The following is a 72,089-nucleotide window of genomic DNA, read 5'->3' as shown; positions in this document are numbered from 1 at the left end:
ATTAAAAAATTTTGCATTAATATTATCCATTTTTCCCCTCCCAAGTGGGTGTTTCCCCGTGGTTATGCGGATTTTAACCCCCGGCTCGATTTGCCAATGCGGAGGTCCCATTTTTACGTGTGCGGGTTACGGATTAGATTGTCAGCAATTACAATGCAGAAGATAACCTTTCACAAGGTTTACGCGATGTGCAGGGAGTCAATATTTACAAGGAGGAATATTACATCTCTCCCCCTTGGAGGAATCAAGATGTCCTCATCTTGAGAAAAACTAGGGGTATTGTTGGTTGAGAGTGCTTTCATCTATCCAAGTGGCATCCTCCTCGGGATAATCTTTCCACTCGATGAGGCATTCTCTCAAGGTTCTGGATCTCAATTGTCTCTCCCTAACATCTAAGATTCTATCAGGCCGTAGCTTAAGGACTCCTTGGCTAGGCATTACAACTTGTTGGTCATCAAGTATATGGCTAGGATTAGGTACATACTTCTTCAGTAGGATGATGTGGAATACATTATGAACCTTTAGGTTCTCCGGGAGTTGCAGTCTATAAGTGTTGGATCCTAGGCACTTGAGGATCTTGTATGGTCCACAATACCTTGGACTTAGCTTCTTGCAATCTCCTAAAAATAGGGAACTCTTCTTTGGGCATATGCGAATGAAGACCTTGTCTCCTTTCTCGAAGGTTCTATCTTGACGTTTCAAATCTACATATGCCTTCTATCTATCCTTGGCGGCTTGGATGTCCTGTCTTATTGACTTCTGTTAACCCCAACACGAAGAAAGCAAAAGAAAGTGGGAAAGACGCAGGGCAAAGGCGGAAAAAAGGTAGCCCGATTGAAGAAAGAAGAGGAAAGAATACCAAAAGTGCAAGGGCAACCTTAAAAGTCTAAGGCAAATGCAAAAGGGAAAAAGACGCATTTTAAAATAAAAAGGCGCACCCTGAAATCTTGTAAAAGAGCGTCGGGCTCTCACCCATGCAATTTGTAAATGTAGACAGGCGATGGAAAGGAAGCTAGGAAGATATAAGGACAATGAGAAAAGGGGCCTAGGCTAATGGCCGGGCATGTAAAAAAGGGGGATGACCGCCCATGGAAATCAGGGCATGTATATAAAGTTGAAAAGTGAATGAGAAGCTCATTCTTTGGTGTGTGGCAAAAAGAGTCTTCTTCTTCCTCTCTTCTTCTCTCCTCCTTGCTTGTGTGTGCTCTTGAGAGAGGGAGTGCGAGAGTGTGAGGAAGTGAGTGTGTGTGAGAGTGAGGGATCAAGAGGGTGAAGCTCTTACGAAATTGAGCACACAGACTGGGTATCACCCATAGTCATTGTGATGAAGAAGAACAGCAAAATCCGAGTGTGCGTTAATTACAAAAATGTGAATGCTTCTATAAAGAGATACAACTATCCCTTGCTGTACACCGAGCACATGCTTGAGAGAGTGGCAGGCAAGGAAGCCTATAGTTTTCTGGATGGCTTCTTAGGGTACAACTAGGTGCAAGTGCATCATGCAGACAATCACAAGACCGCCTTTGCCACTGAGTGGGGCGTCTTTGCATACGTAGTCATGCCCTTCGGGTTGGCCAATGCCCCCGCCACCTTTCAACGCCTCATGTACACCATCTTCAAGGACATGCTTTGCAAGGAGCTAGAGGTCTTTGTCGAAGACCTGTGTGTCCATTCGACCTGGATTGAACACCTAAACACCCTCTGTGCAGTCTTTGAATGGTGTCGCTTATATCGTCTCTCCCTGAACCCCTTGAAATGTCAGTTTTGGGTGAAGCACGGATGCATCTTAGGATATGTGGTGTTAGGGTTATCGTTGACCTTCCATCCCCAAGTAATTACAAGGGAGTTCAATGCTTCTTAGGTCACATAGGATACTATCGGCGGTTTGTACTGAACTACGCACTGATCTCGCTAGGCCATTGTACAAGCTGCTAATTGTCTTCGAGTGGACCGAGGCATGCCAACGGGCGTACGAAAAATTGAAAAAGGCTCTAACAACAGCACCCATTCTACAAGCCCCAGACTGGACCATTACCTTCCACGTACACATTGACGCTTCTAAGTTTGCTGTGGGGGCAGTTTTGTGCCAACCTGGTGAGCATGACCTAGATTACCCAGTGAGTTTTGCTAGCAGGCAACTCACTGAAACAGAGATGAATTATTCGACAATGGAAAGGGAGGGATTAGCCATGGTGTTCGCCATAAAGAAGTTCTGGCATTACCTGTTGGCCACCCCTTTCACCTTCTTCGTGGACCATCAAGCCCTGCTCTATTTAGTAAGCAAACCTTGTGCTATAGGATGTATAGCTCGATGGCTTCTCCTGCTCCTAGAGTTCGATTTCTCCGTGGTGGTACGAAAGGGAAAACAACATTACATGGCTGATCATATGTCCCATATACCCATAGGAGAAGTCGTTGGACAAGGCATCATGGACGAGTTACCTGACGCCCACTTATTCCACCTGTCCAGCGAAGGAGACCTATTTAGGGTCGATCTGACACCGTACTGGGCAGACGACATAGTCCAAGTGCTCGAGCATGGACTACCCGAGCGACCAATAGAACGGGCACGGCTTAGGTGCTTGATCCTGAGAATCCAGCCCTACCAGCTGATTGCAGGCCAACTCTATAGACTGGGGCAAGACGGATTGCTGCATAGGTGCGTGTGTGAGCATGAGATGCATGATGTGCTCTCAGAGGCGCACAACGGCATTGCAAGAGGACACTTGAGCGGAGACATGACAGCACGGAAGGTGCTACAGTCCCAGCTATGGTGGCCCAAACTTTTCCGCGACGCTAATCAATTCGTCAAGCATTGTGACGAGTGCCAACGGACAAAAGTCCCGACTCGTAAGGATCAAATGGAGTTAACCCCTGTTATTGCTCGCCAACCAATGAGGGGGTGCCCTCCTCCAATGAACACTTTGGAGCAATCATTCAATGAAGCGCCACCAATGAGGGGGTGCCGTCCTCCTTGCTCTATTGGACCATCATTATCAAGCTAGAGGCATGAATACCTCTAGCCTAAGGGGAGGGCTAATGATCCGGGTTTTTTACAACTCGGATTATTACCACAAAATTTGGCCAAAGCCCCTATCAAGAGCTTACCATATCACTTTGGGTTTACTCTTCAAGCACTAGGTATGCTACATTGCTTCTCGATTATGATAACTCTAGAAAATGGGGGGAACAAGTTCTTAGGAGGCATGTCAATGTAAAAGGTAAAAGGGATGGTTATCTTAGTGAAGATGAAAATGGATTACACCTAGGAGTTGAGTGAGTGCATAGATTTTTCAAAGGACTAGCCTCCAACTACACATGGGCTCCGCCTGCATCACTAAGATTTCGAATCTATCACCATCATTAGAGGACACCTCATCCTAGCACACAAGTCAATATCCACATCATGGTGTCACTTGGATCTTGCACAAAATCTTACAAGCATGGACCCCTTTTTTCACATGCTTATATGTATTTATATATATATGGGGGACTAAAGTCAAAGTAGCTTTTGGAAGCCGTTTTTTATAATCTTGATAACTCCCAAGAAAAAGTGAATTTCAAGAAAATTCCCATGCTACCCGATCGGCTTCAACCTGGTCTACAAAGTTGCAGAAGAAACTTTTTTCAAATTCTTCACGGAATTGAAGTTAGGAAGGCGCATACTGTTGGCTACATGCAATTTGCTTCTCTCTTTCACCACACCAACTTTCCACTCTATCCTTCTTATAAATATATTATAATAATGTGCTTTGGGCACCCACCTCTTGTAATCTAGCTCCATTTCTCTACTTTGTCTACAACTACCCTTGGCTTCTTGCATGATGACCAAGGTGGGAACTTGTCCCATCCACTATTCTTCATATTTTCAAAGATGCCATACATCATCTAGGATTATGTTAATCAAGAAGATTAGCTTAATCTAATCCCTCATGGAGGCTATATCTATTGCTAAGGAGAATGTCTACTGTAGTGTGCCAAGTAGGAGCCTGCCATAGAGTTCAAGAATGTTTTCCTAGAAGAGATCATGGAGAGATATGGCCTCTATGTGGAGATACAACTCCTTCAAGTTAGGTGGATGTAGCTATCCACAGACACAAATATGGTAGCAACTTTGAAAACAGGCAATGCTGAGGGAATAGTTGCCCAATGTCAATGATTGAGGTGCAAGGGAGAAGATCTGGAAGCAGAAAAACACTTCTCTAGAAGCAAGTCTAAAGAAATTTGGCCTGTGGAGAGAGATATAAAAGCTTCAAGCTGATAGGGTACTGTTGGCTATGGCTGCCATGGAAGCTTTATTGAAGGTAGAATTGTAAATGAAGTTGGAGATGAGATTCAGCACTCAACTTGAGCTGCGAAGAGATGGAGATGAGATAAGGTATGCCCAAGTGGGCTCTGATACCATGTTACAAGATACAGATATAGAGCATGACATAAGTTATGGTAGATTAAAGATGAAGACCAAACTCATAATCACATGGACAAGTAGAGAAAAACTGTTACACAAGTGAATTAGGTTCCAAGATGGAAGCTTGGACTCATAAACACGATATCGTGTAGGATAAAAAATGATAAGACACTTAATTTAAAGTACAAAGCATCATGACATTGTATTCATTTCATATGAAAGTGATAGTTAAGTACAATGCTTTATAGAGTTTGGGTTGTTCCACTTTCCTCACTCTGCATATGGGATTCAGGACAACTCTTCTTAGAGCATACATCATTTTTGTATTTCTCAGCATCTCTCTCCCTCTTCTTCCTCTTCTTCTTCTTCCTCTCCTCTCTCTCTCTCCCTCTTCTTCTTCTTCTTCTTCTCTTCTTCTTCTCCTCTCTCTCCCCCTCTCTCTTTTTCTCCTCTCTCTCTGGCTCTTCTTCTTCTTCTTCTTCTTCTTCTTCTTCTTCTTCTTTCCCTCTCTCTCTCCCTCTCTCTTCTTCTCCTCTCTCTCTCTCTCTTCCTCTTCTTATTTCTTCTCTCTCTCTCTCTCTCTCTCTTTCTCTCAACGGCAAGGGGGGGTCAAGAGGTAATGTCCCATTACTTTACGATGGGGGGGGAGGGGGGGGTTTATAGATGGTGGGGGTGTATTATTGGGGTAGGACATGTGGAAGAGGTGTGGTGGTCTCCCCCCCGACCCACCACTTGTTCTACATGATCAGGGGGGTTGCTTGGCCTCCCAGGTGGCCGCTGCCTCGATATGCCCAAGGGGGGATTGGCCATGTGGCCTTCCTCTTCCACTTTATCTTTCACATGGTTCTCTTTGTCATCTCGAGCATCTCCCTTGTCACCTACTCCTTCCTCCACATTGCTGCTAATGATATCTTCTTCTTCTTGGTTTCCTCCCCATCATCATTTCCCCACCTGCCACGTGAACTACTACTTCCCCCCTCACCACCTCTTAGAGAGGGAAGGGGGGAAAAACAAAACATATTCATTAATTTCATTATAAAAGGGGGAGGCATTCGTAACAATGGGACACTACATGAAACTAAAGCCACATAGGAGGCCCTCAAGAATGTATTTCTTCTCCAATTAAAAGACATAGATTGAGGCCAAGAGCCATACAAGATGGGAATTTGGTGCTGGTTTATGACAGTAGTTTGAAAAACTAGCATAGTGCCATGCGTAAAGTATCCAAATGATAGTTCAAACCCTATGTGGTAAGACATGCATTTGATAATGCTATTTATGTATTGAATGAGCTAGATGGTGAGAGCTGAAATGATGAACATGTTGCCTCTTACCCATCCAACCTCCAATCCTCACTAAGAGAAGTAAAGAGGGGCACCACTTAGCCAAAGGGAGGATGGGCTAGGACATCTCTTTTCTCAAAGAGAATCAAGAGAACCAAGACACAAATTTATAAGAGAGAATATATGTACTAGACACCATATTAGAATATGAGAGAGAGAGATGAGAGGAGAGGAAGAAAAGAGGAGAAGAGGTAGAGAAAGCTTGCCATTATGCTACATGGAATGAGAAGATGAGAAGAGAGGGAGATAATAGGAGAAGAGATAGAGGAAGCTTGCCATTATAGTACATAATAAAAGAACTTACTCATAGCTTACCGCAAAGAGATGAGGGTATTCTAGAGTGCTCTCATGGACTTGTCATTGTCCTTCTTTCCCCTCTTCATTCTCCATGGACTTGTCATTGTCCTTCTTTCCCCTCTTCATTCTCCATGGGCTCTTTATATAGCCTCCATGAGGGATTAGATTAAGCTAATCTTCTTGATTAACATAATCCTAGACTATGTATGGCATCTTTGAAAATATGAAGAATAGTGGATGGGACAAGTCCCCACCTTGGTCATCATGCAAGAAGCCAAAGGTGGTGGTAGACAAAGTAGAGAAATGGAGCTAGATTACAAGAGGTGGGTGCCCAAAGCGCATTATTATAATATATTTACAAGAAGGATAGAGTGGAAAGTTGGTGTGGTGAAAGAGAGAAGCAAATTGCATGTAGCCAACAGTCTGCACCTTCCTAACTTCAATTCCGTGAAGAATTTGAAAAAAGTTTCTTCTGCAACTTTGTAGACCAGGTTGAAACCGATCGGACCACGCAGAAATTTTCTTGAAATTCCCTTTTTATTGGGAGTTATCAAGATTATAAAAAACGGCTTCCAAAATCTGCTTTGACTTTAGTCTCCCATATATATATAAATACATATAAGCATGTGACAAAAGGGGTCCATGCTTGTAAGCTTTTGTGCAAGATCCAAGTGACACCATGTTGTGGATATTGACTTGTGTGCTAGGATGAGTTGTCCTCTAATGATGGTGATAGATTCCAAATGTTAGTGATGGAGGCGGAGCCCATGTGTAGTTGGAGGCTAGTCCTTTGAAAAATCTATGCACTCACTCAACTCCTAGGTGTAATCCATTTTCATCTTCACTAAGATAACCATCCCTTTTACCCTTTACATTGACATGCCTCCTAAGAACTTGTTCCCCCCATTTTCTAGAGTTATCATAATCGAGAAGCAATGTAGCATACCTAGTGCTTGAAGAGTAAACCCAAAGTGATATGGTAAGCTCTTGATAGGGGCTTTGGCAAATTTTGTGGTAATAATCTGGGTTGTAAAAAACCCGGATCATTAGCCCTCCCCTTAGGCTAGAGGTATTCATGCCTCTAGCTTGATAATGATGGTCGAATAGAGCAAGGAGGACGGCACCCCCTCATTGGTGGCTCTTCATTGAATGACTTCTCCAAAGTGTTCATATTTCTTTGAAAATAAGGCTTCAGTCACCATCCATTTACCCTTGTCTTGTGAACCTTCCCATCCATGTCACCTAGCTTATAGCTGCCATTTGGATATCTCCTTATGACCATGAATGGCCCTTCCCACTTGAATGCAAGTTTAGCATCCTTTCTGTTATCAAAGTGGTTATCATAATGTAGCACAAGTGATCCTTCCCTTATGTGTTTGCTAGCCAGCTTCTTATTAAATGTCTTCCTTCTCTCTTTAGCCTGCATAGAATAGTGTTGGACTGCTGCTTCTCTGTCTAACTCCAGCCTCTCTAGATCCAAGATCCTTTCCTCTAACTTCTTATCTTGATTCTTCTCTTGACTAGCTACTAAAATATGCAAACTGGCCAGTTCCATCTCTATAGGAAGCAAAGCCTCTTGGCCCATTGACGAGGTGAAATGGAGTATAGCCAAGTGAGGTTCTGAATGAAGTCCTGTAGGCCCAAAGAGCTGCACTCAATTTTTTATCCCAGTTCTTGGGGTGCATGTGTACTTGCTTGGTAATTATCTTACAAATCAGCCCATTCACTTTTTCAACCAAACCATTACACTGTGGGTAGTAGGGAGAAGAATGCCTATGCTTGATTTTTAGCCTTTCCATTACCTCCCCTACTAGGTTCGCCCTAAAACCAGGACCCTGATCAGAGATAATTTCCAAAGGTGTGCCAAACCTACAACAAATATTTTCAAACACAAATTTTTCCACTTCCTAGGCTGTGATCCTACTAGTTGCTGAAGCCTCTGCCCACCTCGTCATGTAGTCCACACCCATTATGATGTATTCCTTGCCAGACTGGGTTCGTGGGAGTGGCCCTATTGCATCAATCCCCCATTTCTCAAATGGACCATATGTAGTTATGGGATTTTGTTCCTCATGCACTAGCTTCCTTGGTCCGGCCTTTTGGCAATCGTCACAAGTGCGGCACCAATGTTGCACATCTCGATGTAGACTAGGCCACACAAAACCGCATGGAGAATCTTCCTGCTAGTTATTTCTTGAGCAAAATGTCCACCACAAACCCCTTGATGGCAGCTCTTAATCACATCCATAATCTCCTTTGCTGTTGGCACCCTTCTAAGCATTGCATCCTTTCCTTTGCAATACAACACATCATTTATCAAGCGGTATTTAGTGGCCTTTGTAGCCAGCCACCTTTTCTCACCCTTACTCATATGTGTAGGTGCCTCACCATACTCAAGAAAATAAAGCACATCTTGTAGTTGAAACTTACCTTGAAACAAGGGAAGCTTTACTGCAATGATGCCCACTATTACCTCTTTCAATTTTTCAGCTGCAAGAGTATCTGCGTCGCCATTTGTGCGCCTTGGCACAAAATAGATTTGCGCTTTCTGTAGCTTCCTCATAAGGGTTTTAGCTTCTCTCATTTTCACTGCTAAGTTATCATTTTTACAAGCCCAGATTCCTTTCATTTGCTTAACAATTAGCATAGAATCCCCAAAAACATTAAGTCAAGTGACACCATGTGAAAGACACCACCTCAAACCTAAAAGCAAGGCTTGATATTCTACCTCATTATTAGAATGGACATCCTCCAAGCTGATACCTTCTCCATAAAGTTTGTCACCTTCAAGACTGAACACCACTATTCCTGCTGCCGCTCTATCTTTAATACGCTTGTAGGCCCCATAGAAGTAGAGGGCATAGGTATTCTCCACCCGTGGCGGCTCCTCAAGAGGAGGTGTCTCCTTTTTTACCTTTCCCTTCTCCTTTTCCTTCTTTTGATGGCATTTATGGGTCAACAAATCAGCTAGGCAAGCTCGAGTAGAATCCTCCAACTTAAAGGTGTAGTCAAACTCTTGGAGTTATATCATCCACTTAGCGATTCTAGCTGAAATATCCATGTGCTGTAAGGCATAGGGAAAATGTGTAACAATTCCCAATGGATAAGAACCTTTTTTTAAATAAATAAAAAGAAAATTTTTAATCTACTCCTTCTGCCCCAGCTGACGTCGCACTGGAGGGGAGGGAGGGAAGCCACGTTCAAGTAGCACAATGGGGCTCATGTAGAGCCTTAGCCATGCGTGTTGTCATGTAAGGGAGGGAGGAACCTCTCCCTCCCCCTATTTAAATCAGTGGGGGCCTGAGGTTGAGAGGGTGAACAGAAACGGAGTGCTGTAGCCGTGACGCCGCCAAGAGGGAACGAGAGAGAGTGTGAGAGCTGCCAAATGCTGTGCTGGGGCCCTGCGATCTATGGAAGGAGGGAGGGATAGCCATTTCGTCGCTGCCTGTAGATTTTATCTCACCCCAAAACCGGGTTTTTCCTTCTTGGTTTTATATCTGTTTTAATTCAATCATGCAAGATGAATTGTTAGGGACAAGATATATGTTTTCCTAGTTATTTACGATGAAGGAATTTAGTTTAATTGAACATGCAAAATGGATAATGTATAAAACATAGTTTTCCTTCAAATAGCATCATGCATTGAAACGAATTACGAGCAAGTTTATCTACCTACTATAGTAGTATATTTCAGTTAAACCTTGAAGGTATAAAGAACTGCATCTTGCACCATTAACCCCTATTCTTTTTTACAACGAATCATCCTAGAAGGTGAAATTCATGAAAGGTTTCTTACCTTGCTTAAACTTTAGGAAGTTATCATTGCTAACTGCATATCTTAGCAAGCAAAAGATTGTTTATTTGGCATGAGTTTTATTCGCAAGGAAAAATGAAGTTTAATTGAATTTACCTAACCTCAAAGCAATAAAGTTTAGAACTCAAAAATAAATTGTCACATAGATAACAAATCGTACCGAAGTGATCTCGATATTACCTTCTAAAAGTTAACCGAATTAATATAAACTTAAAAATACCTATGCTGCGAAATATGCATTGGGAATGATTTAAAAATCCAAGAAACGTTTATACCTTAAATACTTGCCTACCTTCCCTGATTTTAGGGTCAATAAATCATAAATATAAAAGAACTAGGATTTGTCCCTAAGGTTCTTAAAAAGAGACCCTAGGTCCGACAAACATCAGCTTAAAGAAACTTAAACGGATTGTTTCATCGTATATTACGATGCAGGACTTGCGCAGCAAGTACGAAGTCATATGGTCTTGTGATTAATTCACAAGAAGAAAGGTTAAATACCCTCAACAAGGATAGCGGATCCTTACGCAAGTTATCTTGCAGAAGGATGTATTCTTTGATATCCTTCTAAATAAGGAAGGTTAAAAACCGGAAACTAAAGTATCCAATGAACTTTAGGGTTGACCAAGTTGGGTTGATAGGGCACGCCCTGACCCATAATATAAGGGATCTTGCCAAGTTGCAAGATACCCTGGAACGAGCGCTGATGCATTCAAAAGGAAAGGATCATTCCTTAGCAGTTTGCCAACAACAAGATCGGTTAATGGAAATGTTTGTGCTTGCTAGAGATTTTAGAGCACTGTTTGATTTATGAATTACAAATTAAATGAATATCTATACTTCAGGTGGAAGGCCTGAAGGGAGAGGCAGCTTCAATTACGCCCGACTGCCTACCTAACCCTAACCAAGGGGGTTGTTGACCGCACCGGGAACGTGGACCGAACCCCCTGCGAGAGGTCTCTCCATTGAGCTCTACTTGGAGCAGGAGGACGCTTGGGTGACAGGGGGGGCTCTGGCCATAAATCCCTCGCCTTACGGGTCAAGGAAGAAGATATCCCAAAGATGGCCTTCAATACAAGATATGGCCATAAATCCATCAGATAAGGATCAAGGAAGAAGATATCCCAAAGATGGCCTTCAATACAAGATATGGGCACTTTGAGTTCCTAGCTATGTCATTCGGGCTCTCGAATGCACTTGCCACCTTCAATAGGTTAATGCAAGATATCTTTAGGCCATGTCTTGATGATTTCGTACTTGTCTTCTTCGATGACACTTTAGTCTATTCTAAACAGGGAGAAGATCATGAACCTCAACTTCGGATTGTCCTTGAGACAATGAGGTCACATAAGTTGTATGCTAAAATAAAGAAGTGTGCATTCTTCAAGCGTCAGATTGAATATCTGAGATTCATGGTATCATCAGAAGGAATATCAGTGGACCCAGCCAAGGTCAGAGATGTGCTTGAGTGTCCAATACTAGTATCTGACAAAGAGATACATAGCTTTCTTGGATTGACAGGATAGTATAGGGTCTTCATCAAAAACTATACTTTGATTGCAGCACCTCTGACGAATTTACTGAAGAAGCAGACATCTATTGCATGGTCAACTCCCAAACAAAATACCTTCGACAGATTGAAGAAAAGTTTGGTATCAGCACCTATTCTAAAACTTCCAGACCTCAATGAGGAATTCGAGGTAGTAACTAATGCTAGCATTCTTGCCTTGGGGTGTGTACTTATGTAGGAAGGTCATCCAGTAGCATACTCTTCAAGGAAATTGAAGAGTCATGAAAAGAATTATGCTACGCATGATCTGGAATTACTAGCTGGCATCCATGCTCTAAAGATTTGGAGACACTACCTGTTGGGTAACAAGTTTACTCTAGTAACCGACCATAAGAGTCTCAAATGGATCTTTACCCAGAACGAGCTAAACATGAGGCAACGTCAGTGGATTGAAGTGTTGGAGGAATATGACTTTGAAATCAAGTACCGACCAGGGAAAGAGAATGTAGTTGCCAATGCACTTAGTCGCAAGGCATTCCTAAATTCCCTAATCTTGCAGAATCCCTCAATGGCCAGATCTCTAGCTACAAAAGTATCTATGCCAAACAACCCTATACTTGAGTTAGCTAGAGAGGAGCATGCCATGATTTGGCCTACCAAACAATGCTAAATGGGATCTCTACCAAGGAGCAGAATCAAAAGTTGCAAGCTAAGTATCAGGAATTTTCCATTGATAATGGACTTATCTACTACAGAACAAGGCTGTGTATACTAGCAAGCCAATCACTTAAGCAGAAAATAATGTGGGAAGCTCATGATTCCCCTTTCGCAGGACATCCTGGCTGCGCTAAGACTCTTAATGCAGTTAGAAAAAGCTACCATTGGGTGAGGCTCAAAGGTGACGTTCTCAAATATGTCACTGAGTATTTGTCTTACCAACGTAACAAAGCCGAACATGTCATGGTGCCAGGGAAACTGCAACCGCTTGACATTCCCCAAATGAAATGGGAATTTATCAGTATGGATTTTGTTGTAGGCTTACCTCAAGTCCAGGGAGGATACAACTCCATCATGGTTGTGGTTGACATGCTTACCAAGGTTGCACACCTTATTCCAATAAAGACAAACTATAAAGCCTCTAGCATTGCAAGATTATTTATCAAGGAGGTATTCAAACTACATGGTTTACCCAGAAGAATCATTAGTGACCGAGATTCTCTCTTCATATCACACTTCTGGAGAGCTATCTTTGAAGCTACTGGGACTCAAATCTGTTTTAGCACCACCTACCACCCCCAAACGGATGGCCAAACAGAGTGAGTAAATCAAGTCATCCAGGATATGCTTAGGGCATACTTGTCAAGATTGTGGGAGAGAAGGAAGGAGTTTCACTTGTAGCTTTCTTGCTTGCACAATGGGGGAATACACACAAAGGTGGAGGCTGAAAACTGTTTTTCTCTTCTTAGTTGTGTAAGCCAAAAAGAACTCTTATACAAAGAAATAGAAGAACCCTATATATGGGTCTCAAACCAAACTCAACTAACTAAGGTGGCATACTAACTGAGCCACGAACTAGAGTAGATAAGGATAGCTGTCATCTAGCTATTATTCATGGGCAGTGTACCAACCACATCTGCATAACCAAAAAATCAGTGACATAAACACACAACGGTCACCCTGGCATATCACGAGTGGAGCTTGATATCTCAACACTCCCTCTCGAGCTCAATCCCAATTCCTGCACACCAAGCAGGTCTCTGAACTTGCGCAGCTTCTCTGCGCCCAATGCCTTCATATATATGTCAGCTACTTAATCATCTGTGCTGACATAAACTAGATCAATAAGACCTAGTAAAACTCTCTCTCGCACATAGTGATAATGCACCTCAATGTGCTTTGTTTTAGCATGATAGACTGGGTTATTTTCCAAGTGTATACTACTCATGTTGTCACAATAAATGACAACTGGCCCATCTATAGACTAATGCATATCATAAAGTAGCTTATGCAACCAAGCTACCTCACATGCAGCCATTGCTGCACCCCTGTACTCAGCCTCTGTGCTCGACAAGGCAACTATAGGTTGTTTCTTGCTACTCCAAGTGACTGAAGCACTCCCAAAAGAGAGCACATATCCATTGCTAGATCGTCTATCAGAAATACTACCAGCCCAATCAGTATCAGTGTATCCATGCAACTGTATCTGAACCCCAATCTCATAAAATAGTCCATACTGCAATGTGGACTTCACATACCTGAGTATGCGTCTAGCCGCATCCAAATGTGGTTTCCTTGGAGCCTGCATAAACTAACTTACCAATCCAACAACATAGCTCAAATTTGTCCTAGTAATAGTCATATAAATCAAACTTCCTACTATGCGTCTGTACATAGTAGGGTCTTCGAGAAGCTCACCTGCATTTGCGCTCAACTTCACATTCTGCTCCAAAGGAACTGAAATAGGCTTACAGCCTGTCATCCCATATTTGGACAGCATGTCCAATCCATACTGCCTCTGCAAGATCCATATCCCACTTGGTGATCTAATTACCTCAATGCCCAAGAAATAACGTAGCTCTCCCAAATCCTTCATCTCAAACTTCTGCTTCAATAGCATTTTCACATGAATGATATCTTCATCACTATCACTTGTGATAATCAAATCATCAACATAAATGACAAGCAACATAATACCTTTCTCTGTTTTTCTCACATAAAGTGAGAAATCTGCCTTGGAAATCTGAAAGCCAATAGTGACAAGATACTGTCCTATCTTGTTAGACCATGCTCTAGGTGCTTGCTTCAAGCCATACAAGGCTTTCTTCAACCTACAAACAAACTCAGGATGAACAGCATGCACATAACCTGGTGGCTACTCCATATAGACCTCTTCTTGCAAATCACCATGCAAGAAGGCATTCTTTACATCCATCTAATGTAAAGACCATTCCTTTGATGCAGCCATAGCAATGAGTGCTCTTATGGTTTCCATCCTTGCAACCGGACTGAATGTTTCTTCATAATCAATGCCATATGTTTGTGCATACCCCTTGACTACTAATCTTGCCTTGTATCTGTTCACAGAACCATCTGCATTGTGCTTCACCTTATAAACCCACTTACAACCAATTGCATTCTTATCTTTAGGCAAAGGTACAAATTCCCATGTAGCATTTGCTTCCAAAGCATCCATTTCTTCATCCATGGCTTTCTCCCATTTTTCTTTTCCCATGGCTTGCTCAAAAGAAGTGGGTTCTGGTTCTTGTATCACTTTGACCATATAGGCACAGTGAATGGCTGTAAATCCATCATATTTCAGCCTATCCATAGGTTACCTAGCTTTGGTAGACCTGCGCCAAGTAGGTTCACTCCCAGGTGCTCTCAAAACATCCGTGTTCTTCCTCACTCCAGGTGTAACAATAGAAGGAATACCCAAGTCATCATCAATGCTCTGTTCTGAGCCACTGGATTCACCATCCACATAAGAGTGACCTACATTCACATCAAACATGGGCTGATCTACCTTCTCTTTCCCTTTTCGTGATACTTGCATACCACTATTTGTGTTGCCTTCAGAAGATTCTCTTGATCTCAATCTGCCTGTCCATGGCAAAGAATGTGAACCACTGCTAGAGGATGCTCCAGGTCCACTAACATCTTGTGACTGCTGCTAAGAATTCTGTTCAACATTACCATTTTGTGCATCTACATTATCAATCACATTTACTGGTTTATACTAGCTACTCATCTCATCAAAAACAACATCTCTGCTCACTGTAAACTTACGAGTAGAAGGGTTATAGCATCTATACCCTTTTTGCTGCAGAGAGTAACCAATAAAGATGTACTTCTCAGCTTTTGGATCCAACTTGGATCTCAACTCATCTAGCACATGTACATAGGCAATGCAACCAAAAATTTTCAAATGAGAAATATCTGGTTTCCTACCAGTATACCTCTTCTCTGGAGTCATCCCATGTATTGCTGCAGTGGGAGTCCTGTTCATTATATAGACTGCTGTAGCAACTGCTTCAGCCCAATAAAAATCTAGCAAGTCTTTTTCATTGAGCATGGCACGAGATACCTCTCCGATATGCCTGTTTTTTCTTTCTGCAATTCCATTTTGCTGTGGGGTATGACTGCATGAATATTGCTGCTTTATGCCCTGCTCCTGCAAGAACCTTGCAAACTCATTTGAGAGGTACTCTCCCCCTCCATTTGACCTTAGGCATTTTATTTGCAGGCCTGTTTCTTTTTCAACCATAGCTTTAAGAGTTTTGAAATGCCCAAAAACTTCACTTTTCTTTTTCATAAAATACACCCAAACTTTTCTGGTATAGTCATCAATAAAAGTGACAAAATAATGACAGCCTCCAAGAGATGCAGCTTTAGTAGTCCACACATCAGAGTGGATTAATTCCAATGGCTTCTTACTCTCTTGAACATGTCTAGGAAATGGTTTCCTTGCCTGTTTTCCAAACTGACAGGCTTTACATACCTTATGCATTTCTGCAACCTTGAATTTTGGCAATCCTGCAACAATATTTTGGGCCTGCATTGATTTAAGTCGCTGTACATTAACATGACCAATGCGTTTATGCCAAATATCAATATCTGCAACTACACCGGTCCCATGTGCAAATGTTGCTGCACTCAATTCAGACATGTCTACATCCAACGTAAACATTCTGCCCTTCTTCTTTCCTTTTGCTATCAAGTGACCTTTATTTTTCATATCCTCAACAAAGTATCCATGAGGATTAAATCTGACCTGCAAGCCCTGCTCAACCATTTGACCAATAGAAACCAGATTCTTGGTGATATTCGGGACATGAAATACATCGGACATGTATTTCTTTTTCCCATCCTACATAGACAAAGGAATTTTTCCAATCTGCACAATAGGATGTGCAGTATCATCACCAGTCTCCACAAATCCTGGTTTTTCCATTTTCCTTGCATCCTCCATCCATTCTGCATGACCTGTCATGTGGTTTGATGCACCTGAGTCAACATACCATACATCATTGCTTTCTTCTGCACTTGTCACAGAATTGTTCATGTGCTGCACCATAAACAAATGCTCATTTCTGTCATCACCCTATCTACTAGAAGATGCATAATTCCCTTGTTGCAGTTTTCCATTCATGATGTCATTCTGCTTTTTATAGCAGTCTTTAGCCATATGACCCATTTTACCACAGTAGTAGCATTCAACATTACTGTTTGCATTTTGACCTCTTTGCCATCCACTAGGACCTCTTTGGCTCCCCCTGCCTCTAGAGTTACCATGTCCTCCTCCATAGGACTGGTTTTCTTGAGTTTGCTACATATTCTGATTTCTACCATGGCCTCCAATGCGGCCTCCTCTACCTCTGCCTCTACCTCTTCCAGCATTTGAGTAGAAGACAGCTTCTTTTGAAGTTCCTCCTGAAGAAGATGCACCACCATTTCTCAGCTCCTCAGAAATTAGAAGAGCAATCAACTTCTCAAAATTAGGAAATCTTTTACGAACTGAGATGGATGTTCGAAACTGTGCATAATCCTTTCCTAGACCATTCAAGGTCACAGAAACTAAATCATCATCTTCCACTGGCGACCCAATGGAAGCAAGTGCATCTGCAATCTTCTTCACCTTCATGTGGTAGTCATTGATGCTCATATTTTCTCTTTGCAGATTATGCAACTCTTGCTTGAGCTTCATTTTCCTGGCTTGAGTATTTGTGCTATACATTTTTGAAAAGTATCCCATGCCTCCTTTGGCGTACTTGCATCCTAAATATGCACAATCATAGAGTCTGAAATACTGATAGACAGCCAGTACATAACTTTCCTGGCTCTCTCATGCCATGCTTTAAATGCTTGCATTTGCTGTTGATTTGAAACATCAGGAAGAACTGGTTCTTCTTCATTTCCTGCAACAAATTCCCAATATCATTTTCCCATAAGGAAATTCGTCATTCTAAACTTCCATGCCTGGAAGTTGTTCTTGTCAAGCTTTTCAGTAACAATCTGTGAAAGAGAATCAGAGGCCATTATAGAACACTGCAAAAAATTCTGTCACTGCAAAAAACACAGCTTCACTCTCACAAGGGCAAATCTGCAAAACTGGCGAAAGTGGTATTTGACCACACAGTCACTTCCTAGTGACAATTTTGCATCAACAGGCAACAAGGATGAATCTGTAACTCCCAATGTCTCTGCACACAAGCATACGATGCAATTTCTACAGTAACTTTTCACTGACCTGTAGAACAGTGGTCGCACAACATAAAACTGGGCCTTTTCCTGAGTGCATGCAGAAAACTTCCGCCTCCAAAACAGGCCCCGAAATGGCCTCAAATAAAAAAAACAGGGTCGCCCTCTTGCTTCATCGCGAAGGGCGTCTCAACCTGAGACAATGCACTCTTGCAATTTCCGACTGTGCTACCTGCAGAGATCTGCTCCCAAAACAGAAAATGAAAGCAACACTCCTCTTACCAGAACACCGCGAGCTTGGCTTGCTTTTCTTGAGCTCCTTACCACGAACAAGGCTCTGATACCATGTCAAGATTATGGGAGAGAAGGAAGGAGTCTCACTTGTAGCTTTCTTGCTTGCACAATGGGGGAATACACACAAAGGTGGAGGCTGAAAACTGTTTTTCTCTTCTTAGTTGTGTAAGCCAAAAAGAACTCTTATACAAAGAAATAGAAGAACCCTATATATGGGTCTCAAACCAAACTCAACTAACTAAGGCGACATACTAACTGAGCCACGAACTAGAGTAGATAAGGATAGCTATCATGTAGCTATTATTCATGGGCGGTGTACCAACCGCATCTGCAACTAACACGTCAGTGACATAAATGCACAACGGTCACCTTGGCATATCACGAGTGGAGCTCGATATCTCAACAATACTGCTGTCGAGAGCCGAAGAGGTGGATTTAATACTTGCCATTGGTAGAATTTGCATACAATGCTTCTTACCAGCAGAGCATTCAGATGACCCCTTTTCAAGCATTATATGGTCATGATTGCAGAAGTCCCCTAAACTTCTCAGATCCAACCTTAAGGGTTGAAGCTTCAAGACAGATGTTGGAAGACATGGATAATCAAATAAAGTCAATAAGACAAGATATACAAGCGGCCAAGGATAGACAAAAGGCATACGCGGATTTGAAGCGTCAAGAAAGAGTCTTCGAAGAAGGAGACATGGTCTTCATTCGCGTACGCCCTAAAAAGAGTTCCCTATCCTTAGGAGATTGCAAGAAGCTAAGTCCAAGGTATTGTGGGCCGTACAAAATCCTCAAATGCCTAGGACCCAATGCTTATATATTGCAACTCCCTGAGAACTTAAAGGTTCACAATGTATTCCATATCAGCCTATTGAAAAATATGTACCCAACCCTAACCATGTACTTGATGACCAACAAATTGTAATGCCTAGTCAAGGAGTCCTTGAGCTAAGGCCTAATAGGATCTTAAATGTTAGGGAGGGACAATTAAGATCAAGAACCTTGAGAGAATGCCTCATCCAGTGGAAAGATTATCCCGAAGAGGATGCCACTTGGATAGAAGAAGACACTCTCTGAGTCAACAATCAATATCCCCAGTTTATCTTGAGATGAGAACATCTCGATTCCTCTAAGGGGGAGAGAATATAAAAATTCCCAACAGATAAAAACCTTTTTTTAAATAAATAAAAAGCAAATTTTTAATCCCCTCCTTCTCCCCCAGCCGACATCTCGTTGGAGGGGAGGGAGGGAAGCCACGTTCAAGCAGCACGCTGGGGCTAGTTTAGAGCCTTAGCCATGTGTGCTGCCGTGTAAGGGAGGGAGGAACCTCTCCCTCCCCCAATTTAAATCAGTGGGGGCCTGAGGTTGAGAGGGCGAATAGAAACTGAGTGATGTAGCCGTGACGCCATCAGGAGGGAACGAGAGAGAGTGTGAGAGCTGCCGAATGTTGTGCTGGGGCCCTGCAATCTGTGGAAGGAGGGAGGGATAGCCATTTCATCACCGCCTGTAGATTTCCCCCCCCCCGTCGTCGCCATTAGAATCCCCCCCCCACGTGGCTACAGAAGCTTCTTGAAGCTTCTAACGGGGGGGGCTCCTTAAGCCCCCCTTCCTATACCTTAGAATCCTTTTACACCCCCTCCCCCCATGCTTAAATTTATAAGTCCCTTCTTGTGTTTCCCTTGAAACCCCGTGTTGCACCCCCTCATATTCCTTTTTATCACACCCCCCTAAAGCCCTTTTTTAACCCCCGTGTCCCCTTTTTTCCTTACATACCTTTTTCCCCCGTGCTATAAACCCTTGTGTTATCCTTCAAATTTCCCCTGGGTTTGAAAACCCCTATGTCCTTTCACTCCCATGCCCAAAGATCTCCCAAGGTTTATATGTTTGCAAAGCCACACTCACACACAACCTTTTTGCCGTGTATATACCCTATAGGGCCTTTTTAGGCTTTCTAAACCTTTCTCTCTTCGAAGAAGCTAAGACCTTAAAGGTCTTGTTACCCCTTTTCGTGGTTAAATCCCTTAACGATACCTTGCTTCGAAAGAAAGAAGAAGAGTATTGAAGCGGTGGTGGAATTCCAAAAAGGAGTGTAAGGCTGCCTTCACCTTCGAAGGATTACAACTGTGATGCCGCCTAAGAAAGTCTAAGGAGTAGCTGCGGGAGGGTCATCTCCCGATATCCATGTGGATATCTCACCCCAAAACCAGGTTTTTCCTTCTTGGTTTTATATCGGTTTTAATTCAATCATGCAAGATGAATTGTTAGGGATAAGATATATTTTTTCCTAGTTATTTACGATGAAGGAATTTAGTTTAATTGAACATGCAAAATGGATAATGTATAAAACATAGTTTTCCTTCAAATAGAATCATACATTAAAAGGAATTACGAGCAAGATTATCTACCTACTATAGTAGTATATTTCGGTTAAATCTTGAAGGTATAAAGAACTGCATCTTGCACCATTAACCCCTATTCTTTTTTACAACGAATCATCCTAGAAGGTGAAATTCATGAAAGGTTTCTTACGTTGCTTAAACTCTAGGAAGTTATCATTGCTAACTGCATATCTTAGGAAGGAAAAGATTGTTTATTTGGCATGAGTTTTATTCATAAGGAAAAAGGAAGTTTAATTGAAGTTACCTAACCTCAAAGCAATAAAGTTTAGGATTGAAAAATAAATTGTCACATAGATAACAAATCGTGCCGAAGTGATCTCGATATTATCTTCTAAAAATTAACCGAATTAATATAAACTTAAAAATACCTATGCTGCAAAATATGCATTGGGAATGATTTAAAAATCCAAGAAACGTTTATACCTTAAATACTTGCCTACCTTCCCTGATTGTAGGGTCAATAAATCATAAATATAAAAGAACTAGGGTTTGTCCCTGAGGTTCTTAAAACGAGACCCTAGGTCCGACAAACGTTAGCTTAAAGAAACTAAAACGAATTTTTTCATCGTATATTACGATGCAAGACTTGCGCAGCAAGTACGAAGTCATATGGTCTTGTGATTGATTCACAATAAGAAAGGTTAAATACCCTCAACAAGGATAGCGGATCCTTACGCAAGTTATCTTGTAAAAGAATGTATTCTTTGATATCCTTCTAAATAAGGAAGGTTAAAAACCAAAAACTAAAGTATCCAATGAACTTTAGGGTTGGCCAAGTTGGGTTAATAGGGCATGCCCTAACCCAGAATATAAGGGATCTTGCCAAGTTGCAAGACATCCTGGAATGAGCGCTGATGCATTCAAAAGGAAAGGATCATTCCTTAGCAGTTTGCCAACAACAAGATCGGTTAATGGAAATGTTTGTGCTTGCTAGATATTTTAGAGCACTGTTTGATTTATGAATTACAAATTAAATGAATATCTATACTTCAGGTTGAAGGCCTGAAGGGAGAGGCAGCTTCAGTTACCCCCGACTGCCTGCCTGACCCTAACCAAGGGGGTTGTTGACCGCGCCGGAAACTTGGACCGAACCCACCGTGAGAGGTCTCTCCGTTGAGCTCTACTTGGAGCAGGAGGATGCTTGGGTGCGAGGGGGGCTCGGGCCGTAAATCCCTTGCCTTTCGGGTCTTGCGAAAGAGGCTAACGTGACTCGGGATTGGATCTCGAGGCCCACATACTAGTCTACGGGTGGAAGCTTGCAATAGTACCTGTGGTTTACTGAATAGCCTTCGGGCGGATTATGGACAAGCCTACGGGCGGAACTCCTTGTATTTCAAAGATAAATATGATGATATGTTAATAAAGAACTTGTTTGATATTGTTTTTCTATCACGTGATAAGATTACGTGAAGGAACCAGTGCTTAACGGTTTAATTAAAGAAGCTGATTGTTATATGTTCAAATTAATGTGTCAGATAATTACATAACTAAAACAAACCGAGGAATGTGCGGAGGATGGGCCATGGGTCTGTCCTAAGGTTGGGTGGTCCTGGTTGGCCGGGAACTTTTCTCAAAACTCGAAGAACAGCGGGATGATCATCAAAGGACACGAACAACATAAGCGTTGACCTAGAGTTATGTCTTAACCGATTTATGTTGTTTTAGGGGAACGGAATGGGACTATGCCTTATGGCAGAGAGGTTGAGCTTTGCATCCCTCTCGTTTCCCATTCTCTTTGAACCAAGTGCAGCGTGAATCCGCTTCGGACTTGGCGTTTCTGCATAAAGTAGTTCGCTTGGGTCCGATGCTAGTTGCTGTTAGGAAATGACCAATCAAGAAAACCCTAATTCCGATCGATCCTAAGTGGGAACGGCCAAGAATACTTCCGCTACGTGGCAGACGCGGAAAGCCCTGGATCGCAAACCCCGTAACATTCCATGGGAGTGCCGGGCGGAGCTTTCTAGACATCCTTTTCGATGGACTGCTAAGACGTGTCTTGGATTATACTAGTGGACACGTTACAAAATGCTCTTCTATTGCGATCACTGTGAATGGCCTAGGGAGAAGATAAGGATGAAACTTTCTTATAGCAAACATTAGAGACAAAACCATCACCTCGACCATCTTGTACCTTCGTTTTTATGTTGTCATTACTCTACTAGAAAAGTAAACCGGTCTCATTAGGCCAGTTTTAGCATCTTTTTGTATTAGTGCTGCCCCTAGAGCATCTTCCCCAAAACTCGGATTGACAAAAAACTCGTGATCCCAACAAGGCTGTAAAATTATAGGAAGGGTGCTAAGAGCCTTCTTCACGTCGTGGAAGCACCTTTTGCTTTCGTCATTCCATAGTAGCTCCTCAGAGTGGGTTAACTGTTGCAGTGGAAATATTAATTGGGAGAGGAGATGAATGAACCGCCCCATATATCACACCTTCTGAATGAAAGAGGTTAGTTGCTTCACAGAAGATGGTGATGGCACCGCCAATAGGGCCTTAACTTTGTTTGGATCTGCTTCAATGCCCCTCTCACTTACGACATGCCCTAACAAAGTTACACTGCTTTCGCCAATGTGACACTTCTCATGGTTTAACTGCCCCCCATTTGTGCGAGGCGGTTGAAAGCTTCATCCACCTTCCCTAGATGTAGAGCCTTAGAACTATAAATACAAAAATCATCAATAAAGACCCTAATGGATTTCCCAAAATATGGCTGGAAAACATAATTCATAAATCGCTCGAAGGTAGCTGGGGCATTTGTTAATCCAAATGGCATTACTTTGTAAGCAAAACAACCCCAAGGTGTAATGAAGGTGGTCTTCTATTGATCCTCCTCAGCTATTCGGATCTGGAAATAACATGAATACCCATCATAAACAGTGTATCTCTCATGCCCGGCCACCTTGTTGAGTGTTTCATCCTGAAAGGGAAGAGGAAAGTGATCTCTCTTAGTTGTAGCATTTAGCGGCTTGTAATCCACACAAATCCTCCATTTTCCATTCTTCTTGGGTATCACCACCACAGGTGAAACCCACTCTGAGTCCCCTATTGGATAGATGAAGCCTTCCTTCAAAAGTCGTTGCACCTCAATGAGTAGAGCATTTTGTTGAACTACTCCCAATCGTCGTAGTCGCTGCACCACTGGCCGTGCTCCCTCTTTTAGATTAATGTGATGTTGTACTGCTATCCCACCTGTGATGTGTTCATAATCAGAAATAAAAAGTGCAGAGTGTTTTATCACCACTTCCATATAGGTTGCCTTCTCCTCAACTGATAGATCCTTAGCTAACATTTTTCCTAGCCCCTCCTTCTTGACCTTTGGAAGCTGCTGTGGAATTTCACTACTAGAAGGCCCTTTTAATGTAATCCCCATCACTTCTAGAGAGCTTTCTTCCTCCTCCTTAGAAGACTCTCCCTTTGTCATAGATGACCAACCCTCGCTGGAACTCCATTCATCAGCAGTGGTCTCTAACACAAGATCCTCCTGTCGGCCCTCCTTCATGTTGTAGATAGTGCTCTTCCATTTTTTATGCAGCCCCTTTTGTGGCCTTAGCTCTAAAGCCCCTATCTCCCAATCTTGTCTGGCTTTCATTCCCATTAGCCATGGTCGCCCGAGAATGAGCCGATAACCGTCCCCCTTCACTGACATCACATACATATCAAGCTCCAATTGAACTCCACACACCTTTACCTTGACTTTCTTTATAACTCCCAAACAATTTACTACTACATTGTTAGCCATTTTGGCCCCAGATTTAGTAGTTTCATTTACCTCTAATCCCAAACGATGCATCAACTTTTCCGTCATGACACAAATCTCTGCACCTCCATCCACATATGTCTTTGACACTCTTTGCCCATTGATTTTTGCTTCCACTAGAGGCACAATATCTTTCATCTTTCTAGCCTGGATTACATTCACATGTCTATTCTTCATGGATCTAATGCTTACCATCTTTGACCATTGTCGTCGCACTGTTGGAGATAGATGTAGTAATTGTGGCCATGAAATTTTTGGCCCTTGATTCCTCACATCAGCAAGCAAATCATAAGCTCTAGTACCTTTATCTAGGGAAAAATCATCTGGCTCAATGTGTCGGCATGAGCGAGCCCTCCTCTTTTTACTGTTGCGTGTCTTTGCAGCCATTGATGACTCTGCCTCCTCTTCCATATTTTCAACCTCCTTTCGTGGTGTTGGCTCCATTTTCTCAATTCTACCACTACAACATATAGACCCAATAGCGACGTTTAAAGCGACGTAATTATTCATGGAAAAAATTATCCCCATCATCGCTATTCGCGTCGCTATTAGCGACGTGATCGATTCGTCGCTATTTGCGTCGCTAACCCAATTAGCAATGCAAATAGTGACGCTAATAGCGACGCATACAGCGACGCAAATAGCGATGCAAATAGCGACGCTAATATCAACGGTTGCAGGTAAATTTGCGACGCAAATAGCGACGGTTACAGAGGGGAAAAAAATAGGTGGCAGGGCATACAGCCCTGCCACCCTTTTAGCTATATGCACTAAATATTCTTGCATAATTCATTTTCCAATGTCAGCTACATCTAATGTCTAAAAATTGTGTATCAGATTATTAAAAAAAACTGAATCCTTTGATTGCAAAAGCAAGATATAATTAATTCGAAAATGTATTTCACAAGGAGCTTTTTCATCACTTACTTAGACCCAAGAAAAAAAAAGAGATTATGATTACAAAAGCTAGATATAATCAATTCAAAAAAGTATTAATCAAGGAGCTTTTTTATCACTTGTTAGGCCCAAGAAGAAGAGCTTCACTTCAAGCTTTCATTATAGTCCCATTGATCTTCTGCTTAGTCTAGCTTATTCCAACATTGTTCAAGTCTTTTTGGGGGAGCATTTGGACATCTGTAAGAGTTATACCATAGTGTTGGAGCCAGAAACCCTTATATAGGGAGCGGTAGTGTCTCTAAGCTCTACTTCTTCCTTTTTGTTTTTACTTATGTCTAAGTCATCTTTTATCTCTTCTTTCTTGTCTTCACCCTCAATCTCAATGGATGGAGGTGTTTTAAGATCAAAAGAATCAAGCTCATCCTCCCCCTTCTCAAACTCCATTTTTTGAGCTCAGATTAGTTACTGTACTCCAAGTAGATCCATGAAACAAACAAATTTCTCTTTACCAAGTGATTTGGTAAAGATATCGGCTACCTGGTCTTGTGTCTTCACATGAAGTAGATCAATCTATCCTACAAGTACCATTTCTCTAATGAAATCGTAATGAATCTCCATGTGTTTGGATCTAGCATGATAGATGGGGTTGCTAGCTAGTATCCATATACACCTCAAGTTGTATACATAACCCTCATGCTACTCCATATATACCTCTTCAAGCAAGTCACCATTCATGAATGCATTTTTGACATCCACTTTTTATAATTCTCAGCCCTTAGAAGCCACTAATGCAATGACTATTCTCACCATTTCCATCTTAGCAAACGAGCTGAAAGTCTCCTCATAATCTAGGCTGTATTAATGTGCATATCCCTTTGTAATGAGACGGGCTTTATACCTTTCCAACAAACCATCTGACTTGCATTTCTCTTTATAAACCCATTTGCTTAAAGACATTGAGTACCTCATCCTTGTACTTCCGAATGTACAACCATGTGTATAAGTTGAAATCATCTATCCAACCGACACTAGATTCTTGCAAATTTCGTTCTGCCATCTCTCCAATCGACAATATATTTTTGGTAATAGAAGGTACATGTAGTACATAATGTAGGCTCTTCTTTCTATCATCATAGCTGTAGCAGTCTACCTTCCTACTGGTGGGCTGTCTCATACTCGTGCCTAGTTTCCATCTCCTCTTCTTCTCTAGTGGTCGTTGTGCTCTATGGGGAGTAGCTGTTGCTGCACTAGAGGAGGCTCCACCTTGTACTCCAGGTGGCGGGCTTTGGCATGAGGCCTCTCCATGGCCGAGAAACGAGGAGATGCTTGCTTGGTGTCTGTCATGCAAGCTCGAGGAGGCAAAGATGGAGAAGAGACAGAGGTTGGCTTCTCCTTTGTAGTTGTCCCCTCTCTTTTAGTGGATGTGGTGACAATGGTAGTGGCAATGGTAGCTTCTCTCTCTCTCTCTCTCTCCCTCCCTCTCAATCTCCCTTGTGTTGATCTGTCTCCCTTCTTCTCTCTATACATCTCTTCATCAACAAAAATAAAAAGAGAAGTAAATAAAAGAGAAAAACAAAGAGAGAAGATATAATACATTTACCTCAAAGCTTGAAGAAGAATCCTTTCGCGCGTCTCTCCTTCTTTTTATTCTCCTTCACGGGTTTCCTCATTCTTCTTTTTTTTTTCCCTTCTATTTTTGTGGTGGATTGGCGGTGGCAGTGACCTCTCTCTCTCTCTCTCTCTCTCTCTCTCTCTCTCTCCCTTGCGCACGTTGATCTCTCTCTCACTTTTTCTCTCTATACACTCTTCATTAACAAAAAGAAAGAGAGAAGTAAAGAAAAGAGAAAAACAAAGAGAAAATAGATAATGCACTTACCTCAAAGCTTGAAGAAGAATCTCTTTGCGCTACTCTCCTTCTTCTTCTTCTCCTTCACGGGTTCCCTCCTTCTTTGCAGTTGTCCCCTCTCTTTTTGTGGTGGATTGGTGGTGGCAGCGACCTCTCTCTCTCTCTCTCTCTCTCAATCTCCCTTGTGCACGCTGATCTCTCTCACTTCTTCTCTCTATACACTCTTCATCAACATAAAGAAAGAGAGAATTAAAGAAAAGAGAAAAAAAAAGAGAGAATAGATAATGTACTTACCTCAAAGCTTGAAGAAGAATCCCTTCACGCTACTCTCATTCTTCTTCTTCTCCTTCATGGGTTCCCTCCTTCTTCTTTGTAATTGTCCCCTCTCTTTTGGTGGTGGATTGGCGGTGGCAGCGACCTCTCTCTCTCTCTCAATCTCCCTTGCGCACGTTGATCTCTCTCACTTCTTCTCTCTATACACTCTTCATCAACAAAAAGAAAGAGAGAAGTAAAGAAAAGAGAAAAACAAAGAGAGAAGAGATAATGCACTTACCTCAAAGCTTGAAGAACAACGAGAAAAACAAAGAGAGGATAGATAATGCACTTACCTCAAAGAGAAAAACAAAGAGAGAATAGATAGTACACTTACCTCAAAGCTTGAAGAAGAATCCCTTCGCGCTTCTCTCCTTCTTCTTCTTCTCCTTCACGGGCTCCCTCCTTCTTCTGTGCAGTTGTCCCCTCTCTTTTTGTGGTGGATTGGCGGTGGCAGCCGGATTGGCGGTGGCAGCCGGATTGGCGGTGGCAGCGACCTCTCTCTCTCTCTCTCTCTCTCTCTCTCTCTCACAATCTCCCTTGTACATGTTGATCTCTCTCACTTCTTCTCTCAATACACTCTTCATCAACAAAAAGAAAGAGAGAAGTAAAAAAAAGAGAAAAACAAAGAGAGAATAGATAATGCACTTACCTCAAAGCTTGAAGAAGAATCCCTTCGTACTTCTCTCATTTTTTTCTCATTCGAGAGTTCCTTCCTTCTCCTTTACACTTGTCTCCTCCCTCTTCATGGATGGTGGCAGTGGCAACGGCCTCTCTCTCTCTCTCTCTCTTGCTTGTTTACAAACTTGTAAAATGCCATGCTAGGGTTTTGACAAATTTTTATGAAGCCCCTCTCTCTCCTATTTTTTATTTCTCTCCATCTCTCTCTTCCTTCCCCCTTCTTCTCTCTATTTCTCTCCCTCCTTCCCTCCCCACTCTCACTCAACTCATCTCATTGCAAAGACAATCAAAGATAGAAAATAAAAATCTTAAGAAACAAAGATATTGAAAGAAATGTCACCCCACCTCTCTTTATCTCTCTCTCCCCCCTCTCCCTTTACTTTTCTTTATTAACCTTCTCTCTCATTCTCTCATTGTTTTCCTATTTCTCTCTCCCTCTCTCACGCTCTCTATTTTTTCTCTCTATCTCTCTTTCTCCCTCTCTCTCTCTCTTCTTTTCACTCTCCTTCCTCTCTTTACCTCACCCTTCTTTTCTACGTCCTCCTCTCTTCCTTCCCTCTTCCTCTCTCTATTTCTCCTCCCCTCCCATCTCCCTCTCTCTATTTCTCTCCCCCTCTCTTTATCTCTCTATTTCCCTTTCTTTGTTTCCTCTCTCTTTGTTTTTTCCCCCTCTCTCTCTCGTTGTTTCTCTCACTCATCCTCTCCTCCTCCCTTCATCTCTCATTTCTCTCTTCCTCTTTCTCTTTATTTCCTTTCTCTACATTTTTCCCTCTTTCTCTCCCTTCATTCTTCTCCCTTCTTTCCTCCCTCCCTCTCTTTCCATGTATCTCTTTGCAAAGAAAAACAAAAAAAGAAAACAAGATAACACAAAAATAAAGCAAGAAGAGGCAATGTACCTACCTCAAAGGCCTGAAGATGAAACCCTTTGTACCTTCTCTTTGCACCTTCCCTCCCTTCTCCATTGCACACTTCTCTTTCTTCTTCATATATAGTGGCGGCGGCATGGTGATGAGCTCTCTCTCTCTCTCTCTCTCTCTCTCTCTCTCGCAAAGCTTTAAGCTCTCTCGCTCTCTCTTTCATTCTTTCTCGCAAATGTTTTCTCGGCGAATGTTACGCTCGGGTTTTCAAAACTTTTTTCCCAGACTGGCGTCGCTATTTGTGTCGCTATTTACGTCGCTATTTGCATCTCTATTTGCGTCGCTATTAGCGTCGCTATTTTCGTCGCTATTTGCGTCTCTATTTGCGTCGCTAAAAACGTCGCTATTTGCGTCTCTATTTGCGTCGCTATTTGCATCGCTAATATTAGCGATGCAAATAGCGACGCATATAGCGACGCAAATAGAGACGCATATAGCGACGCAAATAGAGACGCAAATAGCGACGCATATAGCAACGTTTTTAGCGACACTGCTTTTTTGCATCGCAAATGGCCGTCACCATTGCCCCATTCCCTTGTAGTGTACGAGCTTTCTTCACCGGCATTGCTTCAACCTCTACTACTTTGGCATTCCCTTTGACATCACTCTTATCTAAACTAATTATCCTGACATCATGATTCTCTGACGGCTGGACAGGTAAGGGCGGCATCTCTGCAAGTGGTCGAGGATGCTGAAGAACTTGAACCGGTGGTGGAGGCCCTGGATTCATTGGAACAAACATTTCCCTAGGTGGTGTCACTTGTTGTCTCCTCCTTCTTGGTTGGAACCCATTTCTTGGAAAACGCCTAGGATGAGGGAAAAAGTACATACCATGGCCAGTCTCCCCACAATTATAGCAAGCATACTCTCTTTCTTGTCTCCTTGGACCTCGATTGCCTTCATTTATGAGGGGAGGGGGCCGTACTCCTTGCACCAAATTTAACGAAAGGCTTTCAAGTTGATTAGTAATGCGTTGTAGGAGCTCTTGCTGTGGCATCTCCGGTTTAGGTGGGGCCTCTGCTATTTCTCTAGGCCTTGGCATGGTTGGTAAAACCTGCATGGGCTCAACTCCCCCCTTCAACTGGCCTTGATACTTCAATTTTCTATCTTTCTCCTTAGCATAAGTGACTGATTCTTCATAGGATATGGGAAACTTTCCTTTGACCTTCTCCCTTAGTAGAGGATGAAGTCCGGCTAGAAAAGAATTTTTCTTAAGGCAATTAGGTACTCTTTCTCCCTCGGCTAAGGAGGTTGTCCATTTATCCCACAATTTTATAAACATACCTTCATATGCTTGGTACTCCCCTGGTAAGTTTTGGCTGAGATCTAAGAGTTGTCTCCAAATATCTTCAGATGGCTCTGTATCTTGGTACTTATGCATGAATGCGGCCTTGAGATCCTCCCAATTACCCTTGTAGCCTCGGAGAGAGCTTGATACCACACTCAAGCATCACCCTTTAGAACTAAAGGAAAGGCTCGTACTTTGGTTGCTTCATCATCCCGGCCTGTGACTAGAAAGGCCATTTCTCAGTCATCCAAAAAGTCTAGAGCTTTCTCCCCTTTGTACCCAAAAAAACTTGGAAATGCCATGTTGTCTTAGTAGAGTACGAAGATGAATACGTCTAGACTTAAGTTGTATTTTATGAGGGGAAGGATGAATGGGTTCACAGATGCATTGATTTCAGCAAGACGTCCGGGCCCCAGTATGCTTCTAATAATGCCTTGGAATCTGAGCTTTGTGCTAGCTACAATATGCACAGTTTGCATAGTAAGTGGACGGATAGGTCCATACAACTCATGGTGATTCATGAGAAACTATTATAATAAGAGAAAGACATGTACATTGAAGGATGCATTGTAGTCTAGCATTGGGAAGATTATAGGTTCTGGTGATACAAGAATCTCCCTTAATCTTTCAACCCCAAAGTACATGACAAGACGCTGCTGGAAGAAAATCTTCCAACTGATGCATACATTAACTCGGATGTTTTGTACAGAGTGGAAGGTGTAGAAATTTGGGCCATTATTATTATTCATGAGTGGAGACTACTTAAGAGAGTAGAGGGAATGCACTTTCTTGAATTATGAAGGATTTTCCCCAGAGTGTTTCTTTCTGGAACCCACCAACTTTGCTATACAGAGAATTTGCTCACCAGTGATTGTTCTTGCCTTAGTGTGTCCATCCTCGGTGACATATATTTCATAAGGTGTGATGGCCACCTTTTCAACCACACCCAACCTTCGAGCTAACAACAGTTGAAGGTAGTCTCCATACTTTGCACTTCTACAAAACTCCACACCATTCATATATAGTTGTCCTCCTTTGATGTGGATTAGGCCAGAGAGAGAGAGGGATTTGATGATTTGGAGACGAGGACCTCTCGGAAGGGCCTTCACTTTGTTTGCAAAACACTCACCACAATTATGAGAACCTAGCAATTGATGGCAACATGATTTTTTCCGTTGTGAGAGAATGGAATTTCTAAGGTGAACACCTTTTACCCACATACGTGCCGTCATCCGATAGGCATACTTCATTTCTTGGGCTTCCGTGGAAGACCATTGTGGGAGTCGTGGAATTCGACCAGCTTCAAAAAAATTTGGGTGAAGGCGTTAGAGAAGAGCCACTTGGGGCACTTGTGATAGAGGATGCACTACCATGTGTTGTATCGTCCCACATAAGGAGGTAGAGAATTGTGGTTGAGAATGTCCTCAGTGGGGGCACAAAAAATGAGAGCTGAAATGATGAACGGGTTGCCTCTTACCCATCCAACCTCCAATCTTCACTAAGAGAACTAAAGAGGGGCACCACCTAGCCAAAGGGAGAATGGGCTAGGACATCCCTTTTCTCAAAGAGAATCAAGAGAACCAAGACACAAATTTACAAGAGAGAATATATGTACTAGACTCCATATTAGAATATGAGAGAGAGAGATAAGAGGAGAGGAAGACAAGAGGTAGAGAAAGCTTGCCATTATGGTACATGGAATGAGAAGATGAGAAGAGAGGGAGATAATAGGAGAAGAGGTAGAGGAAGCTTGTCATTATACTACATAATAAAAGAACTTACTCATAGCTTACTTCAAAGAGATGAGGGTATTCTAGAGTGCTCTCATGGGCTTGTCATTGTCTTTCTTCCCCCTCTTCATTCTCCATGGGCTTAGAAAGACATAGAGAGAGAGAGAGAGAGAGAGAGAGAGAAACATCAAGATATGATCTTCAAGTTATCTATTGTTTTGAATGGTGATCATGCCACTTGCTCTCATAATGTATGTTGGGAGACACATTCAACATGAATTTGTCAAGGGTTATCAAAGTATAAGTACTCTGTATTCTAAAGCATCAAAAGAGCATGTAGTTATTCAACAAGTTATCCATCTTGTGCTATTGGATATGAGAGGAAACATCCTTTAGAAAATGGAGTAGACATGTTGGAAAAGAAGAAGTATCTGTATAAATACAAATAGATGTGTGCGTGTGTGTGTGCCTAGCACTAGATATTGGTCTTGTTTGGGTAGGTCCCCCTTTGGCATACAAAGCAAGTCATGCTTCCCAACTTTGTTTCTTATAGTAGCTAGAAATGCAGACCCTTTGGTGCCCTTGAGTGAAGTCGTGGGATTGAGTTAAGGACATGAAAGAATACTCTACTAAATGCATTATGGTGAGAAAAAAATTATTTTAAAAATAATTATATCTTAGTTATAATCTTATAAGAACATGAATAAAACATGGGTTCAAGTTTTCAAAAGCCTAGCCAAGAACCACTAGCCCAAGTGGTAGTGAAATAGTATGTTAAATGCTCAAGGAGATGGAGAATGAATCGCATACTTGTATTTCTCACCTGCTTACAGACTTGCATTGTAATAGCTGAGAGTACACAGTAAAGGTGTGGATATGGCAGGTCTTCTTACTGAAGTATCCTCCACATGTTCTAGATCTATTGTATCTAGTTCTCCTAGATATCTAGATATTGTCTTGCTAGATGTTCTCTAGAGTACATCCGATCATTCTAATATTCCCCCTCTCTAGAAAATGTTAACAATATCTTCTAACATCTTGCCATGCCTCCTATCTAGTTTTAGGGTTTTAAATTCATGTATCTTGTACAAGCTAACCCCTAAGAGAAGTTTAAACTAGCTTCAAACAACTTTTAATGTTAAATTTATATATCTCAATACCTTTATATTTGATATCATCTGACTCATTTTGAGTTTTGGTGCTACAATTGGTTTAATGTGAATGATATTGTTTAAATGGAAAAGACTAGGGAGCTACTAGTTGCATAATTATAGCTCCATTTGGAGTTGCAAATTTTTCCAACCAACTATGCCCTAGATTTCTTTTCTGTCAATATACAATGCATTTATAGGTGCTTAGAAATTACAGCTAGAGTTGTTAATAAGTTGCGCAAACTATCGTGAAAAATTGAAAGTCAAACAATGTTTTAATATATGCAACCTTAGATACAAGACTTCTAATGGAGACATAAGCCCACCAACTTTAGATGTACTCATAAATTTTTTGAAAGTTTAAGCAACATGCCTTGAGATATCTTATGAGCTACTCTATTGTAATGAAGAGAATAAAAGAAATTACTATTTTATTCAACTATCCTCAAGTTGTGTGAGCCATTCCTTTGACTTTTACTATGAATGGGGGGAGAGGGAGGGAGAGAGAGAGAGAGCACTGAAATAGAATGAGAATGAGAATGCTAGATTACAAGAGTCAATGCAAAAGATATGATTATATTGTTATAGATGTGTTCATATAAGATCCTCATAAACACAAGAAAATTTTAATCATTTCCTATATAGGAAGAAAAAAAATGGACATTCCCTATCAATTCCCTAGTTAAAAATACACATAAGTTGGGAAAGTAAATAATAGGGAAAATGGAACATTCCCTAGTTCGAGAAACTAGGGAATTGCATAGGAAATTTCCTCCTACATAGGGAAATTTCCCTACCTAAGAATTTCCCTAGGTAGAGAAACTAGGGAATCACATAGGAAATTACCCACATAGTAATTTCCCTATCTATGAAAATTTCATATGCCATTTGCTAGTTTCTTTATCTAAGGTAGGGAAATCTCCCAACCTATAAAAATTTCCTATGCAATTCCCTAGTTTCTCTAGCTAGGGAATGTTCCACTTTCCCTACTTATGTTTATTTCTAACTAGGAAAATGATAAGCAATGCCATGGATCAAGAGGGCAATCTATATATAACTATTATAACAGACCTACAATAGTACTCTTAACACCTCTAGACTTGCATTTTTGGACTAACAAGGCAAATCTAAAGCTTCATTCACTAAATAAAATGATAATTTTTCACCACTCGAAGCATGAAAAGCATAACAATACTTAAATATAAACCTAGTAAACAACAATCAGGCCTACAATTATGAGATGTTGCAATCAAACATAAGCTTTAGACATTGGCATACATAAGAGTGTTCACCATTAGCAACATGAGACACCTAAGTCTTGTAACCAAAACCTTTTAAAATTGTAGACCTGCAATTAATTATTCAACGATGTATTGATTCTAGTGAGCTCAAAGAAAGAGCATAAGTTTTTGACTATTAGTACTAAAAAGCAAGACTAATATCACCATTTAAAGAATGATATAACATGCATAAGAAGATTCATTTCTAGCAACATGAGACACCTACATGTAGCCAAAGACTATTAAAATTCTAGACCAACAAAGCAAGTACTAAATGATGTATTTGTTTTAGTGAGATCAGATAAAGAGTATAAGAATTTGACTATTAGTATACTGACCGAGAGGTCCAATATCACCATCTGAAGCACATGATATACATAGCTCTAATTGAGAGAATTTGAGATTAATGATGCCTATTAGACAAACTTCCAACTATTGTATTTATCCTTAGAATTATAGATTAAGATGCTAATACCTTGAGATGAATATGGAGCATCCTAATCATAATAAATATGTAATCTCCAATTCTAATTTGTAATCATTAAAAGCTAGGACCAATTTAGAGTTTTAGTCCTTCTAATATGCATGATACATCTTCTCCATGACATCATCAAAAATATCTAATTGTAACCATCAACTCTGAAGAAATGTAGGCCCCACAAGTCTATATACACTCTCACATGTATCTATTCAAATCTACTCATGTAGAAATATGTTTTCCTAGACAATAACAATCTATAATAAATACTCAATGAGATAAGTGTGTATAAAAAAATAAGAATAATATGAGCCCTTGACCTCCACATCTTAAGGATTGGGGAAATTGAGTTGATGGTGGAGTTGATGACTTTTGAAGCAGGTTTGAGAATGTGTTGTACCTAATATGGATCCTAAACGGAGTAGTTATCCATCTATGATTTGAAAATGATGCCACCCAATTGTGTGGCTATTTAGGAAAAAAAAGAACTATGATGGCTGGTTGTTAGCATGGCAAACTAAGGAAGACCACCGAAGATGGCAGTAGAATTACCAAGGTGAAAACACAATAGTTCAGGTCTTAGAGGGGACTTATAAAACCAATAGGAAACAATAACAAAAAACCTTGAGAAACATCAAGTTTGATGTCAATCAATAGGAGAAAAGTTGCCACAACTACAGATGGCTAGATGTTATTAATATAGGTTCAATTGGAAATGTATTCGATGAGGAAGCAATGATGAAAAGATCGGTTGTGTGAGATGAAAAGATCTCTGATCAGCAACTTCCTTGACCTGGGAGTAGTAAAAGGACCATAGAAAATATATAGGATCAGCACGCATAAACCTCTTTTCACCTCTTTTACTATCTCGAACGCTAATGGCCACCCTATAGACAGTTGCAATAGCCATTGAGCTACAAGGGCAAGTGATCTCGTCAAACTATCAATAGCTTTGTTGCTGACACATGAATCTCATACCACTATGCAAAATAATGCAATGTTGCACTTTTATTCAATATCAATCTAGATTCACTAGCAGCTGTAAGATGATGCAGAGTGCAACCTCTGGGCTGGTGTGTAGTTTCGTCAACCACACAGACCAAACTGATGTCAATGTTTTCCCCATCCATAGCACGTTCAACTGCCACCCTAACTACCATCTGGATTATTCTGCCATGTTGCATCATCAATGACAGCACTCTGTACTCCTTCTTCCCCTACATTGTTACCATCAGAATGCCGACCCCCGTCCATAGAGTTCTTCACCAGATGTAGTTAAGACAATGTGATCAAATTGTCGTGATGTCCAAGCTTCTAACTCATAGACTCCAATATCGTAGCGAGGGCTGATAACCCCACATTTGTTCCATCTTCCAAACTTGAACTCCCCAATGTAAACAAACTTCTGCTTGACTGTCAGAAACCTTATGTTGACTTTCGAGGAAGGCTTAATAAGAACCCGCTTCTCCGCATTTCATAGTTCCATCAAAACTATTTGCTTTGCAAAAATGGTTATATTAATATCTGCGAGTAGAGGAATAACAGTACCCTCAATATACATCCCTTAACGACTGCCAAATAATGGAATCTCTGACTGACAACCATCAAGTTATACATGGCATGGTGCTTTTTAGGATAAAAGAGATTTTCCTTGGTCACTTCAATCGATGTTTCAAAAGGGCATGTCCCAACCAATAGTATTCTGTGCTCCCACATCTTAGGGAACAAACGACAACTGAACATCTCAGCTTCATTTATGTTAGATATGGTCTTAAAGGATTGTGTTCTTATTGTAGTTGATTCCCTAGTTTCATAGTTGGGGATTGCAATTTGTCCATAATCAACATCGCCATATACCAGTTGAGTCTCAAGGGAAGATGCATCATCCAAAAAGTATGCTTTGCCATTGAAATAGTAACTCCAGCTTGCGTGCATTTTCAATAGCTCTCGAGTTTGAATATCCATCTTGAGCCTTTGTAAACTTGAACATGACCCACAATAGAGTAGCACACAAAGTCTCCTCCTTTAACTATGTTGACAACATCCGAATTACAAGTCACATGGGGAAAGACCAAAGTAAAGGATCAACATCACAATCTTTTCCTCAAGTTCTTGAGTCAAAAACCTTCATATCAACCTATTTCCCATGCATTGTGCCCTATCAAGAACATGCTTTGGAAAAGAACTTCGTGCCTAATCACTCATGCAGTTTGCAAATTAGAATCCATGCTATGCAAGCAATCGAGCGATGTTCACACAAAAAATAATGAATGCATCGAAGAAATTGTGCCTAGCCTAACTACATGTGCTCGTGCATCATGCAGTTGCAAACAAAGAGACACACACAATGGAAAATAAATCCCTAATGACGTTGACTAATAATTCCGCCCTCAGATTTGAAGTGGTGGTTGGACGTGCTGCGTCACGACAATGTTCAATGTGAATACGTCTAGGTTATTATCAAAGTGTAGGTACTTTGTACTGCAAATCATCAAGAGCATGCAACAACTATTCAACAAACTATCCATATTGTCTTATTGACTATGTGGGAAAACATCCTTTAGAAAATACACTAGACATGCTAGAAAAGAAGAACAATATGTATAAATATAAATGGATATGCATGTAATTGTATATGTATATTTGTTTTCCAAAAGGACTACTAGCACTAGATATTGATCTCTTTTGGGTAGGCCCCCCCCTTGGCATAGAAAGTAAGGCGTGTTTCCCAACTTTGTTTCTTATGGCAGCTAGAAATGCAGACCCCGTGGCGCCCTTCAGTGAAGTCGTGGGATTGAGTTAAGGAGGTGAAAGAATACTCTACCACCGAATGCGTTATGGTGAGAGGAAAAACCCGTTCTAGCGAGTGAAGTCGTGGGATTGAGTTAAGGACGTGGAAAAGCACTACTGTATGCCTTAGGATGAGAGGAAAAACCCGTAGCGAGGTTGAATACCGTAGCCGGAAAGGCCAATAGCATCATGATGCTGCCCCGCCTTTTCTTTTGGCCTGCACCTCCCTACGTGGGAGTGCACAAGTGTATCTTGCATGGCCAATATGCTGTACAGCGCCCTGAAGGGCGGAGTTTAAATCCTCTGCTTATCCGCTGTGACCTCGTGCGCTATAATACATCATCTAATGCCACACGCATAGAAAACCGGGACCGGAGCTTTATGATATTGTGGCTTCAAGTCACCTGGAGTACTAATATATAATCAGTGCGGATCGGATTAATAAGCCCGCATCAGAGCTGCTTTCTTCTTACGAACAGCGGTAGTCTAAGCGCATGCAAGGCAATCTCTGGATCAAAACAGTAGCTAGTAGTGCCTAGTATTAAAATGGCAACGTTAATTGGTCTCTCATGGAGCTCGAGGAGTGGCGCTACGTCGAGTAGGTCTCGGTCAGCGATGAAGAGCAGTATGCGAATTTCGCTGCTGCTGCTGGCGCTTATAATGATAATGCAGCTCAGCTCTGATTATACGTCCGTGAGGGCGGCGGACATCAAGCTGACGGTGTCGCGCTGCATGGAGTGCGCGTCGGCCGGCGTATCGATAACCTGCGACAACGTGTTCAGGATTCACTGGGGGGATAACAACCTGGGCAGCTGCGCCGACAGCGAGGCGCCGTTTGTTGACCAACGCTACAACGCCCTTAGACCCAACACAGAAATCAACACCCCTCACGGCAACACCTCCAACTACGTGCTCGTCAACGCCAACGCCGGGGTCGACCAGGTCAAGTCCCGCATCATCGCCCGCGACGGCGCCACCTACACATGCTACGTCGCTAACCAACAGCAGTTCACCCGTAGGTGCGCCGTCAGCTGCACCGTTGGCCTCTCCTGCTACGGGCCTGCTTTTGTATGCAAAACATGTATAAAAATGGTATTTAAAAAAAACCTTACTTTGAATCCACTTGATGTGCATATATATTCATGATAACTTACGTGAAATAAATATCAAGAATAATGAATAGGTCATTAGCATGAAACACATATAGATTGGGATTCGCTTTCATTTATTGGAAGCCATGTATACATATATATTTTTGGATGTTATATACTAAGGTCTTTGGGTCCTTGTTGGACCCTTAGACTATTAACCTCCTTAAGAATGGGTGGAAGCTTAACCTCATTGAGCTCTTTGTCAAGAAGAGGACTAGGGAGGAGAGAGAAGAGTAAAAAAAGGGAGAGAAAAGAGGAGAGAGAAAGATTACAAAGATAAAAAACAGTTGAGAGAAGCCATGAAAGCTTGGAGAAGGAGATGAGATGAAGAGACTATAATTTTGTATTAATGAATGCTAAAATAAAAGTATCTTACATCTCTTTTATACCTAACCAGTGTGGTGGGTATTTTTTAATTTTTCCTAACAAATATTTCTTGACTTTTCCATTCTTTACATTCCATCCCCACTCCAAAATGCTTTTTGCCCTTTCAAATAAGAAAGAATCTAGAAGAATTGGATGGAAACGAAGGCTCATGAAGAAGCCAAGCATATGGACAACATTTAGAAGTTTTCAATTTAAAACCTTGATCACCAAGTCTCTATGAAAGAGTACTTGCAAATAATAGACAAGTTATTATCCAAACAAGCCTTCTTGGATAAGATCCGAGATAACTTTCCAAGAACTCATTCAAACTAGGCATGCCACATATCAAAATAGAGCTCGTGAAGAGTACTTTCAACTTACATTTATGGTATTTTGCTAAAATAAGAAAAAACAAAATCTTTTCTAAAATAGAATATTGTTGTTCGGGTGATGTCTGCAACATAAGAGAGCCAATTCAGTTAGTCTTCATCCAAATGTTCCTTGAAGAATCCCTAAAGGTATTTGTCCAAACAGAAGGTAAACCAATAATGATATTTTATCCACCCGGATCAAAAAGGTTAGGTATTATTCAAAGCATCGAGTGGGTCAAAAAATTGGTCCAAAATATTATCTTCATTCTATGACTCATACTCCAAATCTTTAAGAACAATCACACTATTGAGTTTGGTATTTCCAGAGATAAACTTTAAGGATGACTTGGTGAATACTTTTGTCCATAGTATGTGAAGCATAAACCTTTTTCCTGTCAATCCTTATAGAGGTTCATTGGGATCACTTTGTCATTCTTTGGAAGAATAGTAAAAGTTTTTTTGAATTTGGCATGTTGGTTCCCTATTTTATTACCATTTACAGTCTTAAAATCACCTCTTGACTTAATAGTATTAAAGATGCAATGGTTGATATTGGGCACATTATTTCCACCATAAAATTTTCCAAACTATCATTTTCTCAGATCATTTCTTGGATACCCAAATGATGGCTATAAAGGGGATTCTCTCCTACATTTCCTGGAGCACCTTTTAGCTACCTCACTAGCTCTAAACAAACTCATAGGCGATTGTACCATTACATGAACTAAAAGACTAGGCTCTAATCCATACATACATTTTTCAAGATTGGAATCATCATTCATAGACTCCACATACATGGTAAGGTTCAAAACTTGATTGGTATCTTCCCTCATGGTAAGAGAATGTTGCTCTAGGTTATACCAATGTTGAGTAAGTCTTTATTTTTCTACTAGGTAAACAAATACATGAACCTTGATTATCTTTAATTCCTCCCAAGTATCCACTTAATGATTTCCTTTCTTCTTGTAATGCCGCCAAGTTTAGGCGAAACCCTTTAGATGAATGGTAGCATAGTAGATCTTCTGGTCATCAACCTCATGTGGAAAGATATCAAGTAATCCTCTAATTTGGAGGGACAGTCTTCAAGATTTGATGGAGAGGATGGCTAGCCATTATGCTTGGAGAGTATTATCTCATCCCTGAACTTCCTATCGCCATGATTTGGTTAATACTATGTGGCTAATCATTGTGAGAGTACCACCCTAACCACTATTATTGGAATAATCCTATAGCCAAAAGAGGACCAAGGTCTCATACTTGAAATGGGTACCTACGGTGGAAACAAACCCCATATTCTTGCATTGCCAAAGTTATCACTATCCCTATGATAAGGCTCACCCATCTCATAACTAGTATTTAGAATGCCCATCTTTTCTAGGATGCTCGAAGAATTCACATTGGTTGATGTCACTACCACATTATTTACATTGGCATGTGGCTTTTCCCCATGTTCCTTCTCCTTCTCTTACATTTTGAATTCCATCCATATTTCAAAATGAGAAATAACCTTGTTGATAGAGAGTTGGGTTTGATTCATGGCATCCATGAATTCAATGTTCCCTAACTGAGTTTTAGTTCATTGCATCCATCAATTCAGGCCCAGTTGGATGCCTTATCTCATGCTAACATAGAGTATTATTTAAGGTACAATAAGCTCCTATCCCATATGAATGATAAAAAATGAATAACCAATTCTAAGAACAGATTGTTGTGGCTATACACAACAATAAAACAAGTTGTAAATACTCTATATGAGACTTAAAACCACACTATGCACGGTCTCTAAACCTAAAATAATCAACGTAGCGCATGTATACGTTGAGAGCACTTCTATATGACCTCTAGCCAACCTATGTAGGCGTAAAAATGACCTTCAAAGTTTTTAAACCTCTTGGAAAAGCCTAAAATACCATGTTTTGACATGTAAACCTTATATCCCCAAATCGAAGCTCATGCAAGGCTCTTTTTACCAAATGATCCCCAATTGCATATGAATATATACAATATAGCTAAACACTTTCAAGTTAACACATCGAGCTTCTTTTGTAGCTCATCTCACACATGAACATATACAATATAACCAAACACTTTCAAGTTGACACATTGAGCTTATTGCCTATAAAGCATTCTTTTGGGGTCATCTATTATGTGAAAAAGGTTATCTTTCTTGCTTATCAAATTGATATGCTTCATACACTTTATGAAATTTTGCAACTCTAAAAGAAGGAAACCCTATAAGAAACCCTTTGGATTTTATTAATTTTAGACTTTGAACATTTATATATCTAATATGTTTGTGCCATATTTCAATGTTTACAAGTACTCCTTTGTCTTTAGCATACATAGTAACATTCATAGAAGGAATTCTAGTATCTAAAGTAAACATGCAGCCAACTATACTTTCTTTTGTGACCAATCTATACTTCTCATTAAAATCTTTCACAAAGTAGTCTTTTACATTAAATCAAATTTGCAACCCTTGCTCTATCATTTGACTAATATACACTAAAATCTTTAGAATTGATAGTATCTGTAATATATGAGAAATTATTTATCTAACTATCAAGAAAGGATAAGGGAAAATTTTTAATATATAAAATTGGGTGCAATGAGTCATCACCTCTTTGCACATAACTTGAATTTTGTAAATCTTGCATCTCTCTAAACCATTTAACATGGCTAGTCATACAATTATATATATTATGTATACCTAAATCCACATACCATACATCATCATGTATTCCCTTTCATATAACAACATTTACCATATATTATATAACAAATAGATGCTCATTTTTATCTTTATTATATCTAAATATTATGCATAGTTTTCTTACTACAATTTTATCATTATAGATATCATCCTTCTTAGCATAATAATAAACTATAATATGACATGTTTTGCCACAATAATGATAAAAAATACCACAATTTCTAAAACTTCTATTCTGTCATCCACCTCTTTCTCTAGAGCTCCCCCTTGCCTTTGATGTTTCCACGGCCTCTTGAAACTTACATTTTCTTGAAATATTGGCTCAACCTGGTTTGTTGGTTATTATCAACACATCCCATACCACAACCTCTTGAAGAGGATCTACCACATTCCCTTGGACCTAAACTTCAGTAAAATGTTCGGATCTGCTCACTACTTTTCTCAAATGATTCACATTGCATGTTGACTTTTTTTGTGATCATAAGATAAACCAACTCATCAAGAAACTAGAAATGGCTTTCGTACATATATAGGATCGACAAATGATTTCCAAGCCTTCTCATTACTAAGGCCACAAAAAAAAGATGAAACCAAATTACCATCATCAAGCATTGCATCAATAGCTGCAAGGCATCTACAATGCTTCTCACTTTTAAAACATGCTCATTTATAGACATCTTTCTTTTTTTTAAAGTTTCTAAATTTTTAATATGCCCCAACATGGTGTTGTGAATGACTATAGATAGTCAATACATCATCTCTTTGTCTTTTTTATTCCATTCTTTCTACGCCTTTAATTATTCTACAATCACAAAATTACGTAGCTCTGTCCTCTTTTCTTCACCTAAAACAAACTCATAAAGGCCTTTCCTAATAAGAAGATTCGTTATACAAAACTTCCATGATAAAAATTTGTTTTTGTTCAACTTCTCAATGATAGGGTTTCTAATGTTCTTTGCCATTTTCACAAAATTGATAAAAAATAGCAAGCAAGTCTTCTGCAATCTTTTATAACAAGTTCATAGTAACATACCAAATAGACTCTTGCACTATCTTCTCAATAATACATGTAATCTGCAACTTGTTTGTAGATAAAACTTTTACTTTATTCCTATCAAACGTCTCGCAACTTACTGATTCAAAATCTGTAACATTTTCAATCACTTTTGATCGATATAGCCAAAATTGCTATATAACCTAAAACTGCTATCCATAATCGTGCAATAATTTGAGATTTTTATTTTCCCTACCTTCAAAGTTTCCAAAAACTCTAACCAAGAGAAAAAGTGGAAGAATGGGATACCTTCTTACCCATTTCTTGTGTTGGGACCTAAAATGGGCACGACACGAGCTGCGGCCTCAAGAACTCACCTAAAACCACCCACACACGACCTTGCAGCCAAGAGCATCTATGAACTTTTTGTTTGTCTGATTTTGTACTCCAACGAGTAATTATTTTTCCACTCCTAAAAAGGAGTCCCTAAACATATTGGTATTATACACCATGTAGCGCACACACACGGAGCACCCCTTGGTTGACCACCGCGGCTCCACTATGACTCTCGTACACCTCAGGGATTTGGCTCCAAGATGCACTGTTAACATAGAACATGTTCAAAAAAAATTCCACTCTTTTAATTAAATGATCCAAGAGATTATATACAAACCTCACCAAATAACTTCCAAGGAATGGAATATCTATCCCTACAATTTGGGATACCTCACACTCTCAACATCGTGTCATCACTCATACAAACCGGTGCTATGCATCTAGGATACGTTACCATGTGGCGTATCAATGCAAGTGTGAATATGACTATCGTGCTAAAATAAATACTCATTGAAAGTCAGCAACATGAAAGTGCAAAGATAATTCTTTTTACGACTTTCCTTTTCTACGATAGTGCTTTGTTGCTTACGACTAGCGCTGAGCTTCCTCATGTTACTAGTCTCTTTTAATTTTTGAATATCCACATAATCTATATGATATGTAGCATGAATCATCATCATTTAATGTACTTCAACCACTCAACAACCCCCCTACTCCCTGCCATTTAAAATTTTTCATGCATTGATAGGTATAAGGCATAGTTCTTTATACATTTTTCTTTATTGAGAGCCATAAAAACTCACTCTAATAAAGAGATAGGGCTGAACTAAGGCTAAAACTCATGCTTCAGCTCTATTATAGATCCACACACATTAATCTTACTTTTTCTTATTTTTATGATGCGAAAAACCTATTTTTTCATTTTTCTTTCTATTTATTGATAGAAAATTATAGATAATTACTTATTTTCTTGTATAGACTCATTACCCTTATAGAATTTTTTAAAAGTATGTTTCGTTCCATGGAAACGGTAAATGTACCAAAAATTTAAAAAGTGCATATTTCTCCTTAAACTGCCTAGTCTTGTGTTTTGTTACATGTTTTGCATACAATTATTATACAAATAATCTTTTCCTGATTCTTTCAACCACTACAATAGAAACGAGGCATAGACGGGCCTGTTAGACGTGTAAAGTCGGGTGCGTCTATTATTGCGTCTATATGTGCGTGTAAAAGAGTGTGTAAATAAATGCGAATTTTGCGTCTATATATCCGCATAAATAGACGCCAATATAGACGCGCCACCAGACGCGCAATTATTTAACCACCTAAAATTGGACTTAATATAATGAAAAAACCAAAGTTAATAATTATTCAACCACCTGAAATTGATTCTTGAGTATGTACGTGTGCGCATGATAAAAACCATAGAATTAAGAATACACATTGAATCATTGAATAAAAAAACCAGAGTTAATAATTATTTTTGCATTACTCTCTAATGAATGGCAGTTTCTCCAGTTGACAAGCCTTATATAAGTAATTAGCGGCAAGCAACAGAAACCTTATTATACAATTACTAGCAAGCTTCATTGCAATATGTATATCGTAATTTCTCTACTTGAAGATGATAAAAAATACTTCCGTTTTATTATGGAAAATTCAATTTAGCTTTAAACTTGACTATTGATTCTTGAGTATGCATGTGTGCGCATGATAAAAACCATAGAATTGAGAATACACATTGAATCATTAAGCAAATTAAGTATGTTACAGTGAATGATCCATATCATCTTCAATGAGATTAGCCCTTGCTAAACTATCTACTTCTAGGTCTATGTTACCAAGAGGTAACAAAACAAATAAGTCTATCCCACTATCAGATGTGTTGCTATATTGCTCAATAACTTCATTAATATTATCGACAATCACATTATTGTCTTCTTCTGCGTTTCCTTGAACATCCTCACGAGGTTTATCTTGTACTATATCACGCATATCATCCATTATGGTGTCATCATGCACATCATCATAAATTGTTGGATTGTCATCTGCTATCTCCATGTCCGTAATATTACCATATATTGGTTTTGAGCGATTAGATATAGGGATGACATACCACCATCGGTTATTGTTTACCATTGGATGATACACAACCTGTATTTGAAAAACAAAAGCAAGAAACTTAAATACTTATTATATTGTATATATATATCACATGTATACATATTAAAAAATTAGCTTTTGCATATGTACCTGCTCGCATTGTTGAGGTAGTACTAATGTGTCATTCTTGTTTTGGTGAAATTTTGTAGAGTCAATGATTACAAAACCACTTCGATGACGTCTGATTGTGCAATGCTGACCATTTGTTACCACTTCTTTAAACCACTTCACATCTAGTACATATATAAAGAATCGTCTAAAGTCAAGCTTCAGAATATCTTGGATCAAGCCACAATAACCTTCCATGGTACCATTGGCATCCTTGAAGTGAGCAAGGACACCACAATCTTGGGTATTTCTCTTTTCATCTATACGTTGAGTTCGAAGATGTTTACCCTCACACCCAATAGCATTGAATAATGTGCACTAATAGTAAAAGATAAAAGATCAAACATGTCAATTATTTATATAAAATCTAACTTATAGAAACAAATAATTGATAGTATGTCTCACCTTTGATAAGCAACCTCGTGCATATTCCCACTCTTCTTGAGATATATTAATTTCCTCCTCTTTCTCCATTCTCTCCATTTCCTCATGTAACCAATCTATATCAATATGGCGTGGGAGCGCATTTAGATGATCTGAAAATGAGACATTACGTCCATATCTGGTGCGAAATTCTTGTCTTTCAATTTTTCTTCTTGCCCTTGCTTCATTATATAGTGTTACCCATTTGCTCATTACATCACTATTGAGTACACAAAAACTATTTAACTTACAAAGTTCTTCTTTTGTTAGCACTTTACTCATTCCTTTTTCTTAAGGTATTATAGAGGTCATCCTCAAGTCTTCATCATCTTTCCATAGTCGTGGTTGAGAGGGATCCACTTCAGCAAGATATTCAGAGATATAAACAAGGGATGATTGCACTAACCAACCCTCAGCCATGCTTCCCTCAGGCCGTGCTTTTTGCCTCACAAAATCTTTCAAGGTTTTTATGAAGCGCTCAAGAAAAAACATCCACCTTGCATGAATTGCCCCACAAAGTGCGATCTCATCAATCAAATGTATGAGTAAATGTAATTGAGTAGTCAAAATGGATCGAGGAAAAATTTCCTCCACCAAACAAACCACCTCAACAGATAATACTCGAGCATCTTGCAATGTGTTTGGATCAATTTTCTTCGAGCTCACGTATCTGTCAGGATGTATTTGAGAATTATTTATTTTTGTGTAGAAATTGAAAGATATATAATGAAAAAATACAATGTATACACACCTCACAAGCTCTTCCATCTTGTAAATAATATCATGTACATCTTTGGATACACAATGGGATATGCTAGTAGGAAGTACAAATTGAATATAAACAATGTTCATAGATCAAATGATTAGCTGAGGAAAAAGACATCATACCCCAAAGTTTACACATAGTTACTCCACTAATTACTATATTCATGGTTAGAGATACCCTTACTTGAATCATTTTGTGCCAATCGTGGGACTTCAAACCAGATAGTTTCTCCACACCTCTTTTCTTTTTCTTTATGAAGGCTTCCTTGAGACATCTCATACATCCTATGGGTGTTCGAAAGCTATATATTTGTTCCTTCACTATTTTTTCCTCGTTCTTTGACAACATCCAAGGTGCATGGGATAGCTCAATCTTTCCTATGGGTCCAATGCGTGGCCAGGCTCATCTCATGTGACCAATGTTACGTAAATCCTCCCTTACATTGACTGAATCACGAGCCCTTATCAAGTGATCCCATAATGTAGATACAACATTTTTGAATATGTGCATGGGGTCCAACAAGTGCTTGATCTTGAGTTCAGTCGAGTACAGAAGACGAAAAAATATAGAGAACCTAAAAAACAAACAATATATTATGTAAACAATTCGTCATGCTAAATATTTTAAAGTCAATTGAGAGAAATGCACTTCTTACCGACTCATGCCGAGTGGAGGGTGGCTGTCGTCATTAATCCATCTCTCCTTACAATCTCGAATGGTTAGAGATTGTGGAGTCATTCCATTAGTAGGGAGAACATATTTGGGATGGTCAATATGAAGAAATCGATGATGATTGTCGTAGATAACCTTCTTTAAACGTGCCGGCCTAGAGGAAACTAGAGAGGGACCACAAATAGGACATGCGTGATATCTTGATGTGGTTAAACCTGAACAAACAAGTGAATTAATAATATGCAATTGATTTAAGTCTTGAATTTTAAATATAGAGTTATATATATGTACCTGAGCACTCTCGGTATCCTAGAAAGTCATGTATGGTCCACAACAACATGGCCTTCAATGTGAAATCTCTAGAGGATGCAGATGCGCTTGTATCTTGCACCTCAATACCTTCCCATAACATTTCTAACTCTTCAATCAAAGGCTCTAAGTAAATGTCCATGTTTTTTACCTTGTGCTTTCCAGGAATCAGAAGGGACAACATTACATGTCCCTTTTTAATTGCTATGGATGGAGGAATATTATAGTTCACCAATACCACTGGCCATACACTGTATGATGTGCCTTTGATGCTAAATGGATTGATTCCATCCATACCTAAACCAAATCTCAAATTTCTTGGCTCTTCTTTGAAAACGGGCCACAAATTATCTATATGTTTCCATGTCGGCGTGTCTGCACGGATCCTCCATTTTTCATCACTTGAATGAGGACTAGCATGCCATGATATGAGCTTTCCAATAGACTTGCACTTGAACATAAGTTTTATACATGGAACAATCGAAAAATGTCGCAAAACCTTACGAGGCATATCCATTGACTTCATCTCCACTTCATATCTTGATTCGCCACAAACAGGACACTCGTGCGAACTCGTGAATCCCACAAAATAAGACACAATCATTGACACATGCATGGATCTTGACAAATCGAGGCCTCCCAGAGATGTCAAGTAATGTCTTGCTTGCTCTCTCTTAGTTGGCAATTTTTTTCCTTTTGGAAGCATTTGTGATAATAACCTACATATATTTTTAAAAGTGAGTTTAAAAACCACCAACATATATTTCTGTCTGATTTCAAAATAGAACAATTAATTTTATGATTTATAAGCCAAACTGAATTGATAACTACTTCAATAACGCATCCAAACTGACATTACTCCATCCATAAATTGTTTGCAAGTTAAGTATCTCGAGGGACGCACGAAGAACGGAGTACATACAACCTTCATACAACGAAGTAGATGATGCTACGTATAGTGGATCATCTGGCTTCGTAGAGTGACCTTCTCCCTGAACCGGTTACGAAAATAGATGGTGTACCATGTTGTCCAAAATCTCATCTTCTACGACTTGATGGGACATTTCATGAGGGCTACTATCATGGTCGTGAGTCTCTACTCTTCTTGAAGACTCTGCCTCCTCGTGTCGACGTTTTGCAGCCTCTCGACGCTCGAGAGGGAGCATTTGAGGATGTGGCACCGCATCCTGCTCAACTACAAAAGGGAGTTTCATGTACATTGATATATATTGAGTAACATAGACTAGCAATCTTAGTGGTAAAAAAAAACAATGAATACCGGTGATTTTTCTCGGTCCCATTCTCCATACAAGCTGAGGTGTGACATTGCAATTTGACGTGCTCGAAAAATACACCCTCGACAATGATCACACATGCATTTAATTTTTCATCGTAGCCATGCATCTCGATTATGAAGACGTAATGTTTCATCCTCACTTGAGGATGTGCTCGTTGACTCATCACCATGCACCGCACTAGGTGATGACAACGACATGATTAAACCTAATTCATGACAACATCAAAATATTTGTCATTCATATATTTACATACAAACTTCAAGCTAGCGTATTAATTATTCTAAGATCTCAATTTTAAATACACAAAATTCATCATAAATACATTAGAACTTATGATAAGAATTCACTATCAAAACTTATCTTAAAAACCAAAAATTATGATAAAGCCTAAATGCGCATCTATATCCGTGTTTACGTATGCGTCTATACTCTTCTTTCATTTCAAACACACAAGAAGGAAAAAGGAAAGCCAAGGAGAGGAAGAAAGAGAGAACAAGAGAGAGGAGAACAAGAGGAAGAAGAAGCAGCAAGCAAGCAAGCAAGCATCAAGGGAGGGTAACTTACCAAGGAGAGGAAGAAGGAGAAGGAAGAAATGCCACCACCCGCCACACCAAACACCCAAGGTGTCTCTCTCTCTCTCTCTCTCTCTCTCTCTCTCTCTCTCTCTCTCTCTCTCTGTGTCTCTCTCTTTATCTCTCTGCTCTATCTGTGTATTAGGATTTCTGATTCCATTATGTATTGCATTTTGTAAATCATCAATGGCGGTCGTCGGACTAAAATCAGCCGACTGAGCGCATCTACCAGCGCGTCTACATTTCAGTGTAGACGCATGTATAGACGCGAAGAAATGTTTTCTCTCATTGCGTGTGAGGATGCGTCTCAGAGCGCGCATGCTGTTGCGTGTGCTCTACAGTCTACACGCGATGATATACACGCGCGCCAGAGCATTGACTTGGAATATGCGTTTGACAGTGTTTGTATACTGCATCTCAAATGCGGATATAGACGCGCTGGATAGAGGGTTGACTTTAGGAACGCGTTTGAGAGCGCGTCTAACGTGCAATTTAGACACAGTCATACACGCGCCAGCTCTCCCAGCTCTGATAAAAAACAATATATTTTTGCAATGATGAATGTGACCAATCCCATGTTTGTGTTTATCAGTTTTCTTATTTATGAGAAGCATTAGCACTTAAGTTTTATGCTCAATGTCTAAAGAAAGCTCTTTGAAAATGTTTAGGTATGGATGAAGGTAATATATGATTTTTTATATGCAAAAAAAATTGTCTTTTTCTTGTGTTTTTTTTGCAGATGCCGTATCCTGGTTCATCTAGCAATGACTCGGATTTGGATCGCATGAATGATACATTGGCCTCGTTCGGCAGGGGGGTCAATGCATTTTTTGGAGGTTTTCCTAGTAGGGAAGACTTCATGGGAGAGATGACCAGACACCTTGGCCGCTCTCCCATAGCAAGACAAGGTGTTCAGCGTCATGTCTGGAACGCCTCTGACGTCTTTGCATGGCACTACTTCCCAAACTCCAATTGCAGGTACTCCACATGCAGTACCTGTACATGCATCGGCTGAAGCACAAGCGTCAGCCGACACATGTGCATCTACAGAAGCATGTGCATCCAGCGAAGCAGAGGATAGTCGACAGAGAGGGAGGAGGGAGAGTCGAGGGGGAGGACGAGGCTTGTGTGGGGGTTGCTTAGGAAGTGGTGAGCGATCACCCTCACTAGTAGATCACGTAGAGGAGCCTATACGCGAGTACTATAGAGTTAAAAATGTGAAAGCCTATTCAATATTCCTATACTATGCAATATGTCCATCAAGTCATAAGTGTGATCTTGCCCAACCATGTTGCCAACTTTGCTGGAAAATATTTCAACTACATTGGATCCAATCAAATGTATTGGAAGCATCTTATTTGGATGGAAGTCTCTAAAATATTTTATGAGTAGTACAACGATGTGACATGAGAGTTGTACATCTAAGAATGCCTCCTTACTAATAAACTTCTTTGATAATGCATACATGGCATGTTTTAAGTCTAAGATCTCCAGAGTTGGAAGAAGAATGCCACTTTTGGTACTAAATGGACTCTCTCTAACCAAGCTCAAGTATGGAGACAAGAAAATATCAATGTAGTCTCTAGCAACTTCAAGATAGACTTGTGTTGCAACCATACTCCACTCCTTTCTATGCTTTCTATTATTTGCTAGCTCTCCCAAACACCATTGGACTTGCTTGCTATATATTCTTTGTGTTGTAGCCCAATTTTGACAATCATCTTGTCTGATATCTATTTCCTTAAGGATATGTTCATCAACAGAAAAAGAATCATAAACAATGGTAACATGACTCAACGAAACCCATACATCCCCAAGAGCCAATTGACTCTTGGGCTTGTTGAGAATATTGACTAGCTTTTTCACATTGTGTATAAAATACTAATCATGCATGCTTGAAAACTCTCCATTTAATAATTTGCTTGAAAGAGGCCATCCATCCCATCCAATCTCATATCGAGCACCATGCTTATTTAAATAATTATCTAATATTTCTTTTCTTCGTCAACTATCTCCATCTAATGCATGTCCAATAATAGAGCCTACTTTTGATTTGAGCTTCTCATCCCGTAATGTCAAAATTTCAATCCACTGTCTATGAATAAAACTTCTGTAAAATCAATTACACATACAATGAGCAGCAACAAACAAGTGTGAAAGTGCTTCATGAAGTGGATTTGCTACAAATACTCTTACATAACTACCAATAATACGAGTCTCAAATGCATCAACAATGATATCATAACCTACTTTTCCTTCTCCAACTTTAATCATGTGTGATGTCCCGCATTCATGGTCTGAAGGCTTGTATGCATCGTTAACACCATATTGGGGAATATGGGAATTTTCCATAAGTTTGGAACACATAGTCAAATCTTTGGATTTGTCATAACTTGAATACTATAACTCCAAATCGAGCACTTTATAGCTCAATAGATTCCATTTTCCAAGCACTTTCCAATGATAGGTCAGATCATATCGTTTTGATAAACTTACGGGCATGTTATCCGGGTGCCACCTTTTTAGTATTCAAAAAATGGGAATTGGGAGATTCCCAAACTCACTAATCTTGTGTTAAATCCAACGAGAGTATCATCTTTAGGATTCCACCTATGATGAAAATAGTAAAGGTTATAAAATCTTAAAATTTTATTGATAATATTTTTTGCAAGTCAAAAGAACAAATATTTTAGTATGTTTACCTTATCCGCTTCTTTATAGCGGTCTCATCTTCCACCAAGATAAAGGGAATGTTTCCTATAATACCATGTTTTTCTTTTGCCTTTTGATATATTTTAGCAATAGCATCAAATATATATCCATGTATCCCATGGATAAAGTGGGTGGCTTGTCTATGGCCTCTTGTTGTCGTTGAGAGTGAAGGGCCATTTAGGTTAGCAGTCAGGAACTCATGCAACTTTGGTCCACCCCACATCTTTGCAACCTCAAACAAAGATTTTGTATTTGTACTATATCATTGATGTTCCTTTGAATGTACCATGTTTAAGTCAAAATAGTATATAAATCGAACCTTGAAGGGCACAAATGTAACCATGTGTCATCGTACTTGCATCTTACACAAGCAAATATTTGGTCTCTGAAGTCATGTAATGTAGCTGTAATGACTTCAAAATCTTAATGAACTCAGCACAACTAAGTAGTGATGGAGGATGACTTTTTCAGATTTTTAGTTATCTCTTCCTCTTTCTTATCACTAATTGTGATGGAGAGCAAGGACACCATAAGAACTGCATGCAAAAACGCGCCACACTTAAAACTCAATAGCAATAATTCATGTTAGCTCCAATTTTCACTGCATATAACTATTACTTCCAAATACTTAAAACTCCATAACAATTCCTCTCAACTCCTATTTGCACTACATATATATTTTAATTCTAAATAGGAGCTTCTATTAGATGAAAACATGCAATCCACTACTCCAGGCATAAGTCAGTGTGGGTACGAATTCAACCCATACTACTCTGGCAACACTTAAAACTTCATAGCAATTCAAGTCAACTCCGATTTTCACTGCACATATATGTTAAATCCAAACACCAGCTTCCACTAAATGGAAACACATAATGTACTACTCCAAGGCATAAGCTAGCTGGATAAATTCAACCCATTCTCCTTACCTAGAAAAACCTATCCCTACGAAGTCAATTAAGCAATTTGCCACTGAAAGACCATATATTGAAACCATTCTCAATTTGATGTACATATGTGATTGACCTTGACACAAAATTGATTACAAGTAAATGCAAATGATTATAGATCACACTACTTAGAAGTAAATGGTAACTATTCTATAGTGTACTATATTTTCTTATATCCTTTGAACCAAAACCATGAGAGTTCTAAAAATCATTACCTTCCTATTGGATCTCAATCTACATCTATGGCCATGAAGTGGTGAGCTATGACGTTTGTTTCCAATTCATCAACATTGTAGAAATCTAACTGCCCATTGTATGCCTTTAGTCCAACCAAAACAATAAATTGCCCAATTGGAGACTAATAAAGGAAATTTGCTTGCTTACCCTTCAAATTTTCGACTTTGTTACTCGCCCCACATTGTTTAGACTTTTCATAGAGTAGAGTGTAACATCTTGTCTAGGTCCATCTCCACGAATTATGGCAAATCTGTGACCTTTAGGCTCCCCTGCAAATGCAATAATTTTTTCATTTTTTCTTTCTAGTTCCAAAACCATGGAATTGGAATGTCTCTCTCCTAGATTCAGAGCAATTCAAATCCAGTGTATGTACTCTTTTTTTGTGTACCTATCTACTTTCATGACCAAATAATCCCAATGCTTTGCTAGAACATTTTACAATCACTACCACTGAATAAGTCCTTTTGTATGAGCTCCTCCCTATTGGGGATCTACACTAGACTTACTTGTCAAACTATGGAAGAACCAATTAAAGCAGCAAGTCCAGTCGAGACACTCCAAAAATACACTATTGTGAATGATAGAGATAAAGGGGGTGACCCTGCTCAACACAGTAGCAACAATGAGCTAGAAGAAAAAAATGATGCACAACACAAAAAAATACCATTCATAATAGGAAGGCACAACAACAATTACAACTTCTAGAAACAATGCATCTTATGAAAGTTTAGCATAAGGCCAAATGCACTCACTCTAATAGGTTTATTTCCTCCATTTCCTTCAAGAACAAATAAAGCCATGATAGAGTCTATGGGGGAACAACTAAAGACCATGACATTGTCTACTATCAAGGATTTCTTATCAAGAAGATTCATGGTTTCAGTCTCATACACGTTGATTGCATTCTTGCCTATTAGAGCAAAATACTTGTCATCTCTATATGCACCAGCATGAAAGCATCCATTAATCTCAATTAACTTAAACTTATAAGAGAGAAACAAAGAATAAATAGAGAATAATTATACTTGAACACTAGCTAAGAGACACCTACCACACCCCCTAATCCACAAGTTGCAAAATCATCTACACTTTCCTTAAATTCTATAAGCACTTTCCCAGTCCTCACATCATAATAAATTAAGTATCATCCTCTAGATAAACATATCTAGACATCAATAGATACTTGTGCATGTAGTTTTCCAAATAATAAATAAAATTCATCAATAACCTATGTATCTCTAGGGTTGCTTGGTTCATGACTACTATATGTCACAATCTATTTGTCTCTTAGAGAGAAGTTAATCAGTCTAACCTAAAAGAGTAGATCATAGAATTGATATAAGAGCCATCATTCATATTTAGCAACATTCCCAACTTACAAACCATAAATGAGAGAATTTGAGCCATACCTAAGGATAAATGTATCACATTATTTGGCGCACCACCCCATATAGCTACACGTTGTTTATGAATTGTGGAAAGGTAAGACCCAAGGGGAGCTACAACTATCTAAACTACAGAAAATTCAACTTACAGAACAGTAGTAAACAAGGTAAGTTTCCCTAATCTAGCATCATTCCAATAAACTTTAATCTCTAATCCAAAGCAAACAAAAAATTGGTCTTGGCCTTGTTTATCTGTCACCCAAGTTAAAAGATTTTCCTGAATACACGTAAATCATGATGAGATCATACCTAAGTAGTCTAGAATGGTATAGATGCACCTGCAAGAGTAGCTACATGCATACCCCAAGACTATAAGGTGTGACTTTTGGTGGTGCCCATTTGTTTGACACTTTCATATACTTGTCAAATTCATCAAACATGTTGATTGCAAAAACATGGGACTTATCCAAATTGTAGCCATTAGTTTGTTCTCTAGCTATTTGAGACTCTTGAATGCATGAAAATTATATAAAGTATAAGTTCAAAGACCAAATGCATGATCCAAACCTGGACTTCTATGTATACCACACAAACAGAAATCAAACAATGATTCACAAGTTGGCATTCTGTAACGTGTCCACCTGTTATCTTCAGGACACATCTTAGCAGTCCATCGGAAAGGATGTCTAGAAAGCTCCGCCCGACACTCCCATGGAATGTTACGGGGTTTGCGATCTAGGGCTTTCCGCGTCTACCACGTAGCGGAAGTATTCCGGCTATTTCCACTTAGGACCGACCTGAATTAGGGATTTCCATATTGGTCATTTCCTAACGGCAACTAGCATCAAACTCGAACGAACTACTTTACGCAGAAATGCCAGGTCCGAAGTGGATTCACGCTGCACTTGGTTCAAGGAGAATGGGAAACAAGAGGCATGTGAAGCTCAACCTCTCTGCCATAAGGCATAGTCCCATTCTGTTCCCCTAAAACAATATAAATCGGGATCATCTATAACTTAGACTCTAGGTCAACGCTCTTGTTGTTTGTGTTCTTTGAATGATTTTCTTGCTGTCCATCGTGATTGAGAAAAGTTCCTGGCCAACCGGGACCACCCATTCGTAGGACAGACCTATGGCCACATCCTCCGTACTTTCCTCAGGTTGTTTTAGTTATTTAATTACCTAACACATTTAGTTGGACATGTGTCAATTAGCCTCCTTAATTAACCCGTTAGGCACTGGTTCCTTCACGTAATCATAGCACTTGATATAGAAAAACAATGTCAAACAAGTTCATTTTTCAATAGCTTATCATATTTATATTTCAAAATACATAAAGTCCAGCCCGTAGGCTTACCCATAATCTGCCCAAAGGCTATCCAACAATCGACAGGGATCACTAATCCAAGATTCTACCCATAGACTAGTATGTGGGCCTCGAGATCCAATCCCGAGTCATGTTAGCCTCTTGTGCAGGGCCTAGAAATCGAGGGATTTATGGCCAGAGCCCCCCTGGCAACCAAGCGTCCTCTTGCTCCAAGTAGCGCTCAACGGAGAGACCTCTCGTGGCGGGTTCGGTCCACCTTCCCGGCGCACTTAACAACCCTCTTGGTTAGGGTCAGGCAGGCAGTCAGGGGTAACTGAAGCTGCCTCTCCCTTTAGGCCTTCAACCTGAAGCATTAGATATCTATTTATCCTTTAATTCTTTCAGCAAACAAAGCAAAAGAGTGCTCTTAAAACTGTTACAAGCACAGACAATTTCATTGGTCATTATTTTTTGCCAACTGCTAACGAGTGAATCCTTCTTTTCAAATGCATCTAGCACTCGATCCGGGATCAATTGCGACTTGGCAAGATCTCCAAGGGTTTGTTTGTTAACCCTATATCTTGGGTTAGGGCCGTACCCTATTAACCCGACTTAGTCAATACCTTAAGTTCATATATTATTCCAATTTATAGATGGGTCCTTTGCTTCCAAGAAAATATCTAATCCCCGTATCTTGGTCACTTTACCCAAGAAAGGTACTATATCAGGACAATTTTTCATCCTCTTGCAAGATAAACTTACGTAAGAATCTACCAATTCTCATTTCGAGGAATTGGCCATTCCCTTGTGATCAAATCACAAGATCATGCAACTCTACAACTTGTTGCAGAAGTGTTGCATCAATTATGGGACTATTTACCCATCGAATGGAGTCACGAAACAATTTGTTCCTGATTGCATTAGGATGACATTGTCAGTCCTAGGGTTTCGAGTTTCATTTTCTTAGCGAGAGATTCTTAGGAAAACCCTAGATCACTTCTCGCAAGTATGTCCTACTGTCCCTACATTCAGTGAATGTGGGCAAGTATTTAGGGTATAGGAGTTTCAGTTTTTGGCAATACGTGCGACTAGATAAATGTCTTCACTATGCTAACCCTAGTCAGTTCCTTGGGATACGTTGCATTGAATTAACCCTTTTCTAAATGAGTACTGCACGGTTTTAGGTGTTTAGGTTTATACCAATTTAACCAGTCTATTCTTGAAGATAATTACTCTATCATTTCCATATCCACATGAGTCATTGTCTACACGTAAGTTGAATTTCAAACCCTAACTTTTCGGTTTAAGATCAAGCATAGGTTAGGCTATAGGCTATAGGATAATTCCAATTAATCATTCTATAACATGCAAACAAGATTCATGCTAAAACATGTAGCCTTTTACTACTTTCATTTTCGAATGAATTTGTCGTATGCAGAACTTACACACCCTTCTATTAAATTAAGTTTTTAGACCACTTGCCTAGTTAAATCTTCTTCATGTAATCCTAGAAATTTCCTACGATTGCTAATAACTTTCTTTAAGAATCATTTCAAAAAAAAATTCAATAATGCAATATGTGATTTATTCCTTCCATGCTTAATCGGAGTGTACTTTCATAATTTTGTTTTGTAAATATGGACATTAATCTAATTTCAATTCATTGCAAGGCACAAAAACTACTTGCTAGAAATGCATATCAATCTTCTGCTCACTTTATTTTGTTCGTTTTATTGAAAATACTAATGGCCGAACTCTTCTGTCGTGAGCTAGTTCTTTTAAATTAACCAAAGTATTTAAGACAAAAAATGCATCCTATCTCCAAAAATCATCCACGCACGATTGAATTATAACAATGTAAAATAAAAATTAGGAAGAAAAATCCAGACTTGTGGTGAGATGTCCACGTGGATGTTAGGAGACAATCCTCCTGCGGTTGCGCCTTTTGTGCCTTCTTAGGGGCCATTGCGAATTCCACCTTTTTGCCTTGGATGTAGAGTTATGATCTTGTCCGTCTCTTCGTACGCGAAACTCCCTTTGTGAATCGGCTTTAGAAGGCCTTAAAGACTTGTGGGAGTTGCAATAGGAATGATGGTTTTTTTTTAAAACCGGTTATGGTAAGCTTTATGGGAGATGTATGGAAAGAAAAATCCACAAAAATGGAGTTTAAAAACACGGATTTTTGGAACACGGGGTCCTAAATTCTGGAGTGAGACTGGGGGAAAGGAAGTGTAAGGGCCCGCTTGTGAAGGGGTTAAATCTCGGGGAGGGGGTTTTAAAACCTTTCAAGGTAAGGCTTAGTAAAGCCACGGGAAAGGGCTTAGTGGCTTTCTACAAGGTCTACTGAGACCCCACAGAAAAAGGGAAGCAAGGGGTGTATAAGTCCTTGCAAGGGGAATTTTATGTGGGGGGGGGGGTTACCAAGCCCACATGGACAAGGGCTAAGAGGACCCACAAAGAGGAATGGGAGTGTAATGTGGAAGGGGGCTTAGGAGGCCCAACCTTGGAAGCTTCTAAAGCTTCTGGAGCTTTCAGAAGCCCACATGGAAGGAGGTCAGGTGGGATTTTTGACTGGTGGCAACGACAACGTGTCAGCTCCTCTCCCTCTCACGCTGGCGTCAGCAGTCTTCCCCTCCTTCATGACTGTAGTGCTTCATGGCAACGTCGGCAGTCTGACCCTCTTCCTCTCTCCACACCAACACTCCCCTTCTCGGCTGGCGGTGATGTGGGCCTCTCCCAACTCATGGCAGCGCAGCGCCTTGTCCCCCCCTCTTGACGGCCAACATCAACCCTCTCACTCCACGGCAGCGACCAACGGCAGCATCAGAGTTCTCGACTCTCCCTCCTTTTTCCAAAGCTCCCATAGCCGTGGTTTGGTAATAAGTGTTGTTTGCCTAAGCTCTTGTCTAGTGAGGTAGTCCAATCTTCTACCAAATCTTGTTCCCCTATTTCCTCTATTTTGTTCTTGTACTAGCTTCTCCCTATATATTCTCATTCCAAAGTCATTAAGCTTTGATATACTATTGCAATGACTACAAGAGAAGTCTTTGAATGGTTGCCCATTGGTTGAAGCACATTGACAATCAACATAACAAAAGCAACCATCTATTTGAAAACATGTTCTTCCATCATCCAGACTTGCCCTAGTAAAAAGTTATGCGAACCAAAGTTTACCGCCACATTGATCATCTAATAAAGGTCTCACATTGATTTTCTTCTTATTCACTTCAATAATGTGGCTATATAAACCTCAACATAATAAGTTTAAACTTTTCAATGGATTTCTATTATCCTCATGGTCATTAGGAGATAGGGGGTGATGAATCACCTTCGGTTGGGCTCCCCACCTTTGTAGAAAACAAAAACTTGCTTTGCTTTCGATCATGTGTCGCTCCCTTTCGAGGACGTCCTTGCAAGCCTGTAAGTAATGGCTTGGATTTGTCAACCTCCTTTGAAAACACCTTTGTGTGTAAGATTGTCTTTGTTTGTTCAGTCAAATTAGTATATAAATCGAACCTTGAAGGGCACAAATGTAACCATGTGTCATCGTACTTGCATCTTACACAAGCAAAGATTTGGTCTTTGAAGTCATGTAATGCAGCTGAAATGACTTCAAAATCTCAATGAACTTAGCACTAAGTAGTGATGGAGGATGGCTTTTTCATATTTTTAGCTGTCTCTTCCTCTTTCTTATCACTAATTAGTGATGGAGAGCAATAACACCATAAGAACTGCATGCAAAAACAGGCCACACTTAAAACTCAATAGCAATAATTCATGTTAGCTCCAATTTTCACTGTATATAACTATTACTTCCAAATACTTAAAACTAGCTAAGAGACACCTACCACACCCCCTAATCCACCAGTTGCAAAATCATACTTAAAACTAGCTAAGAGACACCTACCACAAAGAATAAATAGAGAATAATTATACTTGAACACTAGCTAAGAGACACCTACCACACCCCCTAATCCATCACTTGCAAAATCATCTACACTTTCCTTAAATTCTCTAAGCACTTTCCTAGCCCTCACATCATAATAAATTAAGTATTACCCTCTAGATAAACATATCTAGACATTAGTAAACACTTGTGCAGGTAGTTTTCCAAAGAATAAATAAAATTCATCAATTATAACCTATGTATCTCTAGGGTTGCCTAGTTCATGACTATTATATGTCACAATATATTTCTCTCTTAGAGAGAAGTTAATCAGTCTAACCTAAAAGAGTAGATCATAGAATGGATACAAGTGCCAATATTCATATTTAGCAACATTCCCAAATTACAAACCATAAACTAGAGAAGATGAGCCATACCTAAGGATGAATGTATCACATTATTTGGCACACCACCCCATATAGCTGCATGTTGTTTATGAATTGTGGAAAGGTAAGACCCAAGGGGAGCTACAACTATCTAAACTACAGAAAATTCAACTTACAGAACAGTGGTAAACAAGGTCAAGTTTCCCTAATCTAGCATCATTCCAATAAACTTAAATCTCTAATCCAAACCAAACAAGAAACTCGTCTCAGCCTTGTTTATCCATCACCCAAGTTAAAATATTTTCCTGAATACACTAAATCATGATGAGATCATACCTAAGTAGTCTAGAATGGTATAGATGCACCTGCAAGAGTAGCTACATGCATACCCCAAGACTATAAGGTTTGACTTTCGGTGGTGCCCATTTGTTTGACACTTTTATATACTTGTCAAATTCATCAAACACATTGATTGCAAAAACATGGGACTTATCCAATTTGTAGCCATTAGTTTGTTCTCTAGCTATTTGAGACTCTTGAATGCATGAAAATTATATAAATTATAAGTTTAAAGACCAAATGCGTGATCCAAACTTGGACTTCTATGTATACCACACAAACAGAAATCAAACAATGATCCACAAGTCGGCATTCACATCTAAGAGTCCACCTAGACCTAAGGCATTGTGTACTCTATAAAAGCATAGCCTTTAGTCTTTTCAATTTCTTCATCCTTGGGCACCCAAAGGCTATGCTCTCTAATAACTCTAAATTTACCAAATATCTTCTACACCACACCCTCAAGCTTCTCATACTTTTCTGGAAACATTCGCATCAAGTAAATGGTAGCCACACGCACCTCTGGATCCCAAAATCTTCACGGGGTTGGGGGGGTAAAACATAATGTTTTTGAGGTTAACTTGGGAGAAGTCGATCTTAAGATGGATGCCATCCCTCTGCAGGTCAAGGGCAACGTGATGGGGAGCTTGCGGTGACTCGGTGAGCTGTGCCATAGCCATGAGCTCAAAGGAAGAATAGAGAGAGGGGGACTATAAGTCTTCCAACCCAATCCTTATACAGAGAGAAATTCTAAGAAAGAAGAGTTTGAAGCTTGGCTCTCTCATCAAGTTTGGATTTTCTCATTCTTCATGTTCCTTTTTTTCTCTCGATTTTCATAATAGCAAAATTATGTGTGAGGCAGTTTTAGTCATGATGCATGGGAAGACCAAATTTCTTGACGCTTGTTCAGACCTTTGCAATGGTATTGGTTGGGATATTTGACCACTTCTCCATGTTATTAGTAATCTCTAGGTGTTTTCGATGAGCCTTGTTAACATTCTATAATAATTTTTTTTATTAGAAAGAACCTTTGGAATGGGAGACATGTTTCATTCCAAGCCTTCCTTGCAAATGTATTTATGACAGCCATGTGTCGACTTGCATGCCCAACTACAAACACCCATGTGCAATGGGTGCTTTCTTCCATTTGTCTCGTATCACATAGGCACAATCCCATGATTGAGAGACCCTATAGAGATTATAAAAGAAGGTATGGGAAACACAACACTCAAATATTTCATGGCCCTACCACCTCAATGAAGGGTAACAACCACTATAAAATCTGATACATGACAAACCTATCATTAAGATGGACTTAACGTGGACGTACATGAACATGTATGAATATTAAATTTAATATTGACATATAGATATTACTATTATAATTATGTCTTTATATAAATGTATATATAAAATCATGTGTCTTTGTGTAATGATATTATATAAACCTATATATAATATATTATTATTATTATTATTATTATTATTATAATATCATGTGAGGAGTCATCTTCATCTTCATGATTGAGAGAAGTAGTATTCGCAAGATCATCGAGCCCAGATTCTTCATTTGAAGAGTCTAGATAGCCTCCATAAATAGTCATCAGAGAGTTCACAACAATTATTTTCAATGCCATCTAGATGCCACATAGTCTCCTCCATAAGGGGATTTTCAATTACATGCTGGTGAAACCTACATCTTTCTGATAATGTCTCTTCATCAAGGTCAATGCACGTAGGATACACTACAAGGATACAAGCACATAGCGATGGCGGTTTTTGACGCAAATTAGCAGTGACTGTACTTAGGCGAAAAAACGTGGGCCGAAACCCGAGGCATCATTTTGCGAGAATGAACAAAAGAGAGAGCAAACTCCATCTTTCATTTGGGAGGGAGAGGGAGAGAAAGAGAGAAAGAGGGAGAAGGAAAGCTTCTCGTCGTTGCCGTCGCCGTTTACAAAGAAGAGGAGGAAGTGTACGGAGGACCAAGAGGAGCCGCCATCGCGAAGAGGAGCCGCGGAATCCAACCTTCGGCCTTTGCGGTGAGTGCATTGTTCCCTCTTGCTTTTTTTTCTCTCATTTTCTTTTGCTTGATTTGGTTAAAAAACATGTGTATTGAGAGAGAAAGAGAGGAAATGAGAGAGAGAGAGGAAGAGAGAAAAGGAAAGAAGGAATGAGAGAGAGAGTGAGAAAACATTAAACATAATAGGGAAAGAGAGAAAGAGAGGGAGAGGGAGGGAGGGAGGGAGGGAGAGAGAGAGGGAGGGAGGGAGAGAGGGAGAGAGATAGGGAGAGAGAGGGAGAGAGAGGGAGGGGGAGAGAGAGAGAGGGAGGGAGGGAGAGAGAAATGGAGAGGGAAGGAGAGAGGGGGGTGTCGCGTGCCCTAGAGGGGCAAGCGGGGCTGTCACGTGCCTGGAGGGGACAGGGGAGCTTCCACGTGCCCTGGAGGTGGTAGGGGGGGCTGCCGCATGCCGTGTAAGGAGTGCAGGGGGCCTCCATACATTACTAAAACCCCCCCAAGACCCTGTAAAAAGGGCTTAAGTGTGAATAAGAAAAAAAAAGGGAGATGGTGACCCTTCACGTTGGTAAAAGCTGGAGAGAGAGAGAGAGAGAGAGAGAGAGAGCGAGGGAGGGAGAGTACTAAGAGAAAAGAGGGAGACTAAGAGAAAAGAGAGAGAGAGAGAGAGAATGAAATTTTTTTCCCTCTTTGAAGAACTCCGAGCTTGCCGTCTTTCTTTCCCCCCCGGCCCTCTTGGAGAAGGTCCTCATGCACGAGTCCCTTCCACAAGGAGTCGTCTCTCTTGTAACTTGGGTGCGTAGCCACGAAGCAAAGGCCAAATCATACGATGCCTCCCAAGCAAAATAAGGTCCAATTGAACACGAATACCGCTTCAACCGATGGAGCTGCTGGTCAAGGAATTGTGTCACTTGATAATTAGGTGCGTCCGATAAATCCTGCCCTGATGGGAGGCCTTAAGGACGTAGGCTGACTTCATTGGGATGGGAAAGGTATTCGACGAAAGTCTATGATAACTAACCACAATTTAGTTTACATCATTTTATCATATTGGAAATTGTGTTTACTTGCACTTTGGCATGTTTTGAATGAGTAAATTGCAAGAAACGTTTTGCATTCATGCAGGCAAAAAACATCAAGGACCTTATTGGTTGTGCTCATAATGCTTTAGATTATGCATTAACATTAGCATGCTTGAAGGTACTGACAAATGGGTTTTTAGAACACTTATGTATATTTTTCATTAAGCTGAAATTGTACTTTTTTCTTTGCATTACGAAGTTTGTGAAATTGGAAAGGTAGAAGTAACGGCTTGAATCAAGTACATGAAGTTTGTGAATTGCTACGATAACGATTAAGTATATCTAGGCCATTGCAATACTAAAGTATGCATTACACCCCTATAAACCTTCAGAGGGAAGTGGTTCACTTTTGCATTAGGCCTGATAACTTCACGTCCTCCACCCAAAAGAAAAATACAAGTTTCTATTTGTATTTTTCATAAGTTCATCGAAATGAATTCCCAAAAGCAAAGACCTACATTGCAGCATTGTCCTAGGGAAGAGACACCTCTAGATTACGTGGCATCATGATCAGTTTCAGTTGTGCTGCTAGGGATTCATCTTGAAGATAACTATAAATCACACATACGAAATACTAATAATTGCTCAAGAGCCATTCAATAAAAATGAACCCTATATACGCACGGATAGGGCTCAACTCAACTTATTTAGGGTTTTAAAGAAATGAAGCCAATCTATTGTTACTTCATAGGGGGGCCATGAGACAAATAAAACACTCATTGGTCTCTATTCTAAATCTAGCCTTGATAAAGCTAAAAAGACCTTGAAAATATCACAACACAATATTAGTGAGTTTGGGAATCTCCCAATTCCTATTTTTTGAATACTAAAAAGGTGGCACCCAGATAACATGCCCATAAGTGTCTCAAAACCATATTATATGACCTATCATTGGAAAGCGCTTGAAAAATGGAATCTATTGAGCTATAGAGTGCTTGATTTGGAGTTATAGATTTCAAGTTATGACAAATTCAAAGATTTGACCACATGTCCCAAACTTATGGAAAATTCCCATATTTTCCAATATGGTATTTCACCTTTAACCATGACACAATCTGACGTTAATACAAGAGAGTTCAAGTGTCTTCTAAGATAAGAACCTAGATTTAAAGGCTAGCAAGCTAAGAAAGCTACCATCCGTGAACTATCAGATATAGATCCAATTGCATAATTGCTCGTTCCCTTCACCAATGGGGGGGACGAAATGAAGGTATTCCCTATCCTTCGAAGGATATTGGAAATTATCACCAAGGCAAGAAGGACAAATGCTAGGGTCAAGAGAGGGACCCCACCTTAGTAGATGTCTCAAGCAATCATCTTCACCTTTGTTTGTGCTTGTAGATTTAGGAACACTGCTTCAACTTATTATTATTATTATTTTTTAAAGAGAGATTGTGTAACCTCAAACTCATAAATGAGCATAGTGAATCAAGTTGAATGTTTAGAGGGTGCGCCAAACCACCCCCATTTGACCCTCAATCCTAGCTAGGGGGTTCTAAATAGCCATGATGGGAACGTGGACCGAACTCACCATGAAAGGTCTCTCCACAGATTGGTTTGAACGTAGGAGGACACTTGGATGCCAGGGGGGCTCTGGTTGTAAATTCCCTACCCCAGATCCTACTCAAATGATCAGCGTGACTCTGGATAGATTATCGAGGGGCCCTTGTTACTAGTGCAAGGCGAAAACTTGGTGGAAATTAAGTGCATCCTTACGGATTGAGGATATTGTCCTTTTGAACAAGATTTGTATCTTTGATAAATTGCTAATAGTAAGTACTTCTAGGAAACTTATTTGAATTTTTTTTCATGTCAGTGCCATAAGATTACATGAACGAACCCTGTCCTAAAAGTGATAGGGCTAATTAGACAACTAAAGTACGCCAAGTGAGGGAAGCGGGAGGACCGAACGGGTTTGTCCTATGGCACGGTGGTTCCAGAGAACCGAGAGGCTTCTCACAAGGTTTTACTGACAACCGATCCTTAGAAAATGTTAGGTTAGAACCTGAATTCATGCCATTTTAGGGGACCGGAATGGGACTATGCCCTATGGGCAAAGAGTGGAGCGCCACATCCCTCTCATTTTCCATTCTCTTTGTACCAAGTGCGACATGGGTCTGCTTCGGCTTGGGTATCTTTGCGTAAAGTAGGATGTCCGACACTAGAATACTATTAGGAGACCTTGACCATTAGGGACTCAAGTTTCAAGTTGATCCTATTGGTTCAACCGTGAACATTCCATTGCCAGGCGGACTCAAGAAACCCTAGGCGACAAACCCCATCACATTCCATGGGAGTTCCAGCCGGCATCGCTTAGACTCATCTCTTGATGGACCGCTAAGAACATGATTGGACAGTCAATAGGTTGGCATGCTACAATTCTATTGTGACTCTCTTTTAGTTCTCATTGAAATATTTTTGGTTACCCCACATCTTCTTCTCTAGCTCTTCCATGTTCATGCTAGCAATGACAATGTTAGCATAATCCATCTCCATCCCATTGCCTTGTTTGTATTGATTTATGTTTGTGCTATGTGTTCCATCATGTCTTACTCCTTGTTTAGCCCCCTAAATATGCTACATGCATGAAAGGGGGAGCATATGCCACATGTTGGTACAAAATATTTCCTTTTTAATGAACTTTATATAGCTACCCTAGTTAATAGACCATGTGCCATGACTTCCTATTAACAAATCCCCTCTTCAAGTTTCCACATATTCAAGAGGTTCTATGTCTTTCATTTAAGGAAAATGCTATTAAAATTTGAATTGTTTCTATTTTACTAATGCTTCTAGTTTGTAAGCGACTCAAATAACTTTGGATAACTATTTGTGCTTGTATGGATGCTAGGTATATCCCACACTTTAGGGGAATTTGAGGGGAATTTCAAGATTTGGAGCCATGGCATTGATTTGAATTGAATGAGATTCTTCTTTTTTTTAATGTGAGAAGGAAATATCTATATTGCTAAAAATGATATTTTATCACTACAACATATAGGCCCAATAGCGACGTTTAAAGCGACGGGATTATTCATGGAAAAAATTACCCCCGTCATCGCTAATTTGGTTAGCGACGCTGATAGTGATGCTAATAGCGATGCTCATAGCGACGGTTGCAGAGTAAATTTCCAAGGCAAATAGCGACGGTTACAAAGAGGAAAAAATTTGGGTGGCAGGCCATGCAGCCTTGCCACCCTTCTAGCTATATGCACTAAATATTCTTGCATAATTCATTTTCCAATGTCACCTACACCTAATGTCTAAAAATTGTGTATCTGATTTTTTTAAAAAAACTGACTTGTACTTTCGAATGTATAGCCATGTATATCAGTTGAAATCATTTATCCAACCGACAGTAGATTCTTGCAAATTTTGTTCTGCCATCTGTCCAATCGACAATAGATTTTTGGTAATAGAAGGTACATGCAATACATCATGTAGGCTCTTCTTTCTGTTGTCATAGCTACAGCAGTCTACCTTCCTATTGGTAGGCCGTTTCGCACTCGTGCCCAAAATCTTTCCATCCCTTTCAGCTCCAAATCTTGCATGACTTCCCGAACAACGTCCTTATGAAAATTTATTTTCGGGATGAGAAGCTCATATCCGCACTGCATTCTCCTTATCTTCCAAAGGGCAATAGTGCTTGGTTTCCATCTCCTCTTCTTCTCTGGTGGTCATTGTGCTCAATGGAGAGCACCTGTTGCTGCACTAGAGGAGGCTCCACCTTCTGCTCTAGGTGGCGGGCTTTGTCATGAGGCCTTCCCATGGCCGAGAAATGGAGACATGCTTGCTTGGAGCCTGCCATGCAAGCTCGAGGAGGGCAAGATGGAAAAGAGACATAGGTTGGGGTTCCCTCCTTCTCCTTTGTAGTTTTTCCCTCTCTTTTAGTGGATGCGGTGGCAATGGTAGTGGCAGTGGTAGCCTCTCTCTCTCTCTCTCTCTCTCTCTCTCTCTCTCTCTCAATCTCCCTTGTGTTGATCTGTCTCCCTTCTTCTCTCTATACATCTCTTCATCAACAAAAAGAAAGAGAGAAGTAAAGAAAATAGAAAAACAAAGAGAGAAGAGAATGCATTTACCTCAAAGCTTGAAGAAGAATCTTTTTGCACTTCTCTCCTTCTTATTTTTCTCCTTCATGGGTTCCCTCCTTCTTCTTTGCAGTTGTCCCCTCTCTTTTTGTGGTGGATTGGCACTCGCAGCGACCTCTCTCTCTCTCTCTCTCTCTCTCTCTCTCTCTCTCTAATCTCCCTTGCGCACGTTGATCTCTCTTACTTCTTCTCTCTATATACTCTTCATCAACAAAAAGAAAGAGAGAAGTAAAGAAAAGAGAAAAACAAAGAGAGAAGAGATAATACACTTACCTCAAAGCTTGAAGAAGAATCCTTTCGCGCTTCTCTCATTCTTCTTTGCAGTTGTCCCCTCTCTTTTTGTGTTGGATTGGCGGTGGCAGCGACCTCTCTCAATCTTCCTTGCGCACGTTGATCTCTCTCACTTCTTCTCTCTATACACTCTTCAATAATAAAAAGAAAGAGAGAAGTAAAGAAAAGATAAAAACAAAGAGAGAAGAGATAATGCACTTACCTCAAAGCTTGAAGAAGAATCCTTTCGTGCTTCTCTCCTTCTTCTTCTTCTCCTTCATGGGTTCCCTCCTTCTTCTTTGCAGTTGTCCCCTCACTTTTTGTGGTGGAATTGCGGTGGCAGTGACCTCTCTCTCTCTCTCTCTCAATCTCCCTTGCCCACGTTGATCTCTCTCACTTCTTCTCTCTATACACTCTTCATCAACAAAAAGAAAGAGAGAAGTAAAGAAAAGAGAAAACAAAGAGAGAAGAGATATTGCACTTACCTCAAAGCTTGAAGAAGAATCCCTTCGTACTTCTCTCATTTTTTTTCTCCTTCGGGAGTTCTTTCCTTCTCCTTTACACATATCTCCTCCTTCTTCGTGGATGGCCGCAGTGGTGGCGGCCTCTCTCTCTCTCTCTCTCTCTCTCTCTCTCTCCCTCTCTCTCTCTCTCTCGCTTGTTTACAAACCTATAAGATGCCATGCTCGAGTTTTGACACTTTTTTATGAAGCCTCTCTCTCTCTCCTATTTTTTATTTCTCTCCATCTTTCTCTTCCTTTCCCTCCCTTCTTCTCTCTATTTCTCTCCCTCCTTCCCTCCCCACTCTCACTCAACTCATCTCATTGCAAAGACAATCAAAGATAGAAAACAAAAAGCTTAAGAAACAAAGATATTGAAAGAAATGTCACCCCACCTCTCTTGATCTCTCTCTCCCCCCTCTCCCTTTACTTTTCTTTCTTCACCTCTCTCATTCTCTCATTGTTTTCCTATTTCTCTCTCCCTCTCTCTTGCTCTCTATTTTTTCTCTCTATCTCTCTTTCTCCCTCTCTCTCTCTTCTTTTCACTCTCCTTCCTCTCTTTACCTCACCCTTCTTTTCTACCTCCTCCTCTCTTCCTTCCCTCTCCCTCTCTCTATTTCTCTCCCCCTCTCTTTCTCTCTCTATTTCCCTTTCTTTGTTTCCTCTCTCTTTGTTTCTCCCCCCTCTCTCTCTCGTTGTTTCTCTCACTCATCCTTCTCTCTTCCTCCCTTCATCTCTCATTTCTCTCTTCCTCTTTCTCTTTGTTTCCTTTCTCTCCCTCTTTCTCTCTTCCTCTCCCTTCATTCTTCTCCCTCCCTTCCTCCCTCCCTTTTTTTCCATGTGTCTCTTTGCAAAGAAAAACAAAAAAAGAAAACAAGATGAAACAAAAATAAAGCAAGAAGAGGCAATGTACCTACCTCAAAATCCTGAAGATGAAACCCTTTGTACCTTCTCTTTACACCTTCCCTCCCTTCTCCCTTGCACACTTCTCTTTCTTCTTCGTGTATAGCATCAACGGCAGTGACAATGGTGATGAGCTCCTCTCTCTCTCTCTCTCTCTCTCTCTCTCTCTCTCTCTCTCTCAAAGCTTTAAGCTCTCTCGCTCTCTCTTTCATTCTTTCTCACAAATGTTTTCTTGGCAAATGTTATGCTCGGGTTTTCAAAACTTTTTCCTCAGACCGGCGTCACTATTTGCATCGCTAATAGAATTAGCGACGCTAATAGTGACGCAAATAGCGACGCTAATAGGGACACTTTTAGCGACACCGCTTTTTTGCATCGCAAATGGCTGTCGCTATTGCCCCATTCCCTTGTATTGTATTTGTGGATCTATAAACTATTTGAGCTATGTGAGTAAGAATTAAAAGTTATCAAAATGCACAAATGTATCTTACAACACATGTACATTTTGGATGCATACAAACATATCCATTACAAGTGTGTATCAACATTTTCTTATTTGAGATTGACTACATGGCTGATGATGAGGCCTATCAATTGTGATGTATATTACTTAACATGACTATATAAGCATGACTATGTTAGATGTTATATTACAAATTTGTTTTGATTTGTTGTGCATGCACATTATCCTATGATCCATAGCTTCATAATTTTATCTAATAAACACAGCTATATTAGGTGATATATAGAAATTCTCCTTGCTTTACCATATAGGCACTTATTTTATTAATTATAGCTTCACATTTATCTAAAAAATTTAAAAACCTAATTCGAATTAAAAAATTCCTAGTCACTAACTAGAAAAGTTTCTACATTTACTAGATATAAGCCTAGTTACCATCTAGTTTAGTGTCTAAAGTTCCTTGTGATGGAGCTCGAGGAGTGGTGCTGCGTTGAATATGTCTCCGCAAAGCGATGAAGAACAATATGCAAATTTCGCTACTACTGCTTGCGCTTATAATGACACTGTAGCTCAGCTCTGATTATACGTCCGTGAGGGCGGTGTACATCAACCTGACGGTCTCGCGCTGGATGGAGTGCGCGTCTGCTGGCGTATCGATAACCTGCGACAAGAAGTTCAGGATTCACTAGGGGGATAGCAACTTGGGCAGCTTCGCCGATAGTGAGGCACCATCTGTCGACCAATGCTACAACGCCCTCAGACCCAACATAGAAATCAACACCCCTCATGACAAGACCTCCAACTACGTGCTCCTCTCAACGCCAACGCTAGGGTCGACCAGGTCAAGTCCCGCATCATCGCCTACAATGGTGCCACCTACGCATGCTACGTCGCTAACCAACAGCAGTTCACATGTACGTGCAATGTTAGCTGCAACATTAGCCTCTCTTGCTACGGGCCTGCTTGATTTTAATTATATCCTAATCTGGCAATATGCCCTGTGTACCACATCTCGCAAAACTCAAGTGGCTATGGCCACCACCACACCAGCGGTGGCTAATATGTTGTCAAGAATATCACAATTCCATTCATAATAAAAGTGAGAAAAGATAGTAGACTTGTTATGATGATTAACCACAATGCTTCATAAGCTAGACATCTAGCATGGTTTACGTAGACAAGAGCATCATAAGGAGGTCAACCTAATAATTGAGGAAAAGGTGGGTGCATAAAGAAGGGAGGTGGAATCTGGATTGATAAGGTTGTGGTAACAAAAGAGTGATTATCATAGTAAATAGAAAATGAATAATATTGAGGTTGATAGAAATCAAGTTCTCAAAGCATTTTCATGATCTAAATAGTATTTTCTACAAGGGAGGCAACAATGCACTTGGCTTTTGTTATGAAAGATCCATTGAATTGTGTTCCTTGGTGCTCTAATATATGGTTGCACCTCCCAATAGGAGAAGGTGGCCACATGAAGACAACCAAGTTAAAATATCTCCACTCCATTCAACATCACATTAGGCCATGTGCGATTTATGGCCACATCTAGAATGAACTACGAACTTACAATTAGAGAGTCTTTAATGTAGCAGAGAAGGTGCTTGAGGGCTTCCAATGATCTTGGGTAGGATTTTTAAGTTATTTACATAGAATGCTCAAGATATTTAGATAGGATATTGCCATAGATAAACTTTAAGGATGGCTTGGTGAATACTTTTGTCCACATGTGAAGCATAAAACCTTTTCCTTTCAGTCCTTATTGAGGTTCATTGGGATCACCTTTTTATTATTTGGAAGAATAGTAAAAGTTGGTTTGAATTTAGCATGTTGGTTCCCTATTTTATTACCATTTATAGTCTCAAAATCACCACTTGACTTAATAGTATTCAAGATGCAATGGTTGATATTGAGCACATTATT

General features: G+C 40.1%; 2 pseudogenes; both read right to left on the bottom strand.

Annotated features, from left to right (window-relative positions):
* Nucleotides 1-38,003: 38,003 nt before the first annotated feature.
* On the bottom strand, nucleotides 38,004-55,363 carry LOC148016371 (eukaryotic translation initiation factor 3 subunit B-like; annotated as a pseudogene).
* A 4,562-nt stretch (nucleotides 55,364-59,925) lies between these two features.
* On the bottom strand, nucleotides 59,926-61,514 carry LOC148016370 (eukaryotic translation initiation factor 3 subunit B-like; annotated as a pseudogene).
* Nucleotides 61,515-72,089: the final 10,575 nt, after the last annotated feature.

This window comes from Lygodium microphyllum, chromosome 23 (genome assembly GCF_053477565.2).
Source record: "Lygodium microphyllum isolate KBCC chromosome 23, Lygodium_microphyllum_v1.1.10, whole genome shotgun sequence".
Lineage (NCBI taxonomy): Eukaryota > Viridiplantae > Streptophyta > Polypodiopsida > Schizaeales > Lygodiaceae > Lygodium > Lygodium microphyllum.
The sequence above is the reverse complement of the archived record's forward strand: the minus strand, read 5'-3'. Positions and strand labels throughout refer to the sequence as shown.